The sequence below is a fragment of the Syngnathus floridae genome, chromosome 3, assembly GCF_059516105.1.
Source record: "Syngnathus floridae isolate MCC-2025c chromosome 3, RoL_Sflo_1.0, whole genome shotgun sequence".
Classification (NCBI taxonomy): domain Eukaryota; kingdom Metazoa; phylum Chordata; class Actinopteri; order Syngnathiformes; family Syngnathidae; genus Syngnathus; species Syngnathus floridae.
In genome coordinates this window covers 3,093,369-3,165,457 of record NC_142415.1, presented here as the reverse complement: position 1 = coordinate 3,165,457, position 72,089 = coordinate 3,093,369, and the positions used below count along the sequence as shown (strand labels likewise).

Below are 72,089 nucleotides of genomic sequence, written 5' to 3'. Positions count from 1 at the left end.
CAGTACATGCAATGGATCATGCACAGTCAAAATATCCAAATTAGACACGCATTGAACGGTGGTGAAGTTAGGATAGACAACTACTTTGTAGATGGTTATTGTGAAATCGGGGGCGTAAAAATAGTGTTTGAGTATTTCGGTTGTTATCACCACGGCTGCGCAGAATGCTTCGACCTCTCTAAAATATGCCCGACAACCAAACGCCCTTTTCAGGAGAGGTTTGATAAAACACAAAAGAAAATTCAGGATCTACAGCTTAGACAGGATGTGTACCTTGTAATTATGTGGGAGCATGAATGGTTGCAAATGAAAAAGATGGACATAGAGGTGAAGGAATTCCTTAAAAAATCCAAATTTCCTGCACCGCTCAAACCGAGGCAGGCTCTTTTTGGGGGCCGAACAAACGCATTCGTTTTAAAATACACGGCAGAGCCAGACGAGCGTGTGTTGTATGTTGATGTGACATCATTATATCCTTTCATCAACAGTACAGCCACATACCCAATCGATCATCCAACGATTATCCACGGTGATTTTAAAGACCCTAGGTCGTATTTTGGTTTCATCAGCGCCACAGTCAACCCACCCCGTGGTTTATATTTTCCCGTTCTACCGTTCAAAACAGCTAAAGGTAAACTCGTCTTCACACTGTGCCGTACATGCGCCGAGTGTAACAACCAGCAGACGGCGTGTACACATAGTGATGAGCAAAGATCGTTGACAGGTGTTTGGACAACCCCTGAATTTATTAAGGCACTCGATCTCGGGTACACGGTTGCGGAAATTACAGAAGTGTGGCATTACACAAGAACGAGCGACACAATTTTCCGTGATTACATGCGAACATTTCTAAAAGGTAAACAAGAATCTTCAGGTTATCCAGCTCACGTGGTCAACCAGGCTGACAGAGAAAGATACATAGAAGAGTATGCCGTTCATCAAGGTATCCAACTCGATCCTTCCAAAATTGCTGTAAACCCTGGCAAAAGACAAGTGTCAAAACTCTGTCTTAACAATCTGTGGGGAAAACTCGCGCAACGTGACAACATGGCAAACACAAAAATTGTGACAAAATCAGAGGATTTTTTTGAGCTTCTGTTTTCAGGTCTGTACAATGTGAAATTCTTCCATTTTATCAATGAGAAGCTCTCAATTGTGCAGTATTGTATCAACATAAACAATGAGATCCCCGCCTCAAAAACATCAAACGTGGCTGCAGCGTGTTTCACAACAGCCTATGCACGCTTAAAAATGTACAGCTATTTAGAAATTTTACAGAGGCGTGTCCTTTACACCGATACAGACAGCCTCGTGTACACTGTGAAGCCAGGTGAAAGTGTTCTCCCTCTAGGTGATTATCTGGGTGATTTGACAGATGAGCTTTCGAACGACACCATTTTAGAATTTGTCTCAGCCGGTCCCAAAACATACGCTTACAAAACACGAGGATCATCTCAGACGGTCATGAAGGTGAAGGGTATCACACAAAGTCACGAATCCGGTCGCAGCATCAATCTCGATAGCGTGCTCCGTTTTGTTCAAGGGTACATCGATACAGCAAGTGCAACCTCAGATGTGCTATACGCACCGCAACATAATATCGTTCGCGATAAGAGGGGTTTCATCTCAGAAACATGTCATTTTCCAAGCGGCTTCGTGTGGTGTACGATAAAAGAAGGCTGCTAGAACGAGGCACCACTCAACCGTTTGGCTACTGATATTTCTATCTATCCATACGTGTGTCTGTGTGTGTGGAAATGGCTTTTAATCAGATTGAATTCGACTCCAGATTAGAACTTCCTTTCTCATCTTTAGTCGCAGGGCCTTCAGGTTGTGGGAAGACTTTCTTTGTAAAAAATGTATTGCAAAATCCTGAACATGTTCTAAGAAAAAAACCTGATAATATTGTCTGGGTTTATACTTCATATCAACCAATGTACGATGAGCTCAAAAACCTGAATAAAGACATTGTTTTTATCAAGGGGCTGCCTGAATCTTTTGATGACGAGAAGCTGTTCCCGCCACACCAGCACCATCTACTGATTCTGGATGACGTCATCTTCCAAGCTTCGGATAACCCTGAAGTGGTCCGAATATTCACCCAATATAGACATCATAAAAATTTAAGCGTTATAATGCTAACGCAGAATGTATTCCATCAGGGCAAATTTAGCCGTACTATTAGTTTAAACAGTAATTATTTGATTTTGTTCAAAAACCCCCGTGATAAACAGCAGGTGAGTGTCCTGGCGAATCAAATTTCTCCCGGCAACCGGAAGTTTTTCCTGGAATGCTTTGAAGATGCTACAAGAGAGCCGCATGGGTATTTACTGGTAGATTTGACACCTTCATGCCCAGAACAATATAGACTACGTACAGGTGTACTACATAACCAGTGGCCTGTCGTTTATATACCCAAACAATAAAACGATGACGAAGCTTTTAAAAACAAACGCACCGTTACTCAAATCTCTGTTTACATCCAAACCGGCCAAACGTAAGCATTTGCTACTCAGAGGCCCTAGTAGTCTGGTGAAAGCGTTATGTGAGATTGCTCTAAATCTTCTTAAAGGACATGTACCCTTAAAATCAAAACTTTACAAGAGACTTAAAAAGCAAAAGAAAAATATCCGCTTTTTGGCTGATAAGAAAAATACTTTGAAGAAGAAAAGAGCTGTGTTAGTTCAGAAAGGTGGTTTTATATTACCGTTATTGGCCGCTTTCGCACCTGTTCTCGGAAGTGTCATTAGTGGCTTTATGAACAAATCATAAAATGAGTTTGAAAACGGCTCAGAAAATGTTCCTGATTTCACCTTATCAGCTCGAGAGGCTGAATCGACCCGCTCCGACCATCCGTGATACAGCAGAGCATTCTTTGGATGAAGAGATGAAACAGGTTTTGGATAATAAAAATTTAAATCAATATGAAAAGATCAAAATTTATCAGACCTTAATGCAGCGTTACTTGGGGCTGGTCAAACAGAAAGACTCCGAGCAAATTCCTCTTACGATTCGCAACGAAGCCAATGAGGAGGGAGAAAGAAAGACCGGAGATGAGACCACAATCGAGGTGACAGGTAGACGCTATGAGGATATCTTGGATGCCATAGGTCCACGTTTACGGCGTAACGCCAACTATGTGCTGAAAAGACTGTCGGCAGAAGATGTAAGCTGGACGCCGTTAAAAGAATTTGTTTTTAGAGGGAAAACTATCAAAGGCTCCCATATGAGCGATCTGTTGAGACATTTGTGTGCGAGTGGGAAAAAAATCAACGAGAAACCGGTAGGATGGAGTGAATTTCTTCGGACGCTAGCCCGATTAAACTTACCGGAAACAAGCATCTCCAACCCCTTGGCTCGCGCAGATTTTAAATGTTTGAAATACGCTACAGGTGAAGATGAGGATGTTTCTTATGTGGAAGATGTTAACGTGATGAATACAAAAAAAAAAAAGTACATCGCCGATAGTAAAATGGGTTAGTTATTAGATGATACTCTATTGTTGTTAGTGAAAAAAAAAACACATGACTCTGTAACTCTCTTTAACAATGTTTATTGAATAAAAGAGATTTTTATAAAACATTAACACGGTTTCAGACAATGACATTTTTTAAATTTATGCAATGAACATGATGTTTGCCCGCCACACATACGGTCTGGCCTTCGACATTTTTTGACAAACTCACTAACCATGGCGTCGTTATGGAGAGGATCCGAATTGTAATGAGTCAGCACTTCGCGATAGGTGAGGCCCCGCCCACGTTGACTTAGATAATACACGCAATGTTGACCGCAGGTGTCTGTGAGCTCGTGTTGCAACTGCCCGTTCTGATAGTCGACCCGTTTAGAATGCTTCTTCAGAAATCTGTATATACTCGACGGGTAGTACGGGCTGTCCGGTGGCAGACCAAAAGGATCAAAGAATGTGGCCGAGCCGTCCGATTCTAAAGTCAAAGCAAGCCAGTGCTCACCGGGTAAATGTCTTGGATGCGTGTTGACGATGTAATATTTTGGAGGCGGGTCTCTGACGTCAGCTAACTCATCCGATGCGAATAATGTTCTCTGCATCCGGGTCATAATCATGTCCAGTTCACGACCGTTCATAGCGTTAATAATAGTCCATCAATACTTCCCTCTTAGCATTAATCCCGATAAGCGAATCGTATGCAGCGTATACGATAAGAGTCGCGGTATGTGGTAATGGGGTTCTGAAGCGCAAATCGAGTCTCAGGACCCCGTTATTCACAGGTGACAAAGCCCCGGAATCATCTACCTGACTTAAATTGAAAACAAAAAGTGAGTAGCCCTGACTAAAATCCTGTTGATCGATACAAAGAGGTAGGTCTTTCAGAAAACGCCCTGTTGCTGTGTATAAATTATGAAATTCACGTGTACATATCACAGCTTCGAAATTGGGCTGAAAAGCTTTGGCAGGTATTTGTCGACCTTCGTGGCTGAGAGCTAAATACTCTATGTTATAATGCAAAAAATTAAACGGGTTTAAATCTCTCCGTCCCATGAAACTGTTGTGGTTTACGAGCGCTATTACAATTTGCTTGGGGATGTGGCCGAGGAATAGATTATCCTGATGACAAATTCGTGAGTTTTGTGGTATACTGAAGGTCTTCATATTGATTCTGGTCAACGGATAAAGGGCGTTACCTTTCTGTAAAGCGGCGGCGTGACCTATTGCCACAGCCGGTGAAATTGATACTTTTTTCACAAACAGGGATGCTCCTAGTATTTTGAGACACGAATCACTGTCTGGAGCGCTCATGAGACAGAAATCATCAGAAGCTCTAGTTAACTTTAGACGTAGATCCACATTATTCAATAGATGGCGTTCGGAAAAGAAAATATCTCCATGAAGCGGTCCCATAAGATGAAATTCACGTGAGCCGGCAATCTGCTGTGCGCGCCGCACAAAACCAGCGTTAGCAACGCCCTCTTCGAACGAAATCGAGTCCATACGCCCCCTAGCGTCCTTAGCGAACATTCCTGCTGTGAATTGTGACTCCAAAGAATCGTTTGAAAAGTTTAACAGCAGCTCGATGATGGATCTGTATGCGTGTGTAGCACTAGATTGTGAGATTAACCGCCCACCCAACGAAATATCTAATTGACTAAAAATTGTGTTTATAGGGAAATTCACGATGCCGACTTGCTCCTGCGGTGGAATATTTGTCCCATCCCTACGCGTCACCTTTGCACGGAGATGTAGTAAAGTGTCGGATAAATCTAAATATTTTGAGCCGTCCCCGGGGATAAAAAACTCTATGGGCCCCTGGTCCACAATCGCTGACAATGGCTGGAATTCGACATATGAGCTATCTTCTATGGAGAATTGGGTCAAGGGAGCCGTAAAAAGGTCCAGACTTGATAACGTCGCCTCGTGGCTCTTGAAATGTAGAAGGGCCATTTTTTAAGAGAAAATATCTGTCTTGTGTCTTCTCCGCTTTTTTTTAAGGACTGGTCTGAGACCGGTGGAGCGTCTTTTCATTTTAACGCTCCTCTTTCTCCGCCCCCCAGGGTGGATCGTCCCACGTGACAATACAGCAAGCCCGGAACCTTCTTGCTCGGGGCCTTGTTTCTGGTGGATTCTTTGAATGACGCGCCCCGCTACATCCGTTGCTATGTTTTTAGCGGCGGCTTGAAGATGTGGCTTCGCCAAGCTAAACCCGTTTTTAAACAAAGGCATCACGAAACGAAATAATTTTGCAAAAATAGATCCAATCCCTCGTCCGTACTGAACCGGCGCGCCTGCGTAACCTTGAAACGAGCCCCCCACTTGTGTTTCATAATAATCAACAAAACGATACAAATCAGGATGCATTGACGATGACGTCATTTTTTTTTTTTTTTTAATTTATTATTTCGATCTAAAATGCAGAGTGAGAATAACCTTCCCGTATTCGAAATCTAACGGGTTGTTCTGGTCTGATCGCAGGTAAACCGAAATGGTTTCAATATGGCTTCTGCACACATCTAAATAGTAAACCGGATTAAAAGTTTTGTTTACAACTTCACCAAAGTTACCCTCAAGAGGCAGAGTTCGAAGCATTGGGGCGTACGCGTCACCAACTGTCTGATGGTGGATGATGTCTGTGTAGATGAACATAAAATATGATCCGGCTCTTATATCGGCAGGATGTTGTGCGTTGACGCCTTCCGGTTTGAGTGACAGCCAGTGCTCGGGATTGATTCCGACAATATACGCCAGGGGGCTCTTGAACATAATTCTCAATCCTTCTTCGCCCGAAAACATGAATCTCTGTTTATGCTGATCAAATCGGACGTCAATCTTTTTGTTACTCGCTTTAGTTAATAGAGTTTGAATGTCCAAAGCTAACGAGTCATAATTTTCATAAACACCTCCCCTTGTTTTGAGCATATGTCGAATTTCTGAGTCGTCTTGGAACGTACCACCTCTAGGGGGCGGATTTTTAGGTTGTTTTAGGTAAAAGTTCCGTTTTTTCTCCGGAATGGTGGCTATTGTGTTGATGTACGAAATCTCGCATAACCCGACCTCCCACGAACCTTTTAAATCGATATGTTGAGCCAGTTCCGTTTTAAATTCTGTGAGCGTGTTTGCACTAAAAAGATGTACACTTGCGTTTGACGCTAATGTGACGTAGAATTCTCTCTGGTGGTCACCCATCTTGTAATTTCCACAGAATGGCCGTTTTAGAGATCATCAGATGTTTTTAATACTCTTTGTGGGTACCCAACTGTCGAATTTGGCTGGCCAGCCCACCCAGTGGACGAGGGACTCGCGTTTACCTGACACGGTGCGTGATTTAAGAATTTTCTGTATGCGAAAATTTTTATTTTTTTTTATTTTTACTTTTTGTAATTCCGCTTCGTAAAAGCTGCCTTCTACAGGCATACCATCCAAGTCTGATATTTTATAGACGGGAGGAACGCGGTGGAGACGCTGTCTTATTCTGAAAATTTCATCCGTGTAACTTTGTAAATAACCTTTTTCAAAATTCCCTTTTATTTTGGAAATTCGCACAGTGTCACCCGGTGCGAACCGGAACTTGCACGCCCGTCGGAAAGGATTTCTCGCGTAGAGGTTAGTGAAAACGATATTCTTATTCCCTTCGTTTACAGCGTTAGGTGTCATTTTTATACTGCTGTGAAAACTGTCGTTATAACTGACAATAAAATCCTGAATTACATCCACGTATCGGTGTGTGTTCTTAGCAGTGAAATATCTCCACATCCGCGTTTTTAAAGTTTTGTTGAACCTTTCGATCGTCTGCGCTTTAGTGTCCGAGACGGTGGAAAAATGTGTAATATTGTGCTTTCTCATTAATTTCTGGAAATGTTTGTTAAAAAACTCCGCCCCTTTATCTGTTTGAAGGCGTAATGGTGAACCGCTAACTGCTAGGATACCTTCAAATGCTTCGGTAACATGCGTACCTGTTTTTGCTTTCAAAACACGCACATATGCTCGTTTTGAGAAGATATCGATTACGGTTAGTAAATATTTATAACCATCGTTGTAGCGCGCAAGTGATTGCATATCGCATAAATCTGCTTGGAATTGTCTCATAGGACCTCGAACAAAAACTTTATTTCTAGGAAAAGTTATTCTGGCTGGTCTGTGTAAAGTGTACGCGTCCTGATCGGATAAAAAAGCTTTTACTTTTTTAATGTTAGTGTTTTTACAACTATCAGCCGCTCCTCTGTGCAGGCGTCTCTCCCCCCCAAAACTAGCTGGATTCTTAGCACAATAATAGAGTCTGTGAAGACACCTGTCGCCACCCATTGTTAGGTAAGTTCTGACGGATAACAGATTGTGACGCTGTTAATGAAACAAACAGGTATGATATCTTGCGATTTCGAATTGAATAAACACAGAGAAACAGTCACTTTTCCGGTCACAATAGTTTATTACAGAAAAAAATCAAACTAGTTCTTAAAAAACATTACTAGTAAACGGAAACAAGTGTAAAACATGGTAAAAAACGTCTTTCTATAAACCCTAAGGTTTAACATAACGCATGAACGAGGATAGCATAGGTGTTAGTTTGGACCCCATTAGAGTTTTAAACTTCTTTAGCTGGCCCCCTGTTACATCTAGAAGGACTGCTAGCAAAGTTATCAATTGACCCCACATTTTTTTCACAATACCTCCCATTCTGTCTTTCCAAACGTTCTAAATAATAGAGCGACTTCGGTGCTGCTCAACACAGTGTCATGCACTTCTTGTTTTATCGCACGGAGCCGTGTAAAGATCTTGCACTCGTGAGCTAGGTCATGTAGAATGGCAGAAACAGAATTGCGAATGTTTATAAGGGGTGCAGAGGTTTTAAAATAGAAAAACGTGTGGAGGAAGTCAGCATTACACAACTCAGCCGTCACTGTTTCATAATTCGCGTAGAAATAAAAGTCTCGATCCTCAACATACAAGCACGTATGATGCATCTGGCTGAGATCATCAAGAGCACATCCGTCACACTTAGATTTAGCGTGCTTAATCAATGCATCATACAAAAGATGAACCACCATCAGCTTCAGGCGTGTGTAGTCTTCAATCACCAACCATTTAAGGGGTTCGACACTCATATTATACTTTGAGCCTTGCTGTGTGTTGATTTTCCCAGGCGTCGAGCTCATCGAAGGAACGACCCCAAACTCAAGGGCCAGCTGAGGGTCATCACCCTCCTCAAAATCAGCGGGCAGGTGCGATTCTGCCTCTTCGAGTAAGACTCTAATGTCAGCAGCAGACAAGCTGGGCAAATCCATGCCGTTTTCAGGATAGCGTGCGTAGGCGTCATCAAACAATTCGATGGCTCGTGACGAGGACCACGGTTCATGCTGTTGCGGCCTCTGCTGCTCCTCCTGCTGTTGCTGCCCCGAGGTTTCAGGGGTTTCAAACACGTCAAAAGTTGATGACAAGGCTCCATAGAGAGAATCGGGTTGCAGATCGTCGAGGCAGATGGGTGAGAGGCATTCGCTCGGGTCGGGTGTAGGTAGTGGAAGAATCTCAAACCTTTCCGCCCATGTCTCAGGCTGCGCTGGTGTTGGTTCCAGTTGTTCAGCAGCCGCGGTCGCTCGTGGCGACGCTACGAAAGCTGTATCAGCAACATCATCTGGTTCGGCCTCAGAGTTTTCAGGGGTGGACCAGAATGTGATGTCAGGCCCATGTTCCATAGGTATAAAACGTGGTAAAAGTCTTCTGGCAAGCATTTTCTGAGCCATTGTCTTTCCCGCGTGTGTGCGTGTGTGAAAGAGGAGTCTGGGGGCCTGGTTTTATACAATTTAGATAGTTATGCTAATGACTATCACCCCCCAGCTTTCACTGACTGCAGGTGAGAAAAAGATGGAGGCTAGGAGGGGGTAGGAGGAGGAACAGAGTCTTGTGTGTTGAAGAGGGCCAGGGGTTTAAACTTAATTTTTTAGTAAGGGTTAATCTAAAGCCAGTTTACGTTTCACTCCGACGACATTTGTCCAGACACGGCTTGATAGAAAAAGCCCTGTAATACTCTCACCATAAGCTTGCATCTTTTGATCCCATTCGGTTAACGGTATATTCAAAATTGTCTGGAAAAGGCCGCATTCGCTGTTGAACACTTCAAGTTTTAGAAACATTAAATCGATTAGCTCTCCGTCTTCTGCCCCATCAACAGTTTGAGGAGAAACTTTCAGCCGGAAAAAACATCTCCCGCTGGCTGTGATTTTTGAAATCCAAGTTGCATTCAGCTCACCTTCTAACCCGTATTCCTTGAGAGTTGATTTAAGACAGCCCAGTCATTCGAGTTCAACGAACCATACGCGCCTGTCTGCTCGCAGTTGTTGTTGTTGTTGTTGTTGTTGATGTTTGAACCAGAGCTCTCTTGGTTTCTCATGAAGAAAGACAACTCACCAGTCTCGTAAAAAAAATTAAATCCCCATTGAGTCTCTGGTGTTAGCTGCCAGCTCCGCTCAAGTTTTTCTGTAGGCCTTTGTTGCATACATCTAAGATACATTTGCTTCTTCCTAGGGGCATCTAGCAGACCATCGGGGCCTCTGCGGCAAAGATGGATACTGACCGGCGTTTCTGCTATCATGATTTGAGCTTCAGGTTTGCAGTTTAACACCACAGCTTTAGCTCTTTTTTTCTATGAACTATCAGCACGATACTCTCGCGTAAATATACGAACAACAGGTCCAGCCCCTCTCTCAAACCACACCTCTGTGTATCACGTGTTTTTTTTTAAAAAAAATCAGGATATGTTTTAAACTTAGACAGCCTTCATAAAAAACAGAGGCCTTCGTCTGTCTCCCTCCAAAATTAAACGGTTCAAACAGTCTCTACCGCATATCCTTGGCCCCAGTAATGCCGACTCCACTATTGTTTGTCAAATTACATTAGAGATAACTTGTGACTTGTAACAGTGTGATTTTCTCAACAAAACCCCCTTGATCCTCTAAAGCAATGTTTACCAAATTACATGCATCTCTCGCTTTCAGATAACTTTGGCTGAGCTATTGTTTCACAAATTATATGCGACTCTCTTCCAGCCAACTTTGACACCTATAATGCTGCCCCCTGTCACAAACCCCCCACCCAATCACAAACACCCCCTCCCCTTCAGCTTCTCAAGAAAAAGGCTCCCCTCCAATCTCACACGCACGTAAGCACACGTAGCTCAGAGGGCTGGGAGCAAAGCTAGCCCAGGTGCTGCACCTGTTTTGATTCATAAAAATACATACCCATACATATCCACATCTTAAAAATGGCGCTAGCAAACCAAAATGGCGACAGTCAAAGATGGCGCCGTCACGACTGACGCCATCTTGATGCCACCAACCCGCTAAAGAATTTATGACCCCCAATAAAATACGTCATAAATCTTAACATCAATAGATCATAAAATTTTATGACCCCTTAACTCATTTGCATATGAATAGACATCAAAGCTTGCCGCATTATAATACTCTCTCTGACGTGACTATACCAGCATTGACAATCAAGACTCTGAGCCAAGACAGTGTATGACAACAACTCTCGACTTACCTGACAGTGTGACGAAATGTATGTGACGGAATTTGTGATGACTTGCTTTGTTTTAATGTTTTACCTAATTGTATTGCAGCCTCTAACAGCAACCCAGGGAGCAGATTGTGCTTTATTTGTTAAACTTGCGTTTACTTTGCAGGTTGTCAACTGCAGTCTTGGAGAATTTTGTGTCATGTCTGTGAACATGCATTAACAATTACTTTTATTACTTTTCATAATGAGTTTGTAAATGTGATCGTTTTCATGACAGGCTCGGCAGGCTCTAATTTTCAATTTCATACGTTTGACATGCGCCCGGGTGTGGATTATTTTTTATCATTATGAATTTTATTTTTTGGTATTATGGATGTTTATTGTACGGAGAGCTGCAAGCACAGCTGGGTGGTGGCTTTTGTTCATACAGCCATGTGAGATGCTGCACGTCATCTAAAGTGGGTCTAAGGTAGTGGGACCGTTTCAGAGCTCGGTTGAGTGGCTTCGGGTCAATGCAAAGTCTCAACTTTTCCAGCTTTTTCACTATGACCAGATTGCTGATCTGTCTGTGGGCTGTGTGACTGTGGTCAAATGTCCGTCCTTTTCGTATTGATCGAGCTGTGCTTTAACAGCTGCCTTGAGGGCCACTGGAACATTCCTGGGGGCACACTGCACAGGCGCCACACTGCTGTCCATCTCAAAGTGAACATCACCAGGCAGGGACTGAAGTGGGCTGGTGAACACGTCTTGGTATGTTTTGATGAGACGCTCTTTGGTCAGGTCTCCCATCCTGCAGTGTTCCACTTTATGTAGCTCCTCAGGAATGGTGAATTGTATCAGGCTCAGTCTCTCACATGTCTCCCCTGAAAGCAAGGGCCTCTGGCCTGTATGCACAACCTCGAAGTCCAGGTTGTGTGTTCTGCCCCCAATGACACACCGTGTGCTGTACAACCCCAGCGAGTTTATCCACTCACTGTTGTACAGTTTCAATCTGGCGAGACTCTTCCGAAGAGTCGTTCTAGGCGCCAGTCTCATCTTGTCCTTCATGCTCATCACATTGCAGGTGGCACCAGAGTCGAGCTGGCACCTCTGGACCCCCTGTTGCAGTGGCAGATTGACAAACCACTTCTTCCCTTGCGTGTTCACAGCTCCCACGCTCTCTGCTGTGTACACATATTGTATCTCTCATCTCCATCACTGTCCTCTTGTTCCCATGCCGACGGGCCATCCATGGCGTTCAACTGGCATGCGTGCTGACCTCCTTTCATGCATACTTTAGCAAAATGGTTGGCAGTGCCATAAGAGCGGCGAGATTTACCAAATGCAGGGCACTGGTCTCGCCCACGTTTGTGCCTTGTGCCACAGTACTTGAATTCCACAGTGTCTCTCATGCCCTAGTGCTGTGAACTGGTGTTGGTGGGCTCAGATGGCCTACCGGCAGACCTGGTGTTGGTGGGCTCAGATGGCCCACTGCATCCATATCTTTGTCCCCACCTGCGTGGCATTCACGCTCTCTCCAGGCCCAGAGTTGCCCAGTGACATCTTTAATTTGTTGTTCATGACCTCGGCTGCACGGCAGATCATAATTGCCTGATCCAATTTGATATTTTGGTGTTTTGTAGCATAGTATGGTAAAGTTTTAATGGTCCGGCCCACTTGACATCTACCGGGGCCGTATGCGGCATCCCCACTCGAACTTTCATGTCAAACGGCAAGGTATCATCTTGTAAGAGCATTCAGAAATTTTAGGAGTTGCAGTGCTCTCAATGGCATTGAACCACAAATTAAAGTAATTTGTAAATTGTTTTTTGTTGTTTTAGTAATTTATTTTGGGCTTTGCACGCTTTGCACTTTTATGTCCCAAATTGTACTGATCTCCATGTGCGTTATGTACTTCGTGTACGTTATCACAGTTCATCAGCCAGCCAAACTCATGTATAGAACACTTGAGCCAGGATTCAGAGCGTCTTGCTCCCTTTATTTCCATTCAGTGTTAAACACAACGAGTAAAACTGCAAGTGAAAAAACAAACACACTTCGTTTCTTCTATGAATATTCTTCTTATAAACAAAAATAAAGTTATCCAACAAAACAATGATTACTTACAGCCGTTGATCCGTGAGCATAAGGAGAGGAGAAAGATTCGCTTAGATGACGCGAGTGACGCTAACGTCTCTCAAACTCATTAGTTGTCAAGTCGCTTCAACAGAAACATGCGCAGCTTCCAGTGCATTTCGAAATACATTTCCAATTTGCTTCCGAACGACACATAACCATCGCGTATGCTTCCTGACATAGAAAACATTTCTTAGCATAAAGTATAGATTAAATACATCTGTTTTAAGTACACAAACCATTCTAACATCATGAAAACAATTCTGAGGGCAGAACACAAATTATAAATGTTTTCTTGTTCTTTGGGAAAACAAGTTAAGAAATAATACAGGCACTAAAAATGTTTAAAGTTGGTTGAAGCAAATATAATGTTACTTTAAATATTTTGGACTTCATTTGTACATTCTTTGTTTCCTACCTCAGTCTGGCACCTATAGCAAATTGTGGTTGCACATTGTGGACCACAGTAATGTTTTTGTTTCAATTCATTAAAGAAAAAAACAATTCTAGCATTTTTATGCTGTATTTCAGACTGTAGGGTGATAGAAGCACCTGGATACTAGTGTGAATGGAATGAGAAAAAACAATGAGAAAATGCTAATACGCTGGAGGGTAACAGCAACCTTTTTTTTTTATTCGGGGGAAGAAAATAACAATTAAATTTTCATTTTTGGAACAATGAACTTAGTTAATACATTTTCATTTATGAACTATGAACAGAACTAGTGCATTTTAAAAGTTGTGAACTGAACTTTGAACTAGTTCATGTGAAAATAAACTTTCCGAACACTGCTTACCAAATACTGCACTTTGCCACATCAAATATGGCGGTGACATCGCCGTACGATTCTGCACTCTGCGGGTGCGTTCAAAAACTAGCACAGCACAAGGAGAAGGACATGTGTTTGTGAGTACCAGTGAACCAGTTTTCCTAACGCGCCCAGTATTACGTTGGGCGTGTACTACACTGACGCGGGTTTACAGGCGCATTCGAAAATAAACTCAGAGCAACCGGTTCAACAAAAACATGGAGTGTTGCTCAAATTTGCAGTTGTGTTATTCATGGAACTCAAAAACTGTAGTGTGGTAGTCGCTGATGGTGTAGGGGTACACTCGCTTGCAGACACCGTGAGTGCGATTCTCACATATGACTGTGTGCGTGCGTGTGCGTGTGCGTGTGTGTGTGCGTGTGTGTGTGCGTGTGTGTGTGCGTGTGTGTGTGCGTGTGTGTGTGTGTGTGTGTGTGTGTGTGTGTGTGTGTGTGTGTGTGTGTGTGTGTGTGTGTGTGTGTGTGTGTGTGTGTGTGTGTGTGTGTGTGTGTGTGTGTGTGTGTGTGTGTGTGTAAAAAAAAACAAAAACTGAAGTGCCGGTGAGCGCACAAGGTGGTCCAACAATGTGCGCCAGTGCAGGCAGTGTTCAGAAATATATGGGAGTCGAGTCCTATCCGATCATATCTACTTTCAGAGTAAAAACGACCGAACGCGCCCTGTGATGCACGCAACAACGCGGAAGTTACATTTAAGCGTTTTTTTAAAGCGTTTTTTTTTTTTTCGTAAAGTGACTATTACAATTCAGGATTATTGCAATTTATCTATAGCTTTCAGTTTTTTTCATCTGCCTCCATCATTAAAATCAAACGCGTTTGGAAACTCAGAACTAAACATGAAACAGCCTGTATCTTTTTCAACCCAAATAATAAATTTTTCACTGTAGAGCAAATAATGTGAAATTGTTCTTGCGGACGTTTTACATATATATATCCATCCATCCATTTTCTGAACCGCTTAGTCCCCACGGGGGTCGCGGGCGTGCTGGAGCCTATCCCAGCCGTCAACGGGCAGTAGGCGGGACACGTGAAGGAGGTAAAAGTGCTTAGTCATTCCACAAACTGGTTTAAATTAACTTCTGAGGGCCAAAGTGAGGGTGGATCCTACCGGCTTTTTGTGATTGGATGTGCTACAGCAGGCGAACCCGTACAAAGGCTGCAACACTTATAAACGTTCACAGATGCTGCCTGCCAGTCAGTAACTCAACGAGGTTGAACTTTGAACACTACCTCTGTAGAGAAAATGTCTTTTATAGAAGTAGATCCGGCATGTGATTTCTCTTTCCACAACCTACCATATGGTGTATTCTCCACATTGGATAATGTAAGTAATTTTGGTTTTTGTTCTATGAATTTGCATAGAACAAGAAAAGTGTAGCTTTTAACGCAATAATTTATTTTTTTGCCTGAATACTTTTTGTTACAGAAGTATGCTAAAGTAAATGTAAGAATGAACCCTGAAGGAATCACAGAGATCATTTGAAAAGTTGTATTTCCTCAGCCCAAACGTCGCATTGGGGTCGCCATTGGAGACCAGATACTGGACCTGAGTGTGGTACTCTCACTGTTTCAAGGACCTGTGATGGCCAAACATCAGGATGTCTTCCAACAGGTGTTTTCTTTACACAGTGAAGCATTGTACAGTATTTTCCTCAATAAGGCTCTAGGATTGACAAAATTAAACATCCATCCATCACGAGGGTCACAGGCGTGCTGGAGCCTCTCCCAGTTGACTTCAGGCAATAGGTGGGGGACATCCTGAAAGGTTGCCATCCAATTGCAGGGCACGCAAAGACAAACAACCATTCACACTCACACCTACGGACAATTTGGAGTTGTCAATCGGCCAACTATGTTTTGGGGGTGTGGGAGGAAACTGGGGTACGCTGAGAAAACCCACGCAGGCAAACACCACAGGAAGGCCGGAGCCGGAATCAAACCCACCACCTCTGCATTGTGAGGCAGACGTGCTAACCAGTGCCCCACTGTGCTGCCCCAAAATTAAACCGTATTACTATTTTACTTTTGCAAATTTAACAGTGGTATGACAAACTTTTTTTCAAAAACAATATTGGAAACAATATAATTACCACTGACGTCTTTCAGACATTCTAAAACCCTGGAATGGGTTCCATCACATAATTGGTGCTAGCCATATTTTCAAATATTTATTATAAACTGTTACAGCAATCCATTTTACACATACTGCTTGTCAAATCGTTACATGCTTATCCACAATGTTGGGTTTTTCTATGTATATGATCTTGTGTTCTATATTCCAGCCTACACTAAATGCTTTAATGGGTCTGGGATATGAAGCATGGAAGGAGACCAGAAGTACTTTGCAGTTTATGCTCTCAGCCAATGAGAGCACTCTCAGAGACGACTGGACTCTACGCAGTAGGTGAGTCTCTAGTATAGTTCATCATTTTCACCAAGTTACTGTTTTGTATGTTTGTATTTTGGTCATGTTATGAGTGAAGTCACACACATTTTTTTTTTCACATGATAGCACAATTGTTCTTCAAGGCATTAAGTGGAGTAAAATCAGCACCATGCTTGACAGTGGCTAAACAAGTTAGCATGTCCATCAAGCAAGTACCGTCTGGACAATTTAAGAAAAGTGTCACATACCTTCAAAATGTGTATTATGATTAATATGAAGCCAGACATCTTATGAAATCACAGCTACCAGAATCACAATACATTGATTAGCTACGTATAACATTAACTGTAGTCCTCTTTCGGAGCTGATGTTGAGAAAAGGTAGGTTCGATGATGAGCACCAGCAAGTTTTAATCACTTCACTGGTTTCTTTTATATCAAACAAATTGTTTTAGGTTCTTTACCTGACATGTTTCGGCGGTTTCTTCCGCTAAAACAAGGAAAAACAAGATGAACTTAGTACAATTACCAGCAAGTTTTATTACCTGGATTTCTCTTCTTACCGTAACTCACTGTGAGTCACTCATGTTCTTATATGACCAGTTAGTAGTTTCTTTAGCTTTATTTCAATAAACTGTTATGAAATGGGAAAAAGCATCAATGTGTCTTGGATCATGCTGATTTTAAGGTTGACTTGATTTAGATTCAGGGAACTACTTGTTTAGTTTATATTTACGACTGTCTTATGCTTGTTAATTTGTTTTTCTTCAAAATCAGCTTTTCCCTTCACCTCGTCTTCGGCATTTTTTGCATTTAACCTCCTGTTTTACTGTCCTTGTCAGGTCTGTATCATACTTTAAGTTTCCTATGTTTGGCTTCTCTGTTTTTATTCCTTTTATTTTTTAATGTGTTTGGTCTTTTAATGCTCTAGTTAGCAACAATTTCCACTGGGTTATATGTTTGGGAGTTTTCCTGACCACACGTGTGGGCTGCTTAATCTGCTACATTTTGGTCCCCTCCCATTCTTCTTTCCTCCTCTGGCAGATTAGTTTATACAAAGAAAACCTTCAAGTATTATCTCTTCACATTAATTTATTTGTTTTTTGTCTTCAAATGTGTAATTACTTTGTTGTTGCTTAATGTATCGCACTCTTGTTTTCATCTAACGTGTTTTTCTTTTGGTGTTGCAGAGCTTTTGTCCCACAGAACGCAGCCATAATGCATCTTCCCGCAGATATCGGTAGGTTGACACACAAATGCACAACATCATCACAGACATAAAAATATTCTATTTGGACAAATACAAATTTATCTGTGTGAATTATTCCAATACAGATCGATTTGAAATTAAACAAGGAAAAGATAAAATGAGACATTCTCATAATTTAAAGTTAAAGTTAAAGTCCCAATGATCGTCACACACACATCTGAGTGTGGTGAAACTTGTCCTCTGCATTTAACCCATTGCCGTGTGATTTTGATCCATCCCCTGGGGGTGAGGGGAGCAGTGAGCAGCAGCGGTGCCACGCTCAGGAATCATTTGATGATCCAATCCCCCAATTCCAACCCTTAATGCTGAGTGCCAAGCAGAGAGGCAATGGGTCCCATTTTTATAGTCTGACCCAGCCGGGGTTTGAACCCACAACCTTCTAGTCTCAGGGCGGACACTCTACCACTAGGACACTGAGCTGGTAAACAATTCCCAAGTCTCCTGCTGCAGTGTATCAGATTTTATTTGGTCAATTTACACAAGATAAAGAATTTCAAACACAAATTTGAATTTGATTGTTTCTATGTAAGTTTATAATCCAAATAGCTGTTGATGAGATTGAAGGAGAATATTATAAAATAGATAGCAAAAGGTTATTAAGCGTAGAAATCTATGATCTTATGAGCCAAGGGATCAGACCCTGAGTCAAACGTGACAAATGCAGTATAATGACAGAGATGCCAAAGTAACAGGGCAGGGCTGTTGGCTGATCAAGGATTTTCTGAAGGGCTCATGCAGTAACACTTCTTAGCTCTAGGTGAAAGTGTCTCCTTATAATGTACCAGGAAAGTACAGTATGTACTGTACTAATCAATTCAGGGTTATGCTAGTTGAATTCAAAAAGATAGTTCTTGCTTGCTTTTGAATATTACATTTAGCATATTACTCACCAAGTACATTTTACAGGTGATTTATTTGGCTTGTGGTCATTGTTTGAAATGTATTTATTTATTTACAGGTGATTACACTGACTTTTATTCATCCAGGGATCATGCAACCAATGTCGGCACTATGTTTCGAGGGAAGGAAAACGCCCTAATGCCAAACTGGTAAACTAACATTAATACTTGAATGGTACACCATCTGCAGGCAAGTGCTCTTGGCGAGAGAGGACTGTGTGAGACCAACTGCCCAGCGCTCTTGGCGTTATGATGTGAACAGTCACAGTTCAACGTTCATTTTATTGATGAAGGTGATGCTCATATTATATTAGCACAAGGGCATTCCAGCACAGCAGCATAAGCGTGACTTCTGGCCACCTCTGCCTCGATGCACAAACATAATTTATTTCCAGGTCTTTGTTGTAGGAATGCCAAGTCATCTTGCTTTCTTGGGTTAGACACTGAACTGCCTAGAACAGTGTTTCCCAACCTTTTTTCAATCACGGCACACCTTTTCATTGGAAAAAATCTCGCGGCACACCGCCAACAAAAATCTGTTAAGCTCCTATATTAAAATCAGTTATATTACAACGAAACACATACAGTCCTATTCCTATATATGTATGGAGAGTCGAATAATTTAATAGAAAAAAATACTAAATATTCTTTAAATTGTATTCCTTTTTTTAAATAAAAGTGACAGTTTTTTAAAAAGGTTTTAGACGGTGTAAGAAATAAACAATTTAAAGTGATTGTGATTAAAATAAAAGAATCAACGTGATTTTGTTTACTGTTTTAGACTAGGTCTATAAATATTGCAACAATAAGAACAAAGTCACTTTTAAAGACCCCCTGCTGTTCTGACAGCAGCTGAGTGGCTATCACAGTCGAGGAATCTCGACTTGACTGCTTATTTTACGTATGTGAAAAATAACCAATCCAGGTTCTCCGGTTGAACTGCATGCTCTGATTTCCATTAGACCACAAACACACCACAACCGTCATAGTGTCTGTCACTGTTAGCAAAAGCACACAGCAACACACACATAAACTGAATATGTGCCGATGCAATACAATCAGATTGACACAATATGAAATCTCAAGATTCTCCGATTCTCCACACATGCACGACTAGCAAGTGGCTGACCAGACCTTGCACGAACTGACCAGTGGTTTGGCGATTACAATGCGCTCCGTAATTAATATTGGACAATCCCACGGCCCAGCTGAACGTCTTTCACGGCACACCAGTGTGCCGCGGCACAGTGGTTGGGAAACACTGGTCTAGAAGATGATAGGCAAAATACTAGTATTCTCATCCGCTATAATCAGGGGTGGGTAATTCCAGTCCTCGAGGGCCGGTGTCCTGCATGTTTTCTCGGTCACCCTGTTGCAACACACCTGATTCAAATGGTCAGATAATTACCGTAATTGCCGGACTATAAGGCGCACCGGATTATAAACCGCACCAGCTAAAATTCAGGGATATTTCTTTTTTTTTCTTACATAAACCGCACCGGACTATAAGCCGCAGGTGCACACGAGTTTTTTACAAAGAGAGACAGTACATAGAAAGCCTTTTTAACGTTTTAATAACATAGTTGAACATGTATTTCTAAACATTGCCTGTGACGCAGCAGTAGTACCGCAGCAACGCGGAAGTGTGCACGCGAGTTATTAGCAAAGAAAGACTGGACACAGAAAGTTTTTTTTTAAAGCTTTAATAACATACCTTAACATTTCTTTCCAAACACTGCCTGTGACGTGGCAGTAATACCGCAGCAACACGGAAGTAACAGCAAAGTGACTGAGACGCGGCGGTAACACAGCAGCAACATAGCAGCAACACGGAAGCACAGCACTAACAGGGCTGGTTAAAAAAAACATACCAGTAAAAGTAAAAAAAGAGCCGTCTTCATCTTCCTCCTGTGCACTGAAACCATCGAAGTCTTCCTCCTTAGTGTCCGATTGGAATAGCGTTAGATATCCTTCGCCTCACACTTTCTCAGTCTCTCTTTCGTCGTCGGTTTTATGCATTTCTTCGAGTGTGAAGAGGGTCTGTTCATGCCAATCTTATTCATACACGAAGCACTAAATTACATTAAACTAGCGAGCGACACGTATAGCTCAAAAGCGGCATCATATGCATTTATTTTATCCCCCATAATGACGGTTTGTGTATAAAAGCTTCCTGTCTTTGTGTGAATGCGGGTGTGTGCGTGATGCGCGAGACGATCACGTCTTCTTCGGCGCATTATGTCTTCTTCGTCTGGCTCGCTCTTGCTTCCTGCTAGAGCGCCTCCTGAAGACCGGAGGCCGTAAAAATCCATAAGTACGCTCCAGAGTAGATACAAGATAATGTCATCAACATCGACTGCCTTTGGCTTAAAAGCGTCATCATATGCATATCTTATGTCCCCCATGATGACGGTTTGTGTATAAAGGCTTCCTTTCAGTAATGTCCGTCTTGATCGCGTTCTGCATGATGCGCGAAAAGTAAACACCAACCTGCGCGTCTTCTTCGGCGCATTATCTCTTCTTCGCCTGTCTCGGTCTTGCTTCCTGCTAGAGCGCCCCCTGGAGGCCGGAGGCCGTAAAAATCCATAAGTACGCCGCGCCGCCGTTTAAGGTTCAAAGTAACCTTCTGAATAAAATGCATTAATAGTTCACATTCATTACAACTTGTTTTTGGTGAGCAAAATGTCAGAAGAATTGAATTTAAATGCTGATTGATTGGGTTTTACAATGCAGATGGTCCAAACAGCGCCACTGCTATGTGTAATCTCTGAGTGATATGGCAGAGTAAGAGAAAGGGTTTAGAGCACAGGTGTCAAACTCAAGGACCGGGGGCCAGATACGGCCCGCCACATCATTCTATGTGGCCCGCGAAGACAAATTGTGCATCAAATTTGTGTGTCATTCCTAGAATTGCAAATTGTCTTCACTTTTAATAATATCTTTTTTTTTTTTAAATATTTGACCAGTTTTTACTCGTCTGATTCGAAAACGAGTTATTTGTCAGTTTGTTTGGTAGCTTTTACTGTATATAATATGAGGTGCTCAGACATTTATTTGGGTTGACAGTCATAACGGCCGTCCGAAAGAAGCTATGACGACAATGTGGCCCGCGAAAAAAATGAGTTTGACACCCCTGCTTTAAAGCATTAAGAGTTTGTTTTGTAGCTTTTACTGTATATAATAGTGTTAAGAGTAATAGTGATCAAGTCATCACAAAAATCCCGAAAAAAATCTTATATAAGCCGCACCTGACTATAAGCCGCAGGGTCCAAAATTTTGGGAAAAAGTCGCGGTTTATAGTCCGGAAATTACGGTAGCAAGGTCTGCAGAAGTTGGACAACTATCCTGATCATTTGAATCAGGTGTGTTGCAGCAAGGAGACCTATAAAACATGCAGGACACCGGCCCTCGAGGACTGGAATTGCCCACCCCTGCGCGATATCCTCATGGTGATTTTGTCACCTCTTTCAGTTGAATTTGGGTTGGAGATTATGTAGTCATACAAGAGTACTATTGTACACTATGTGTATGACAAGGCTGAGTTCCCCTTTTATAAACAGCCCAAGCCTGAGAGGCCAGACATTGTTGCTGCACGAAAGAAGCTGGCTCAGAGTCTCTCTTTCCAAAAAAAAATCCAATTCCAAATCATCCAGATTATTTTAGAGAGGAAAAGTTGTAGCCCAACTAATATAATTTTGATAAATTGGAGTTCCGCATAGTAATTACTTTTGTCTTGCTTCAATTATCCACTAAATAAAAATAAAACCTGAACTATTGTGTTCTTCATATTCTGTATTTCAGAAGCAATGTCCCTCAGATAATTATGGTACCTAAAAAACAGTTAAAACAATTTGATTAGTATTTTTTATTGTCTTTATTAATTGGCACTTTATCTTGTGCAGGCTAAGACTTCCCGTGGGATATCATGGTAGAGCATCATCTGTGGTTGTTTCTGGTACGCCCATTCGTCGTCCTTTGGGCCAGATGAGACCCGACCAGAGTAAGTTCACAATGGCACAACTCTAAGTTTGGACTATGCTGATTATTGTTGACCAAACGTACCAGTAAATGAAGTGCATGCATAAAAATTTCCAACAATATGAGTATAAATGTTATATTTTAGCTAAAGAAAAAGCCTTTACGTCTTATTATATTATTAAATGATAAATTGTTACACAGTGCATTCTACACATTATGAATATTTCAGAACAGAGAACAGTACAAGTGATCATAAATGATGAAAGTTACAGCAATGTTACTTTCCTTTGTTGCAGCAAAACCTCCTGTGTTTGGTCCATCAAAGCAATTGGACATTGAACTGGAAATGGTGATTATATTTTTCTCTCATTTTATCACATGCATATTTGTAAATGTAACTTGAAATATATATATTTTTAAATATCTAAAAATATACATGTTGTATTCTCTGTTTAGGCTTTCTTTGTTGGCAGGGGGAATTTGCTTGGGGAGCCAATCCCCATTGAGAAAGCCCGTGAACATATCTTTGGCATGGTACTTATGAACGATTGGAGTGGTAAGAACATCTGCACAACCATCACTTGCCCTACATTAAATTTACAAAAATAAATTCCAAAACATCCAAAACTAAATTATCAATTATGTAAAAGAATACAGATTTTTGAGCAGGTTAGGGAGGAGAGCATCATAGACCAGTACTTCATTTAACTTAATATTTACTGAACAACTATGTAAAATGAGCATAAAATAAATAATACATTGTCACACAACCTTCGCACAATTGTTCACATCGGCCGGACGTGCACACTTTTCCAATTTTTTTTTACCTTCATTTACCCATACAAGCTGTGTTGGCATATTTGAAACATTACCAACAGACAAATATTTAATGTATTTTAAGGCCCCTATTTAGGTATAATAAAAGACACAATTTCTGAATTTTAAAGGTAATGCAGGTTTTCAGGGTAAGCGCGGGGGGGGGAGACAGTGTATAAGCAAGACGGTTCAAATGGGCAATGTTAATTTGCAGACATTTAAATTTGAAAGCATACTTGTACTTTGATTTTATCCTGCATTATAGATGTAAATGCCGTCCCTTCATATTTTGTCAGACAGACATAGTAGATGAAGATTACATGGCAAAGTCAACTCCCATCAATTCGATAACGTTCCAAGTCTCTAAAGAATGATGATTGCTCAGAAATCCCTTAAAATAGTAAAATCTATAGTATTGTTTCATACTCTCATGTAATCCTGTATGGATGTATGATTGCTCCTCGATTTAGGAAGCCTTTGTACCTCAAAATATTTTTAACATTAGTTTACTGGAACTTATATTTCAGTACGGAGGCTACGTTTATATGATGACAATCTGAACAAGATGCAAAAGTGGCGTCTCATCACCAGTTTTTATTTTGCGTTTTATGAGCGTTTATCAGACAGAATGTGAATATGGCGGCGCGTGAGTGTGTGGGATTTTATTCTGTACGTTATGCTGTACTGCCCAGGCGTACAACCTCCCTCCGTTGCTCATTTGCGTTCTACGTCAATGATCTGCTACGAAAGCCAAAAAATTAACAGACACACCATCTAGTTCCCCTCTCCATTCAGTCTAAGTAATTAGTAAGTGAGGTTAGAATATAAAGACTAAATAACCTGTGCTTGTCTGTGTATAGCAACAAAAGACCTCATGTTCATGAACATATAATCTCTTTCAGCTCGGGACATTCAAACTTGGGAGTATGTCCCTCTGGGTCCATTCTTGGGGAAGAACTTCGGAACAACAATCTCACCCTGGGTGGTCCCCATGGAGGCCTTGTTACCCTTTGCAGAGCCTAATCCCATTCAGGTTTGACCATAGATGCAAACACTATAAATTCGTGTGCTATCAAACTGTGAATGAGCTGGCAACATCAAGTGTTGGTATTTTCATAGATGCACACTTGGCATATTTAGAAACAAGTCGTTTGCGCCATCGTGAGTGTGAACATCTGACTTCCTTTGCAGCCACTTGAAGCGTCTCTTATAATTGCCTTTAAATTCCATGTGTGTGTGAGAGGCACACAGTCCTTGGCATGACAGAAGCAGAAACTCATTTGCTAGAGTACATCCAGGAGCTTGAGGTTTGAGTATGTTAATATGGAACTGCGGTCAGACCTGTATGGGCAATCACAGATAACTGCTGTGAAGTTGGAACTTGGCGACTGACTTCCACCCTGACAGTACGTGTTCGTTTGTGACATGATATAAAGCAGGGGTGTCAAACTCATTTTTTTCGCGGGCCGCGTTGTAGTTATAGCTTATTTCGGAGGGCCATTATGACTGTCAACCCAAATAAATGTATGAGCACCTCATATTATATACAGTAAAAGCTACAAAACAAACTGACGAACAACTCGCTTTCAAATCAAGATTCAAGAGTTTTTATTCGCCATGTTTGAGCGTGCCAAACAAGGAATTTGACTTCGGTAAATCACAGTCTCTGTTCAACATTTAGGTGACTAATAACAACACTCAGGAGATGTGAAAAATGGCAAATATTCTCAAACATCCCCTGATCTTAAACTCCCAAGAGGGCAAGGAAAAACTCAAAACTCCAGCTAGGGGAAATGAAAAACCTTGAGAAGAGACCACAGATGGGAGGGTCCCTCTTCTAGGATGACCAGGCTGCAATGGATGCAGAGAAGACACAGTACAAACAGTGTAGACAATTAAAAAAAGTTGTGGAGAGCAGGATGTTATTGCACAGTAATGACTCTGAGACTCTAAGAGTGGTGTGAGTTCATCAGAGCAACTGCCTGGGGGAAGAAGCTGTCTCTGTGTCTGCTGGTTTTGGCGTACAGAGCTCTATAACGCCGTCTGGAGGGGAGTAGTTCAAACAGACTGCAACCTGGGTGAGAAGGGTCTGTAGAGATGTTACTTGCGCGTTTCCTGGTCCTGGACAGGTACAAGTCTTGGATAGATGGGAGGTTGATTCCAATTAGACGAAAAAAAAAGTCAGTTTAAAAAAAAAAAAAAAGATATTAAAAGTGAAGACAATTTGCAATTCTAGTAATGACACGAATTTGATGCAAAATTTGTCTTTGCGGGCCACATAAAATGATGTGGCAGCCCGTATCTGGCCCCCGGACCTTGAGTTTGATACCGTGATGTAAAGGATTAAAGGCATTACAGACGATCTTTCCAACAGCTCAGAAACCAGAGCCTATTTGTCCGTTTTTGAATATTGCGTATGCGCAGGTCCCTCTTCCCCACCCTTCGCTGTTGTTTTTAGGAAACGCCTCCACACTCTCATGCATGGGCGCCATATTTGAAGTTGTTTTCTCAAAGACGTCAAAAACAGGCTTTTTTTTTTTTTTGCAAGAACCTCACATCATCACGACGTTCATCAGACATTTTCACTCAGAAGTCAAGCAGGGAACGCTACAATGAAGCCAGAGTGTCCGAAATTTGCAGAGTTTTAATCACATTACAGGTACAGTACTTGGCGCAGAGACGTGAGCGAGCATGAATATCAAAAAGGAAATAAAACACAAAAAGCAGATTGATTGACTAGTTAACTGATCAATTTTGCCATCATTCACGCCTGCACAATGATTGGTTGAGGTTGTTCCTCACAGAGCGCGCGATTTATAGATATTAATATACATATTTTAAGACGGGCTATTTAACAGTCCATCTGTGGTAAGTGGGGAGAAATTTGAGAAATATTACAAAATATATTCTAAATAAGTATCTCTCTAATACCTTTAAACTTGCATTATGTGTATACACTGTCACGGAATGAGTGGAGCTGGGTGACCAAATGCAGCTTGGACCAGGGTTTATTGAGGCAAAAGGTAGTTGGAAGGGAGGATGAGGGGAACAAACCAACAGAACCGGTAAACTAACATAACTTCACGGAGACAGAGTGACAGGGAACCGACAGACCAACTTGGTGAGAAACTAACCGAACCGAAAGACGAGACAAACCAGCGTGACTACAGACGAGAGATGAGAACAATCCGACAGGGGAGTGAGGGGCAGACAGGACTTAAAAATACGACGGGTAAAAAGAGGCAAGTGACTGTGATTACATTGATTGTGAGGTAACACAGTAGGGGAGGGACGACGCGAACAGAAACCATGGTAACATATACCCATAATAAAACAACCGGGGACGAGTCGTGACACACAGCCTGTTACTAATCATTGCCTTCACGGAAGTCGAAATTTGGTTCATAAGGGGATGCAAGCAATTGAGAGAAAAGTTCATAAGTATAGACGTTCACAAGTAGAGGCACCACTGCATATAATTCACATATTCAGGTACGATTTATTTGTTAAATTCTTGTTAATTAAACTTAATTCTTGTTGATTTTAATTAATTAAATTTGATATTGTGGGCTATACTGTTATTGTGAAGGGATGCAATTGATTCAGTGATCTGAATTTTGAATTATATTGCTCAGTACTAAAAGTCAGAAATATCTGATAACAGTAACAAAAAAATCTAATGAAGGCTATACCGTATTTTTCGGACTAAAAGTCGCTCCGGAATATAGGTCGCATTAGCCATGAAATGCACAGTAACGTGAAAAAAAACATATATAAGTCGCTCCGGAGTATAAGTCGCATTTTGGGGGAAATTTATTCGACAAAATCCAACACCAAGAACAGACATGAACAAGCAACAACAGGCTAAACGATAGGTATGCTAACATGACATAAACACAAACGAAGAGCTGAGAACGGGCCTGACGTAACATTCTGAGTTATTCAAATAACTATTACATAAATAACACGTTTATAAAACCATCTGTGTCACTCCAATTCATTAAATCTATTGATTGTCCTTTATGTTAACAATGCCGGCCGGCCGCGCGCCGCTGACGGTGCTTGCACTTCAAAATATTCCACAGGCCCATATAACGATATATAAATTATATATCAAATAACTATTATATAAGCAATAATATTATCAAACCATCTGTGTCACTCCAAATCATTAAATCCATCGCTCAAATTCCTCATCCTTTGTCAACAACGCCGCGCGTGCGCCCTGACGTCAGCCTCGTTGTTATTCCACAGATCTAGTGTATAACTATATTGTAGCGTTAACAAAGTACAAGGAAAGACGTGGGTTTGGTAAACGGCTCTTTATTTAACAAAACAAGAGTTCAACGAGCCAACAACTACTGAACTGTAACGATAAAAACATATACAAGTTGCTACACGAAATAAAATATATCAAATAACTACAACATAAATAGCTCACCGTCACACGGCCCCAAGCACCGGTGTTGACTTCCAGGCGTGTGGCGGCGTGGACTTCCATCCCCGGAGGTGGCACTTCCAGGCACGGAGGTGGAAGAGAGCTCCATAGAATAGGACCGGGCGTGCATAAAAGCCATGTCCGAGCCCCATCCACCGTCCCCGGACAGCTACCCGGCCAAGCGCCGGCCCCCGACTTCCATCCACGGAGGTGAAATAGAGCTCCGTATAGTAGGACCGGGCGTGCGGAAAAGCCATGTCTGAGCCCCATCCACCGTCCCCGGACAGCAACCCGGCCGAGCGCCGGCCCCCGACTTCCATCCATGGAGGTAAAAGAGAGCTTTGTGGAGTAGAACCGGGTGTACGTAGAAGCCATAATAGTTTTTCAAACCTTCTGTGTCACTCCAAATCATTAAATCCTTCAAACTCTTCGTCCTCCATGTCACTTACAAACAAAGCCGCTAATGATGCCGGTAGTACGTGGGGCCCTTCGTCATCTTCGTCATCCCGTGATCAAATCTTTGTCCTTTATACAAACAACCGCCACGTGCTGACGTCACTTGAAATTCAAATTACAGTAATCCCTTGCTACATCGCGGTTCGTTTATCGCAGTTTCACTTTTTTTTTTATTTTGAAAATTTGTGAAAAAATTCACATATTAGTCGCTCCTCTGTATAAGTCGTCCCCCCCCACCAAAACTACAAAAAAAACGTGACTTATAGTCCGAAAATTACGGTAATTACAATTAGGTGGTGGAGGGGTTCGCGTGACCCTATGATCCTAGGAGCCATGTTGTCTTGGGCTTCATGCCCCTGGTAGAGTCACCCATGGCAAACAGGTCCTAGGTGAGGGGCCAGACAAAACACGGCTCACAGAAGCCCCTTATGACGATTGAAATAAATGGATTGCGTTGTCCCTCGCCCGGACGCGGGTCACCGGGGCCCCCCTCTGGAGCCAGGCCTGGAGGCGGGGCTCGAAGGCGAGCATCTGATGGCCGGGCCTTCACCCATGGGGCCCGGCCGGGCACAGCCCGAAAAGGAAACGTGGGTCCCCCTTCCTATGGGCTCACCACCTGTGGGAGGGGCCAAAGGGGTCGGGTGCAGTGTACGCTGGGTGGCGGCCAAAGGCAGGGACCTTGGCGGTCTGATCCCCGGCTGCAGAAGCTGGCTCTTGGGACATGGAATGTCACCTCTCTGGCTGGAAAGGAGCCCGAGCTGGTGTGCGAGGCAGAAAAGTTCCGACTAGACATAGTCGGACTTGCCTCCACGCACAGTTTGGGTTCCGGTACAAGCCCTCTTGAGAGGGGCTGAACTGTCTTCCACTCTGGAGTTGCCCACAGTGAGAGGCATCGAGCAGGTGTGGGTATACTTATTGCCCCCTGGCTGGGCGCCTGCACATTGGGGTTCACCCCGGTGAACGAGAGGGTAGCCTCCCTCCGCCTTCGGGTGGGGGGACGGGTCCTGACTGTTGTTTATGTCTATGTACCAAACGGCAGCTCAGAGTACCCACCCTTCTTGGAGTCCCTGGAGGAAGTGCTGGAGAGCGCTCCTTCTGGGGACTCCATCGTTCTACTGGGTGACTTCAATGCTCACGTGGGCAATGACAGTGAGACCTGGAAGGGCGTGATTGGGAGGAACGGCCCCCCCGATCTGAACCCGAGCGGTGTTCTATTATTGGACTTCTGTGCTCGACACGGATTTTCAATAATGAACACCATGTTCAAACATAAGGGTGTCCATGTGTGCACTTGGCACCAGGACACCCAAGGCCGCAATTCGATGATCGACTTTGTAGTCGTGTCATCGGATTTGCGGCCGCATGTTTTGGACACTCGGGTGAAGAGAGTGGCGGAGCTGTCAACTGATCACCACCTGGTGGTGGGTTGGCTCCGATGGTGGGGGAAGATGCCGGTCCGACCTGGCAGACCCAAACGCTCTGTGAGGGTCTGCTGGGAACGTCTGGCAGAACCCCCTGTCAGGAAGAGCTTCAACTCCCACCTCCGGCAGAGCTTTTCCCACGTCCCGGGGGAGGTGGGGGACATCGAGTCCGAGTGGACCATGTTCCGCGCCTCCATTGTTGAGGCGGCCGACCAAAGCTGTGGCTGTAAGGTCGTTGGTGCCTGTCGTGGCGGCAATCCCCGAACCCGCTGGTGGACACCGGCGGTAAGGGATGCTGTCAAGCTGAAGGAGTCCTATCGGGCCGTTTTGGCCTGCGGGACTCCGGGGACGGCCCAGGACGCGCTGGAGAGACTATGTCTCTCAGCTGGCCTGGGAACGCTTTGGGATCCCCCGGGATGAGCTGGATGAAGTGGCTGGGGAGAGGGAAGTCTGGGAGTCCCTCCTGAAGCTGCTGCCCCCGCGACCCGATCCCGGATAAGCGGAAGAAGATGGATGGATGGATGGATGGATGGATGGATGGATGGATGGATGGATGGATGGATGGATGGATGGATGGATGGACAATTAGGCACTTGGACCTGCATTGTAAATCTAGCCTCAAGAATGAATGAATCAGTCATTTTGCCATTTAGAATTGTACTTTATTCCTTATTTCAGCCTACGGCAACATGTATTAACTTCGAAGTTTCTTAATTACCTCTAGAATATACTTCATGTCATTCAGTTTTTGCATATTTCTGGCTCCTTTGCATAGAATGATGAGGTGAATATAGCATAGGCCATAATTTTAATATTGGGGAAGATTGTGTGTTTTCATCATTATATATTTGTTTTATTATTTAATAGACTACTTCTATGAGTGTTGTAAAATGTAGTTTCTTTGACCCACCCCCGTCCCCGACCTCTTCTTACAGGATCCACAGCCACTCCCCTACCTCCAACATGAAGATGCATACACATTCAACATCAATCTATTTGTATCACTAAAAGGTATGAAGGAAACGAACTTTTTCTTACTATGTGAATTTGTCTAACAACCCCCACACACTGACTCAAGTTTTGTACTCCATGGGTTACACAATTCTTCCTGTCTCTCACCCACTTGGTTTCACGTTATAACATGAGCTTCCACCTATTCTTAACCAAACATTATGTAACCCTTCCTGCTCACATAATTCTCTATCACAGGTGCACATGCTCTGAATTGAAAAGCACTTTTACATAGAAAACAAACACAATTCTCAGTTGTCAGCTTTGTTGTCTAAATGTAAATAAAAACAAAATATGTACAGTGATTTGAAGACAAGATGTTTAATGTTAAATATTCACTCATTTTGAATTTGAAGCCTGAAGCACATTCCAAAATAGCTGGGACAGGCAGACTACATTTTACTACATCTCCTTTCCTTTTAATAACACCCAATAATCTGTTGTGAAATGAGGACAGCAAATGTTAAAACTTGGTTGGAGGAATTCTTGCTTGCTGTCAGTTGCTCAAAAGTCCAAGATCTTCATTGTCATGTTACGTTTAATAACGCACCAAAAGTTTTCAATGGGACACTCATCTGGACTGCTAGCATGCCAGTCAAGGTTTCAGACTTTTTCACTGCAAAGCTATACTGTTGTAACTTGCAGAATGCGTCTAGGTGTTGTCTTGATGGAAAATAAAGCAAGAACATGTCTGAAAAAGACATTGCTTGGATGGCAGTGTATGTAAGTCCAAAACCTGGAGGAACCTTTTAGAATCACTGGTTCCATCAGAGATGTGCACATTACCCAACACAGATATTGTCTTTTGAACTTTGTGCGAATAAAAATCTAGCTGCTCCTTTTTCTTTTAGGCCTCGAGCACAGGACAAATTGCGCACACAGTTTTTCACAAAGTGGTCAAAATCGTCCATCTTTAGTTGTGAACAACTAACTTAGCTTGTTGGGGCTTTTTTTTTTCTTTTTTCATACCCCAACATGAAACTCACCTGTTGCCAATTAACATGTTCCAAACTGGTGTTTGTTGTTGTGCCAGTTTCCAGTTTTTGGGAATATGTTAAAGGCATCAAATTCAAAGTATTTAAAAAAAAACAATCACGTTCATCAGTTTGAACATAAAATACCTTGTCTTTGTGTATTCAGTTGAATATAGGTTGGACATTTTTAATGTGTTCATTTCATTTACATTTTACACAAAGGTAGTGGTCTCGATTTCATCTCCTGCCCTCCCTGTGTGGAGTTTGCATGTTCTCCCCATGGCTTTGTGAGTTTTCCCGAGGACTCCATTTTCCTCCCACATCCCAAAAACATGCTTGATGGGCCGATTGAGCACTCCAAATTGCCCATAAGTATGAGTGCGGATGGTTGTTCGTCTCTGTGTGCCCTGCAATTGGCTGGCAACCAGTTCAGGGTGTCCGCCACCTACTGCCCTGTGACTGCTGGGATAGGCTCCAGCATGCCTGCGACCCCCGTGGGGACGAACGGTACCGTTAATGATTTATCCATCCATCCATCTTCTTGCGCTTATCCGGGGTCGGGTCGCGGGGGCAGCAGCTTTAGGAGGGACTCCCAGACTTCCCTCTCCCCAGCCACTTCATCCAGCTCATCCCGGGGGATCCCAAGGCGTTCCCAGGCCAGCTGAGAGACATAGTCTCTCCAGCGCGTCCTGGGTCGTCCCCGGGGTCTCCTACCGGTGGGACATGCCCGTAACACCTCCACAGGGAGGCGTCCAGGAGGCATCCTGATAAGATGCCCGAGCCACCTCATCTGGCTCCTCTCAACGTGGAGGAGTAGCGACTCTACTCCGAGTCTCTCCCGGATGACCGAGCTTCTCACCCTATCTCTAAGGGAGAGCCCGGACATCCTGCGGAGAAAACTCATTTCGGCCGCTTGTATCCGGGATCTCGTTCTTTCGGTCACGACCCATAGCTCGTGACCATAGGTGAGGGTAGGAGCGTAAATCGACCGGTAAATTGAGAGCTTTGCCTTTTGGCTCAGCTCTCTCTTCACCACAACGAACCGGTACAGGGTCCGCATTACTGCCGACGCTGCACCGATCCGCCTGTCGATCTCGCGCTCCATCCTCCCCTCACTCGTGAACAAGACTCCAAGATACTTGAACTCCTCCACTTGGGGCAGGATCTCATCCCCGATCCGGAGAGGGCATTCCACCCTTTTCCGATCGAGGACCATGGACTCGGATTTGGAGGTGCTGACCCTCATCCCGACCGCTTCACACTCGGCTGCGAACCGTTCCAGCGAGAGCTGGAGATCTCGGCCTGAAGAAGCCAACAGCACCACGTCATCTGCAAAAAGCAGAGACGCGATGCTGAGGTCCCCAAACCGGACCCCCTCAACGCCTCGGCTGCGCCTAGAAATTCTGTCCATAAAAATTATGAACAGAATTGGTGACAAAGGGCAGCCTTGGCGGAGTCCAACCCTCACTGGGAACGAATCCGACTTACTGCCAGAAATGCGGACCAGACTCTGGCATCGGCGATACAGCCCTTATCAGTTGGCTCGGCACCCCGTACTCCCGAAGCACCCTCCACAGAACCTCCCGAGGGACACGGTCAAACGCCTTCTCCAAGTCCACAAAACACATGTGGACTGGTTGGGCGAACTCCCATGCACCCTCGAGGATCCTGCCGAGGGTGTAGAGCTGGTCCACTGTTCCACGGCCAGGACGAAAGCCACACTGCTCCTCCTGAATCCGAGGTTCGACCTCCCGACGGACCCTCCTCTCCAGCACCCCTGAATAGACCTTACCAGGGAGGCTGAGGAGTGTGATTCCCCTGTAATTGGAACACACCCTCCGGTCCCCCTTCTTAAAGAGGGGAACCACCACCCCAGTCTGCCAATCCAGAGGCACTGTCCCCGATGTCCACGCAACGTTGTAGAGGCGTGTCAGCCATGACAGCCCCACAACATCCAGAGCCTTTAAGAACTCCGGGCGGATCTCATCCACCCCCGGGGCCTTGCCACCGAGGAGTTTTTTGACTACCTCAGTGACTTCGGCCCCAGAGATTGGAGAATCCGCCTCAGAGTCTCCAGGCCCTGCTTCCTCAATGGAAGGCGTGTAGGTAGAATTGAGGAGGTCTTCGAAGTACTCTCCCCACCGACTCACGACGTCCCGAGTCGAGGTCAACAGCACGCCATCCCCACTGTAAACAGTGTTGACGTTGCACTGCTTCCCCCTCCTGAGACGCCGGATGGTGGACCAGAATTTCCTCGAAGCCGTCCGAAAGTAATTCTCCATGGCCTCACCGAACTCCTCCCACGCCCGGGTTTTTGCCTCAGCAACCGCCGAAGCCGCATTCCGCTTGGCCATCCGGTACCTGTCAGCTGCCTCCGGAGTCCCGCAGGCCAAAACGGCCCGATAGGACTCCTTCTTCAGCTTGACGGCATCCCTTACCGCCGGTGTCCACCAGCGGGTTCGGGCATTGCCGCCACGACAGGCACCAACGACCTTACGGCCACAGCTCCGGTCGGCCGCCTCAACAATGGAGGCGCGGAACATGGTCCACTCAGACTCAATGTCCCCCGCCTCCCCCGGGACGTGGGAAAAGCTCTGCCGGAGGTGGGAGTTGAAGCTCTTCCTGACAGGAGATTCTGCCAGACGTTCCCAGCAGACCCTCACAGAGCGTTTGGGTCTGCCAGGTCGGACCGGCATCTTCCCCCACCATCGGAGCCAACCCACCACCAGGTGGTGATCAGTTGACAGCTCCGCCCCTCTCTTCACCCGAGTGTCCAAAACATGCGGCCGCAAATCCGATGACACAACTCCAAAGTCAATCATCGAACTGCGGCCTAGGGTGTCCTGGTGCCAAGTGCACACATGGACACCCTTATGTTTGAACATGGTGTTCATTATTGAAAATCCGTGTCGAGCACAGATGTCCAACAATAGAACACCGCTCGGGTTCAGATCAGGGGGGCCGTTCCTCCCAATCACGCCCTTCCAGGTCTCACTGTCATTGCCCACGTGAGCATTGAAGTCACCCAGTAGAACGATAGAGTCCCCAGAAGGAGCGCTCTCCAGCACTTCTTCCAGGGACCCCAAGAAGGGTGGGTACTCTGAGCTGCTGTTTGGTGCATAGACACAAACAACAGTCAGGACCCGTCCCCCCACCCGAAGGCGGAGGGAGGCTACCCTCTCGTTCACCGGGGTGAACCCCAATGTGCAGGCGCGGTTAATGATTTAGTCATATTTTTTTTTCTCCTTCAGGGCATCGTATGAAAAAATCTTCTAACATCTGCACTTCAAACTTCAAGGTAATATTCTGTATCTTTAACTATTACTTAGTTACATGTGTCATATGACAAACTATGCTCGTTTTTTCCCCAAAATAAAATGAGTACAGTACTAGTTTTGTGTGAGAGAGCGACAGAGACAGCGAAAGCGAACACAGTGTCTGATGCTCATGGCTGAAATATGGCCTGTTCGTCACTTTGCATTACAGGCCAGTCAGATAAACAAGTACAAAGGCACGACTGATTGATTATTTAACAAGTAGTCCTCGTCTCCTATCAAAGACAGGCAAAAGAGTTCTGAATACATGCTTTGCATCCACAATCAATAAACACTCCTCTTACAACTGTTATGATGAAACTGCTAGGGCAATGATCATTAATGCTTATCTCTTCTATGTCTTTAGTACATGTACTGGACAATGAAGCAACAGCTTGCTCATCATACAGTCAATGGCTGCAACATCAGACCTGGAGATCTGCTGGCATCTGGTACCATTAGTGGACCTGTGAGTGTCTGACAACAAAGTATCAATTTTACTTTTATTTTCTTAATATAGGAGCTGTGTACTTTGTAACGGAGTATTTTGAACGTTTGTGACCCCATGAGACTAGACCTTCCTTAAGTCTTAAGTTTTATAAACGGTGTCGGCACAGTCATATGTGAGAATCGAACTCACGGTGTCTGCACACAAGACAGTCAAGTGTACCCTGACACCATCAGCGACTCCCATCTCAGCTGAGCAGTTCACAACCTTCTATGTCCGCAAAGAATTTGAGAATGCGCTGTGGTTTCTCTCTGGACTTCTCTGGACTTGTTGACATTCACATTTGATCGCTGCAGTCATCTCAAGAGTCAGTCTCATATAGTATTTATTAACATATTTACAGTGTAACCGAACACCATTACATGACTCGTCATATTTCTTCACGTTTATGTGGGTGCCACCAAAGTGTTCAGTAGAGAAGCTGCACTTAACCGGTGTTAACTTGAAAAACTCATAAATTCCACCCAACATCCCACATACCCACCCCTTTGAACCCAAATGAACATCCATTCTGATCAAAGTCTAAGTCAGCTTTATTGTCAATTTCTCCACATGCCAAAGACACTGATTTGCCCTGTGATGAATATTTTCATTCCATTTACCAATCAGCGGCTTTTACTTTGGGACAATAATGAGCCACATTTCCCCCTATTTTTAGACGTGTTACAGACCAAAATAGTAGCTGAATTCGTGCATTTTCTGTCTACTTTTCCATTTGACACAAAGTCCTGTTTTTGGATAAGAGATAAAAATGTAACAAATGTTTTTTAAAAAAATCTGATTATTAATAAAACAGAATCATTGATTATTTAAGAAAGAATAGTAGTTGTAGCTTTAAATTTGAAAATTTTAGACTGCATCTACGTTATCGTTATAAGCATCTTAAAACACTTAGTGGAACATACCTAGTCTCTTGTACTCAAAGCTACTGTCTTACCTGTTAGCTCATTAATAAGTTGTTAGTGTAGTTCTAGCCATCCTAATCGGTGATTCTCTCTTTGGTGCATGCGGTCACCTCCTGTACAAATACTGTCAATGCAGTCTCTAAAGATTCAAGATTCAAGAGTTTTTTATTCGCCATGTTTGAGCGTGCCAAACAAGGAATTTGACTTCGGTAAATCACAGCCTCTGTTCAACATTTAGGTGACTAACAACAACACTCAGGACATGTGAGAAATGAAAGATATTCTCAAACATCCCCTGATCTTAAACTGATCTTAAACTCCCAAGAGGGCAAGGAAAAACTCAAAACTCCAGCTAGGGGAAATGAGAAACCTTGAGAAGAGACCACAGATGGGAGGGTCCCTCTTCTAGGATGACCAGGCTGCAATGGATGCAGAGAGGACACATAGTACAAACAGTGTGACAAAAAAGGTGTAGAAAGCGGGATGTTATTGCACAGTAATGACTCTGAGACTCTAAGAGTGGTGTGAGTTCATCAGAGCGACAGCCTGGGGGAAGAAGCTGTCTCTTTGTCTGCTGGTTTTAGTGTACAGAGCTCTATAACGGCGTCCGGAGGGGAGTAGTTCAAACAGGCTGCAACCTGGGTGCGAAAGGTCTGTTGAGATGTTACTTGCACGTTTCCTGGTCCTGGACAGGTACAAGTCTTGGATAGATGGGAGGTTGATTCCAATTATCTTTTCTGCAGTCCTTATTGTCCGTTGCAGTCTGTGCTTGTCTTGTTTGGAGGCCGATCCAAACCAGACAGTGATGGAGGTGCAGAGGACAGACTGGATGATGGCAGTGTAGAAGGTTTTCAGCAGCTCCCGTGGCAGGTTGAAGTTCTTGAGCAGTCTCAGGAAGTACAGCCTCTGCTGGGCCTTCTTCCGGACAGAGTTTATGTGGCCGGTCCATTTCAGGTCCCGAGAGATTGTGGTTCCCAAGAACTTGAAGGTGTCTGATGAGAGAATAGTATTACTGCAGATAGTGAGGGGTGAAAGTGGTGAAGGGCCTCGCCTGAAGTCCACTTTCATCTCCACGGTCTTGAGCGGGTTCAGGTCCAGGTGGTTTTGGCTGCACCGGTGGACTAGCCGCTCCACCTCCTTTCTGTACGCAGTCTCATCACCGTTCTGGATCAGTCCGATGAGAGTGGTGTCGTCTGCATACTTCAGGAGCTTCACAGAAGAGTGACTTGCGGAGAAATCGTTGGTGTAGAGGGAAAAGAGCAGTGGAGAGAGGACGCACCCCTGAGGGGCTCCAGTATTGGTGGTCAGGGTGTCAGATGTGATGCTCCCCAGCCTCACACGCTGTCTCCTGTTGGTCAGGAAGCTGGTGATCCACTGACAGGTGGAGGCAGGCACCGCGAGCTGGATGAGCTTCTGTTGGAGGATGTCAGAAGCGATGGTGTTGAACGCCGAGCTGAAGTCCACAAACAGGATCCTGGCGTACTTTCCTGGGGTGTTCAGGTGTTGCAGGATGTAGTGCAGTCCCATGTTGACCGCATCATCCACCGAGCTGTTTGCCCGGTAGGCAAACTGGAGGGGGTCCAGGGGGCCCGTGACATCCTTCAGGTGGTTCAGCACTAACCTCTCGAAAGATTTCATGACCACAGATGTCAGTGCAACAGGTCTATAGTCATTCAGACCTGTGATGGCAGGCTTCTTGGCCACTGGAACGATGGTGGAGTTCTTGAAGCACGAGGGCATCTCACACAGCTCCAGGGAACGGTTGAAGATCCGTGCAAAGGTGGGCGCCAGCTGCTCAGCGCAGACTTTCAAGCAGGAAGGTGACACGCCGTCTGGGCCCGGTGCCTTCCTGATCTTTTGTCTCCGGAACATCTGGCGCACTTCCTCCTCGCGAATCTGGAGTGCGGGCGCGGCCTCTGCAAGAGAGAGAGTCGGTGACCACGGTGATGGAGGTGTGGACAGAGCAGTTGTGGGGGGAGGTGAGTATGTGGATTGTGCTGCAGGAGGTCCCGTTGTGTGGGAGGACCGATCAAACCTGCAGTAGGACCTGTTTAGCTGGTTAGCGAGCCTTGGGCTCTCCACAGGATGGGGGGTTCGTTTCTTGCAGCCCGTGATGCTCTGCAGACCTTTCCACACTGTTGAGGGATCAGGATTGGCAGAGAGGTGTCTCTCCAGGATGTCCCCGTAACACCTCCTGGCTTTCCTGATCTCTCGGTTCAGTGTGTTTCTGGTCTGCTTGAACAGGTCCCGGTCGCCGCTCCTGTAGGCCTCCTCCTTGACTTTGTGCAGCCTCCTAAGGTTTGGTGTAAACCAAGGTTTGTCGTTGTTGTACGTGCAGAAGGTCTTAGTCTGCATACACAGCTCCTCACAAAAACTGATGTATGATGTGACAGTGTCAGTGAGTTCATGCAGGTCTAAAGTTGCAGCTTCAAAAACTCTACAATCGGTGCAGTCAAAGCAGGCTTGGAGGTCCTGCCTTGACTTCACTGTCCACTTCCTTACAGTCCTCACCACAGGCTTAGAAGTTTTTAGTTTCTGTCTGTAGGCAGGGATCAGTTGAACTAGACAGTGGTCCGAGAGTCCTAAAGCTGCACAAGCCACAGAGTGGTATGCATCCTTAATTACAGTGTAGCAGTGGTCCAGTGTCTGTGCCCCTCTGGTGGGACACGTTATGTGCTGTCTGTATCTGGGGAGTTTGTGTGCGAGGTTCGCCCTGTTAAGATCACCCAGAACAATGATTAGTGAATTTGGTAGAAGTTTCTCCATGTCTGTCACCTGGTCAGCCAGCATCTGCGTGGCAACAAACGCACAAGACATTTGGCATATGTTTCCATCAGTGACAGACTGGTAATCCACTTCTGTTAGTGCTTAGTCCATCACTTTTGTAAACGTTGCCATCAGATGACTATTGGCGGCAAAATGGAGGAGAAATCATTTATGTATCGCAACTCCTCCAGGATGTAGTCTCCGCCTTTCACCCAACTGGAATAGCTTCAGCTCACCCGTGATCCTAATGAGAACAACTGGTATATATGGATGAAGAGATAGTGTCCTATAAGTACTGTATACCATTAACTGCTCTTGAAGTAAATCTGTGATACCAATTTAATCAGTACAAGCTATCTCCCAAAAGAATCCAGAGAGTTTTGGCTCCATGCTGGAACTATCATGGAGGGGATCCAAGAGCATTGATCTTGGTGGAGGAGAAACCAGAACCTTCCTCCGGGATGGAGATGAAGTCACCATTACAGGTTAGTAAAAATCAGCGCACTGTTTAGGAAACAACAAATGGATACACCATGAGATGGTCAAAATAAAAACACCGTTGAGTTTGGTCAGCTACATCCTGTTCTACAAAGTAAGAGCTATAAACCTTTAAATAACATTTAATTACACCCATGTATGTATATATTACAGCTAGTGCATTTTCGAGTCGCTGGATAGATTCCATCTCATATACTGCATACAGTATAGGACATAATAATTTAACATTTATTGCACCTGAACATGACTGGAGGGAAACGTGAAACAGCTTCATCATACCGTACATGTATTTTCTCTGTCTAGGTCATTGTGAAAGAGATGGTGTCAGGGTGGGCTTTGGGTCCTGCACTGGGGTCATCCTCCCTGCCCTGCAACACTGAAACCTACAGAATGTTGTGTGTGAGAACTCATTTCTTTGTGGATGCACACATTTACAATATGACACATTCACATGCTGCTCAAATGATGTGATATGAGCTTCAGTTAATTATTCATTAATTTCTCTGAGATCCATAGACAGATATATCCATCCATACATAGACAATGTTACTGAAATCCTCTGCAATATTTATTCAAAAGAGGAATTATTTCACCTCATGTCGAGTGTTACTACCTTACCAGAATCAGTATTATTGATATTTTTAGCTTGGCATTTCTGGAATACTAATAAAAGCATCCATTTTATATTGATTGTGTTTTTGCTTCCTTTTTACCTTTTTCATGTGTCCATAAGATTTGAAGCTCTCTTAAATCACTGTCACATTCTAAATGACCACTTCAACTATATTGCTTATGAAATAATTATATGATTATAAATAAGTGGTTTTTTTATAGGCTACTATGAATTCAGTTAATAACTGACATGAGGTTTGCTTCATGATTGATTTGAAATTATAGAGATTTTTTTTTCAGCAGCATATTGGCAACAAGGTTGCTTTTCTTGGTTTTCAAGTTTTTTGTTTTACCGTAATTTTCGGACTATAAGTCGCGTTTTTTTTCAGAGTTTGGGTGGGGGGGGCGACTTATACTGAGGAGCGCAGCGGTTGTTTACATAAAGGACAAAGATTCGATCACGGGATGACGAAGGGCCCCACGTACTACCGGCATCATTAGCGGCTTTGTTTGTAAGTGACACGGAGGACGAAGAGTTTGAAGGATTTAATGATTTGGAGTGACACAGAAGGTTTGAAAAACTATTATGGCTTTTACGCACGCCCGGTCCTGCTCTACGGAGTTTTCTTTCACCTCCGTGGATTAAGGTCGGGGGCCGGCGCTCGGCCGGGTGGCTGTCCAGGGACGGTGGATGGGGCTCGGACATGGCTTTTACGCACGCCCGGTCCTACTCTACGGAGCTCTCTTTCATCTCCGTGGATGGAAGTTGTGGGCCGGCGCTTGGCCGGGTGGCTGTCCGGGGACGGTGGATGGGGCTCGGACATGGCTTTTACGCACGCCCGGTCCTATTCTATGGAGCTCTCTTCCACCTCCGTTGCTGGAAGTGCCACCTCCGGGGATGGAAGTCCACGCTGCCACACACCTGGAAGTCGACACCGGTGCTTGGGGCCCTGTGGTGGTGAACTATTTATGTTATAGTTATTTGATATATTTTATTTCGTATAGCAACTTGTATATGTTTTTATCGTTACAGTTCCGTACTTGTTGGCTCGTTGAACTCTTGTTTTGTTAAATAAAGAGACGTTTACCAAACCCACGTTTTTCCCTGTACTTTTTTAACGCTATAATATAGTTATATACTACATCTGTGGAATAACGACGAGGCTGACATCAGGGCACACGGGCGGCGTTGTTGACAAAGGACGAGGAATTTGAGCGATGGATTTAATGATTTGGAGTGACACAGATGGTTTGATAATATTGTTGTTTATGTTATAGTTATTTGATATATACTTTATATATCGTTCAATGGGTCTGTGGAATATTTAGAATATTTAGATGTCAGCGGCGCGGCGCATACGCGGCATCGTTTCCATAAAGTACGATCGATGGATTTGAAGAATTGGAGTGACACAGATGGTTTTATAAATGTGTTATTTATGTAATAGTTATTTGAATAACTCTGAATGTTACGTCAGGCGTATTCTCAGCTCTTCCTTTGTGTTTATGTCACGTTAGCATACCTATCGTTTAGCCTGTTGTTGCTCGTTCATGTCTGTTGTCGGTGTTGGATTTTGTCGAATAAATTACCCCCAAAATGCGACTTGTACTCCGGAGCGACTTATATATGTTTTTTTTCACGTTATTGTGCATTTTATGGCTAATGCGACCTATAATCCGGAGCGACTTTTAGTCCGAAAATTACGGTATATTTACCACAAGGAAAATTATGCATAAAATCTGATTCTCTGATATTGAATAAATTGCTCTGTTTACCTTTGAGGACAATAGGTAAATGATCGGTTTTATGTTATAAAATGAGTATAAATGATGAGGTATCACTGCAATGCATTTATTAAGCATTGTGTGGCTCTATTCCTCATTAAAATTGGGTGTTTTTAAAGGCATTTGTTGTTTCATTATTTCTCCAAAATTGATAAAATAAAAATGCTAACTTTTCATGATAAAAAATACATAAACTGGGCTTGTTAGTGAAAAATGAACCATCCTCGCTTTATCGCCCATTTCAGCTTAGTGATTCCTATATTGAGTTAACCATAGCCATCACAAAGATCTTCAAATTTGTAGAAAAAGCAGATCACAGACACAGCACAAAACTTTTAAGTCATTCAAATAAGAACTTTCTGGTTATAGTAATAACAAAAAGAAACCAAGAAAAAAAACAGTAGTAATCACTAGCAGTTTTCAAACAAGTAAAGGGGGGGGGAATCGGTTGATGGAATCGCTCAATTCTCAGGGAAAAAACATTGAATCATGGGGGGGGAATGCAAAAAAGCACACCACTAGTACTTTGTTGCACTTCCTCTGGATTCTATAACAACTCACATTCTTAGAGGCATGGGCTTAATGAGTGAGAAATAGTACTCTTCACCAGCCTTGCTCCAACTTTCTCTAGTTGCTAATACCAGATCAGTTTTATGACACACGATCCTTGTGAGAATAAGCCGTTCAGATAATGGATGGAAAATGCCTTTCAAGGTACCCAAGATTGTGTATCTTAACCTTGGGGTTGTGCACTAATGAATAGCCACAGTTGTTTTTTATTGTTATGCAATTACATGTGACGTTAGATGAGATTACAGTTGAATGGCTAAACACAGTACATTTGTGAAGATGCCAAGAAGACGCGACTGAAGTTTTTGCAACCCAATATCAGAGCTAAAATGGCAGATGAAATACAATTAATTGTGGACAAGCAACTTTATTATGAATGACAGCACCAAGACAGAGATTTCTTATTACCTGTGCGTTCTTATTCTGAAGTTGTAACTCTCAGCACCCAGGCAGACAGTCTCATCAGTTGTTCAATTGTCCTTCACCAACAGTCCATGTCAGCAGGCTTTTAGAAAATGGGAAAAAAAAGCAAACAAACATAAGATGTGTACTATTCTCCTACAATAATAATATTTACTAAATTAAGGGATCACTTCCTTTGGCCTGCAAATGAAGGTGTTGTGAAGAAGCCTTCTTGTTTTAGATGGGGGTCTGATTAGAGTGCTCATATGTGTTCTGAATGCCCATGACTGTAATCATCCAGGTGTTGTTCCTCCCATGTGGAAGTGGGAATAGCGCTGTAGGGATCCATGATGACCTTGGCACAATGGATAATCATGGCCAGGAGCAGCAGGCAGAGGAAGCCAAGGCAAGCCAGAGTCAGGCCTTGATCTACATCAACAAAGGCTGGCTCCTCAGTGGGCAACATCTCCATGGCTTCTGTCCTTGGCCACATGTGCATACCCTGGGATCACTCTGAGACTCTGATTGGAAGACAAATATTTAGACAGATTAAAAGGTTAAATATTAAAACTATAAATCATTATGAAACTAGTCACAAATAATCTGTTTTCTTTGTACATGTCTGTACTGTAAACATTATGTATGCTGAGGTGGGTAATAACAAGTTACATTTACTGTTACTACATATTAGTTGTCAGAGTAGTTATACAACTATATTGATTTGACTCAAAAGAAACATTATTTTTACACTGCTATATGGAGCTACATTCTATGCAATACATTTACCTATTATTCTGTATATAAAATAGTATATTTGTTTTGGTTTGTCAGAGAGACTTCTGGACTCACATGACTCTGTTTTACCAATCCAACATAACAAGTGGTGTTGGACTTCATATTGCCAACCAAACAGACCCAGGCAGTTACATAACCACAAGTGGTTTGTGCAACGCCACAAAGACTGTGTTGTCTTCTTATGTGTCCAGCCCAAAATTTCTTTGTTAAGCTTCATGAACAAATTTACTGTTTCCTTAATTTTGTCTTCAGACAGTCTCTGCCACAACTCTTATTTTGTTTGTTGTGACCGATGTTGATACTGGCTATCTGTTTATGTATTTATCCATTAATTCATAATATTGTGCATGTTTTTACATTTTATTTAACTCCTGCGTATCTGTTCTTTGACCTCTCATGTGCCCACTCTTGGGTGTGGATACTGCTGGCAACTGAATTTCCCCCTGGTGATCAATAAAGTACCTATCTATCTATCTATCTATCTATCTATCTATCTATCTATCTATCTATCTATCTATCTATCTATCTATCTATCTATCTATCTATCTATCTCTCTCTCTCTCTCTCTCTCTCTCTCTCTCTCTCTCTCTCTCTCTCTCGCTCTCTCTCTCTCTCTCTCTCTCTTTCTCTATCTATCTATACCACCAGCAACCTATGTTGTATTTCATATTGCAGTAATCCCTCGCTACATCTTGGTTCGTTTATCGCGGTTTCACTACATCGCAGATTTTTTTTTTCCAAATTAAAAAAAAAATAAAAGTCAAAATGAAACTTCTAAATTAAATTATGGCACGAAACTTGCCCACACGCCAGCAGAAGGCAAGGAGTGCCCACACAATTGCAGTGCGTACACTTGTACCTTTTTATATATTTTTTTTTAATAATTATAAGAGTTCTAAAAACATATTTACAGTGTTGAACCTTGTTATAGAAAAAGTGTTATAATAATAAAAGAGTTCTAAAAACATATTTACAGTATGTACATTTGTACCTTGTTATAAAAAATAATAATAATAATAAAAGTTGTTCCAAAAACATATTTACAGTATGTAAACAGAATTCTCCATGCTATTTATGTTATTCAGCCGTGCTTTGATTTGAGGTAGGGTGATTTATTTTGAAGGACGTTTGCAGGCGATACCCCTTCCTGTTTTCTGTTCGTGTATAGTTACAGGGGTACAGGAATCATTGACGATGTAAGTGGGTCTTGTTAGGCTACGGATTTTAGTTATTGATCTGACTCCAAATTGCGATCAACACTTAACACACGAGTTGCTATGTCCTAATCCACACACTGGCGCACCTAACAATTTTTCGAGTTCGTTCTGTCAGGGTGTTTTCACACTTGGTCCCTTTCAGCCCTCTAAACGAACTCAGATCGATGACTCAGCATTTTTTGTGCATATTTGAACACGCCAACCGTACTCAGACCCCTTTAAAATGAACCGTACTGAGTTCGCTAAAAAGTCAACGGTACGGTTCACCTAATCTGTGCATTGTGAACACAAAGCGCACTGGGTTCATTTAGCCTTTCTGCACTGTATTGTGACCTCCTTGGCTTGCCGTAGATTGGTCACGTGACTGCAGGCGCAATAACAGAAACAGAACTCGGTCCTCTTTGAAATACACTCACAATGTGAACACAAAAAGAACTGAGTTTTTTTCCTCTTGGTCCACTTTTTGGTCCACTTAAAGAGGCCTGACTTTGGTTCTTTTAAAAGGGTCCAGGTGTGAAAACACCCTCAAAAAGAAGACCAGTAGATCAATCAGACCGAATTTACCAATTGTTTATTCCTGACAAAGCAAACTGATACAGGCGCCTGGGTCCCGGGTCCCTCACACCAAAACTCGTGCATTCTTGTGACCCACAACAAGAGACGACACATTCCTCTGGGTTGCCCAGTTTTAAAGAAACGCAATATGAATATTAAAACATGCAAAACATTGTGTGATTGGTCGATGGCTATCTCCTCCCTGTCTAGGTGTTATCGCTGAGTGCTGGTGTCCGGCTGTCTGGCGGTTGGGGTTTCCCCGCGAAGCCCGACCACCAGGATGTGATGTTATTCTCGTTTCTCACCGACCTTGAGGTGTTCTCGTCAGGTACTCCCTGTCTGGACCGATGGTACATCCTGTTCCACAGCACTTCGAAGAAAACAAGTTCATGCAGTTTGCCTGCACATTCTTCGCCACCCACCAACCACACGAGCCCTCCACTACTAGAGATTATATTGATATGATTATAAGTCTAACAGCCTTAATAAAATATTTTCGCAAACTAACGAAAGCACATTTCCTTTTAGTCTCCTAACAAGAGAAATGATCGATCACATGTGTCTAACTTTTAGGACAATGTAGTATTGCTCCAAATGTTCGTTTACATTCCTTTAGAGGTCCGTTTTCGCGTGTAAGCACGGTCGCGAATTAGCATCTTTCCGCTAACTCGTTAGCCTGCCCAGTACTTCTTGTTAACATGTTACAGGCACGCTCGTATAATTTTCAATACTTATACAAAATGTTCTGTTATTTATACTTTTAATGTATGATTTACATGTTTGAAACACTTATTTAATGTTCTAATAATAAAATATGCACTTAAATGGTTTCATATACGTTTATTGACACACACAAAATGTACAGATAAGAGGATGACCGTACTTCGCGGATTTCACTTATTGCAGGTGGTTTTTGGCACCATTTATCCGCGATAAACGACGGATTACTGTAATCCTAAAATAATCACTCTCTTTTATTTGAGTCAGTCCACAATACAAAAATGAAATCATACGCATACGGAGGGCATACGGAGTGCATATTTACCTTTCCACAACGCATACGCAACACATCCGTTCCGCAATCAGTGTGAAGTAGACGCAAGTGCTAAGCTTGCGAATGTCACATGACGAAACCCAGTAAACTGGTGAGCTGTGATTGGTTATTACCTGTGGTCGTTTAAGCTCTGCACAATCAATGTTCTTCAATTACATCACAGTAGATGTAACTATTTTAAATTATGTATATAAAAATAGAGTAATTTCCTGCAAAAACCTGACTGGCAAAAATTTAATTTAATAAAATTAATATAACTAAAAATTTAGCATCGCACTTGTGTTATTGGTGTGACGATTTGGTTCTAAAATCACAGTTACTCTGTGCGGAAGCTCAGGCGTGCATGTGCTCCTCAGGCAGTCCTGTCTACATTCTACCGTGGCACCATTGAGAGCGTCCTCACCAGTTGCATCGCTGTCTGGGGTGGTAACTGCACTGAACAGAACTTGAAGGCCCTGCAGCGCATAGTGAATACGGCTGGTAAGATTATTGGTGCTTCGCTCCCCTCCCTGAAGGACATTTACACCTCCCATCTCGCCCGCAAGGCAACCTCGATTGCCAGAGATGTGAGTCACCCGGCTCACTCTTTGTTTGACCTTCTGCCCTCTGGGAAGAGGTACAGGAGCCTGCGCTCCCGCACCACCAGACTCGCCAACAGCTTCTTTCTCCAGGCTGTTAGGGCCCTGAACTCGCTACCCCCTTCTGCGTAGCATGCGGCACTGTTGCGCTATTTTCGGGAATGTCTGCTGTACGCGCACTTGCTCCTTTTTTTTTTCCTGCTCCTCTTATTTATTTATTTATTTATTTATTTATTGTTGTGTTATTTATTCATTATTTATTCAGCACGCTTTTGTTATACTTGTTTACTTGTTTGTCTGTTGTGAGCCATGTCTTGTCACCGTGGGATAGGGGGGAACGAAATTTCGGAGAAATTGACAATAAAGCTGACTTTGACTTTGACTTTGAGGGGTCCCTCCTTCTGAGATTTCAAAATTCCATACTTTCCAGACCCAAACTTTCACTACCCAGCCAAATTAGACCTCATGGTCAATGCTCGATGAGGTGTAAAATTATCATGGATTAATGGAAGATGCGGACGGAAGAACAAATTTGCATTAGAGGACAGTTCCCAAATCCATTAGTGTACACTCCTGAGGCATTTACATTACTTATATCATGGTGACTTGGTAACAAAAATAACAGATGGAACTGTAGTATATTTTTATTCTGCTCTTATTCCATGAATATTTCACTTTTAGACCTAGGTTGTAATCAAGGTCAGGCACGGGGCAAGTTCCTGCGGGATATTGGAGTCTGGCTTCAGGAATGTAGACTTACTGGTGCTAGAAGGTACAGATACAGCTGGTGGCAATCAGGAAGGAACAATACGTAGACTGTCATAGCAGCCTTCGTGCGGACCCCCAGAAGGAGGAGGCACGGGATATACGGCTCAAGAGCTGGAAGACTCGGGGGGGACTCGACAATTTTTCTGGGCGTGATACACTTTATCCTGACATCGGTTGAATAAAATCTTTACCCAATCAACCGTGTTTCATTGGAGTTTTCCTTCCCAGAACCAGCCACCTTCCACGCTAGCTTTTGAAGACCAGCTGACCACCGAAGAAAATTCACCACAAAACAATTGACAATTTTATACTATTTGCAGTCAAAATCAAAAAACAATGTTTTCCCCAGGCAGCTTGGTGTGGCAGTGGTTAGCACGACCGCCTCACAGTTAGGAGGGTGCGGGTTCGAGTCCACCTCCGGCCCTCCCTGTGTGGAGTTTGCATGTTCTCCCCAGGCCCGCGTGGGTATTTTCCGGGCATTCCAGTTTCCTCTTACATCCCAAAAACATGCTTGGTAGGCTGATTGAGCACTCCAAAATTGCCCCTAGGTGTGAGTGCGAATGCAAATGGTTGTTTGTCTCTGTGTTTCCCTGCGATTGGCTGGCAACCAGTTCAGGGTGTCCCCCGCCTACTGCCCGATGATTGCTGGGATAGGCTCCAGCACGCTCGTGATCCCCGTGGGGACAAGCGGTATAGAAGATGGCTGGATAGATGGATATTTTCCCCTTGCAACCTATGAGGGCTTGACTTTCGAGTCATTCCAATCACATAATTTTTTTATGGGAGTCAACTTTTTATTGAGTGACTCAAGAATATAAACTTTCCAATTTTACATAATTGTATAACAACCACAGGCATGACAATAAAATGGGTTTTAATCATTATACATTTTTAAAAAAACAGCTGAAGACATTTTTACAGAGTCGAATTGCTTCTCCGCTGCATTGAGAGGCGATGAGCTGGCCTGGGCATCTCGTTGGGATTCCTCCTGGATGACCCCGGTGATGTGTTCTGAGCTCATCCCAATGGGAGGTGGCCCGGGGTACGATCCAGGACACGCCAGAGAAATTATGCTTCTTGGCTTAGTTGGAAAAGATCTCCAGGAGAAGCTGGACAACATGGCTCCTGAGAGAGATGTCTGGAATTACCTACTTAAGATGCTGCCCCCATTATCTGGCCTTGGATAAGCAGAAGAGAATGGATATGTGGATGGATTTTCCACACTCAAGGTTGTGTCACCTTGCTTTCTTTGGACTTTTTGTCAATTAGACTGCTTCCTCTACAGATTAAAAGAAAATAGACATCTTCAAGGATGTTCCAGTTTTGCAAATATTGAAGGTGAAGAGAATTGAGGTTAGTCCTCATCTCCACCTCTATAAGCATCTTATCTTACATTCATAACATAATTCACCCATAATGAGTCCTTTTTTAAATTGACATTTTTCATTCTAGGGGAACTTTATCATTCCATTTCAAACTTTCCACAGTTATTTTGGTGGCTATTTTTTAAAGATGCCTTGTTCACTAAAACCCTCGCCCCCGCTGGACTCAGACACATTTGTCGCTAGACTCAAGGTGCGTTCTTGACCGCAAGTAGGACATCTCGAAATCTGCAAACTCGACGAGCTGGGCCTCAGTACCTCCCTCTGCAACTGGCTACTGGACTTCCTCTGTCAGAGGCCTCAGGTGGTGCGTGTTGGCGACAAAATCTCCGCCAGCATCACGCTGAGCACGGGGGCCCCCCAGGGCTGCGTGCTCAGTCCATTGCTCTTCACCCTGCTGACGCATGACTGCACTGCGACCTACAGCGACAACCGCATAGTGAAGTTTGCTGACGACACGACTCTGGTGGGTCTCATCACGAAGGGCGACGAGAATCGGTACAGGTCGGAAGTTGACCTTCTGACCACGTGGTGCAGGGACAACAACCTCCTGCTGAACGTCAATAAGACCAAGGAAATCATTGTTGACTTCCGGAAGGGTCACACAACACACCTGCCGCTGATCATCGACGGTGCTGTGGTGGAGAGGGTGAGCTGCACCAAGTTCCTGGGGGTGCACATCAGTGAGGACCTCTCCTGGTCCGCAAACACCTCGTCACTGGCAAAGAAAGCTCAGCGCCGCCTGTACTTCCTGCGGAAGCTCAGTCGTGCATGTGCTCCTCAGGCAGTCCTGTCTACATTCTACCGTGGCACCATTGAAAGCGTCCTCACCAGTTGCATCGCTGTCTGGGGTGGTAACTGCACTGAACAGAACTTGAAGGCCCTGCAGCGCATAGTGAATACGGCTGGTAAGATTATTGGTGCTTCGCTCCCCTCCCTGAAGGACATTTACGCCTCCCGTCTCGCCCGCAAGGCAACCTCGATTGCTAGAGATGTGAGTCACCCGGCTCACTCTTTGTTTGACCTTCTGCCCTCTGGGAAGAGGTACAGGAGCCTGCGCTCCCGCACCACCAGACTCGCCAACAGCTTCTTTCTCCAGGCTGTTAGGGCCCTGAACTCGCTACCCCCTTCTGCGTAGCGTGCGGCACTGTTGCGCTATTTTTGGGAATGTCTGCTGTACGCGCACTTGCTCCTTTTTTTTTTTTTTCTCTGCTCCTCTTATTTATTTATTTATTGTTGTGTTATTTATTCATTATTTATTCAGCACGTTTTGTTATACTTGTTTACTTGTTTGTCTGTTGTGGGCCATGTCTTGTCACCGTGGGATAGGGGGGAACGAAATTTCGGTTTCTTTGTGTGTCTTTGGCATGTGGAGAAATTGACAATAAAGCTGACTTTGACTTTGACTTTTGAATTACATACAAAAAAATACAATGCACCAATCAGCAATGACTAGTACTTGAGCATATCGCTGAGATTACGTGGAAATATGTTATAATTGATTTGACACACCAAAAGCTATGACGGATCAGACTAGACAACCAAATGCAGGGCGACACAGACTTTATTGACAAAAGGGAAGGGGAAGGTGGAGCACGAGAGCGGTGGTCGGGCTGGAGCGCTGGCATCACCTAGATGTGGTTGGCGGACGTGACTGACGGTGTAGCGTTCGAGCGTGTCTTTTACCGGCTGGGGAGGGCTGGACACCACCTGGTGGGAAAGGCAGGAGAGCAAGCGCGCAGCAGGGCAGAGCGTAGCGGAGAAGTGTGGTTGGGGGCGAGCGGGCGGTCAGGACAGGCGGTGAGCAAGACGTGGTCGGTAACGGGCAGGTGGTCCGGACGGGCAGCAAGCAGGGCTAGACAGGTCAGTACACGGGCCGAGTCGGTAACAGGAGTCAGACAGACTGATAGCAGTGAATGAACGGCTGGAATCACGGGACAGGCTGACAAGGAAGTGACTGGATTGCGGGGTTTAAATAGGGAGATTGACAAGCCAGTGACAGGTATTGCTGATTACTTGATTAGGAGGGTGTGGTTGAGTGGCAGGTGTCACAGGCACGTGTAGTGTTCAAGCTGCAAGGATAGCTGCACAAAGTGAGGATTCAGTCGTTTCCTTGGATCAGGCAAGGGTGATGCTTACAACGGAGGAATGAGCAGGAATGGTCCAAGATGTGAGAAGGGAGGAAAACACCCACTTTGAGGGTGTTTTTGGTAAATAATTCGCATTTTAACATGGTTAAAAGCTTTTAAAAAACGATTTGCAGGGTTGATCTTCCTTTTCAAGTAATATTGGACATTGAGCAGAGTCAGTAAATCAATTGAGTTTTAACACCAAAATAAACCATACTCAAAGCCTGTGACTGAAGACAATAGCAACGTGGCCCAGTGGCAGAAATGGCCGTCTGGGTAAATCAATTCCTCCGGCGCGCTAATGGCCTGGTGGACCTACTTTGAAGGACACCCTGTGAGAGTTCCCCATTTGGTGCCTCGACCACAACACATGCACACACAAACACGTACTTTGAAATACAGTGGAGCCTCGGTTTTCGACCACAATCCGTTCCAGAAGGTTGTTCGAGAAGTGAATTGTTCGAATTCCGAATCATGTTTTCCCGTTACAAATAATGGAAAAAAAATTAATCCATTCCAAACAAAACAAAAACCGCCTTTTTTAAGCATTTTTTCATTTGCGCATTTTTGTCCGATCGCGCAACTGCAGCGCAACGCCGAATGCGCAACCGTAGCGTGCCGCCGACCGTGCAACTGCACCGCGCTGGTCGCATTATTGTGACAGAGCGGTCGCTAAAATTTAGAAAATATTTTTAAAGTCCTAATGGACTTTCCAAACTTTAAGTGGACCTCAGTGCGCGGGGAGCTTAATTTGGTCCGATCGCGCAACCGCAGCGCACCGGGCGCTCACTATCGTCTTGCTTTAGGAGCGTCTTTGTGTTTTAGGATAGCTTTACTGCTCCCACCTGCTTCCTTTGGAGGCATGATTAGAGTTGATGCAATCCTCAGAGTAACGAGAACGTAATAACGAACTGAGTCAGTTGGCATGCGGGTCCTCTCGGCTCATCTCGCGAGGTTCGACAACCGAATTTTGTCCGACATCCGAAGCAAAAAAAATTCGAAATTTTTGTTCGAATACCGATTTGTTCGAGAACCGGGACGTTCGAATACCGAGGCTCCACTGTATATTGAATTGTAAACTAATTAAAATATTGTACAGCAACAGCAAATAATAATTATAATTATGACAAATACATAAAAAAAAAAACACAAATCTCACATTACACAAAAAAGAGAACCTCATTAGATTTTCTTTATCCAGCAGAATAACAATTTTACAAAAAGTGCCACATAATAATCTTTCTTTTTATGAGAGCTTCATGAGAGGGAGTATGACTATGGCAAGATGGAATTCAAGCTTGCCCAAATAAATAACCACAGTCAGTAGCAGTGACAGTGTTCATTTCACTCTGTTGGGAATAGGAATTGATTTATTTTTTTCAAAAATAACTTTCGTGTTTGACATAACCTATACAAGCCCAAAGCGTCATTAGGTTTTGCGACCAGCTCTGCCGCCCATTACTCCATCACCATAACAGCCCCCCCCCCCCCCCCCCCAAAAGTCCCTCCTGTGCAAACTGTACACATATGACTGCTCCCCCTATCCCTCCAACACCTACATAAAATTAACTGATGGCACCACGCTAGTTGGACTCAAGTCAAACAGAGATGAGTTAGCAGACAAAAATGAGGTACGGAGTCTGTCAGAGTATTATACAGTGAACAACCTCACACTGAACAGCACAGAAAAAAATAGCTCATCTTGGACTTTAGCAGAGTTGGTGCTGAGTCAACCCTAATGTGTCAGTGTGGTATTCTGGATGCGCGACTGCTGACAGGAAAGCACTGCAGAGATTTATAAAGACAGCCCAGAAGATCATGGGCTGCTCTCTGCCCAATTTAGAGGCTATTGCCAGCCCTTGCTACCTCAGCAGAGCAACAAACATTGTCATGGTCAACTCTCACCCCAGCAGTAACCTGTTTAAACTGTTGCCTTCTGGTCAGCCCTACAGAGCACAGAAAAGCCACACAAGTGCATCTACTGCTCATTTGCACACTGCTACTGTTTGTGTCTACCTTCTCGATTGCACGCAAGGAATCGTATTCCCATTTTGTTGTGTGCTTCTGGAGCAATGAGAATTCTAGTTTTCATAACCATGATGACGTATACACTTATGCTGAGTGTATACTGAATATGCCCCTTATTGAACTGATTTGTTTTTAGCCACTGACACTGGGTATTATGCTATTCTTATTCTTTTAGACTTTGCAGCTTCTTTCGACACAGGGAATCACAAAATCCTCATCTCACCTTGAATCTTGTATGGGCATCAGCTGCAATTCTCTTCAGTGGTTTCTGTCTGATAGTTAGCTGTTAGTCTCGTTGAACATCATTTGTCTTCAGCACCTCTTTCAGTCACCCAAGGTTCCATTCATAGGCCTATCCTTTTCGCCTTCTTTCTGCTCCCCTTGAAGGTCCTTATTGGAGAGGTGGAATATATCCATTTTGAATTGAAAACCATACAGTTTATGTCAAAGGATAATTCACCTAAAGTGAAACTGCACTGTGAATCTATAGCACTGCTTTGAGATCACTAACAGTGCTGCAAACAATATGAGTTACTGAATGTCACTTATGTCTTGCATTGCTATAAATATGCAGTAATGGGGTTTTGACTGCTGCTCTTGTAAATGTGCTGATGCAAGAAGAACCCAGGCTGAGTTAATGCTGTGAAGAAGAAAGTCAATTTGCTAGCGAGACAGCAAAAGGAAGGTAGAGAGCAATGTTTAATATTGTGGCCTGATAAATCTAATGTGAGTTATCAGTGAGGCTATAATATATTGAAATAGAGTGAGCCATTAACAAGCTGATAACTATCAAGATGAGTTTACAAGAATAGTGTAATGTGTTTTAATTAAAGAACAAAGAGGGTGCAATTGAATCTCTCAGACAGACAACGATGGATATTGATGGTGATTTAGAATCGTGAACTGTCCACTTCCATTTACACCAAACGAAATACTGTATATCAACATAAAACAACCCAAACTGTGTACAGTATAACGTTTTTTTTTTTCCCCAAAACATGTTTGACTTAACATCTTGTAGGTATTAGTGCTGTATCGTGCTAGAATGCATGCAGGGAAAGGATTTTACTGAACGTGACTTGTGAGTCGTTGACTGCAAATGAACCACATGAATCACAACCACTTCCACTGATTCTTCACGAGTGATTAATTCACTGCGAATGAACGATATTTATCACTCAGTGAACGATTCTGCCCAGAGGGATTCTAACCGCTTAGTCTTCATGGTGATATGCTTTCATTTGCATACATTTCTCAAAGCTAACGGCTACTGTTGAGTCATGCCACATGAAAACACACAAACTTCCAGATAGATAAAGATTTAAAATACATTTAAATAAAAGAGGACAAGTGGATGGTGAACAAACCCGCAGCCTTCTAAAAAGGTAATGATCTCTGTTTGGGCTGTTTGGGAACCATGCTTAAGGAGTCACACGGATGTTCACGGCAGCGGCACAACTGAAGCCAGAAGTCAATGTGTGACTTTCGCTATGGTTGAGCCTGACAACAAATGATGGAGCTAGCTGAGAGCGTTAGTTGCGAACTGTGCTGTTGTTAGTTTTAAATCTCTCTGCCTTACTGATTTTGAAATATTAGATAAAATAAAAATAAAGAAGACTCACATTTACAGTGAAGTCATTTTAATACATGTGGACCACTCTATGTACATACATCTGCATCCATTGCAAGTGACTGTGCACTATGCATTGTGAAAAGACCATTCTTCGTTACAGAGTGAATGTAAACCTCAAGGCAGAATTATGAACTGTGAATGACAAGGCAAAAATTCGAAAATTCAAGGAATATTAGTTACCAAGACACATCTCCATATGACATGGCAGAAAATATGATATCAGAGGCCCCAGGTTAGCCCATTAAGCCTTAAGACTTGTCCATCCATCCATTTCCTGTACCACTCTGTCCCCACTGGGGTTGCGGGCGTGCTGGAGCCTATCCCAGCCGTCATCGGGCAGTAGGCGGGGGACACCCTGAACTGGTTGCCAGTCAATCGCAGAGCACACAGAGACGAACAACCATCCGCACTCGTACTCACACCTAGGGGCAATTTGGAGTGCTCAATTGGCCTACCAAGCATGTTTTGGGGATGTGGGAGGAAACCGGAGTGCCTGGAGAAAACCCACGCAGACACGGGGAGAACATGCAAACTCCACACAGGGAGGGCCGGAGGTGGAATCCAACTCACACCCTCCTAACTGTGAGGCGGACGTGCTACCCAGCGCCCCATCGAGCCACCCGCCTTAATACTCGTGAAAATGAAAATTGTCCAACAAAATAAGTTGAAATAAATATCATAAGGAGATAAGAGAGACACTTTTTGACGGTTGAACTTGCAAAAATGCCATGCATCAAAGGATCCAGGAGAATGAAAATGCAAGAAGCTTGAAAAAAAGCGAATGATATTTCCAAGGTAACTTTGTATTTGACAAAAAGAAAACAGGGTTCAAGAAAATAGTGTTCAACATACAGAGGCGAATAATCATTGAGGGTGGGGTCTGATGTCGGTTCTGCAGAGCAATGTTTGACTTTAACAGTCTTACAGCTTGTGGAAAAAAATGTTTCTCAGCGTGGTGGTACCAAAGTGAATGCTCCAGCCTGAGGAGAGGAAATGGAGGGAAGTTTGTTGAGCATATTGTGATGGAGAACATCCTCTCTTAGGCCTTTTTAATGAGGGAAACAATGGTGGGCTCCCACTCGAGGTCCCGTGTGATGATGGGGCCCAGGAAGTAGAAGGACTCCACAATGGAGAGAAAGGAGTCTGTGGGGGTGGGGAAGCGCAATGGAGCTATGCTAGTCCACGATTATTATTTTTGCTTCCTGGGTGTTAAGATCCAAGTCTTTGCAGTTGCACCTGGACACCAGTCAGTGCACCTCCTTCCTCTTGTCCTGTAATCTACAGGAAGGAGGTGCACTAAAGCCAACAAAATCACCGTCTGAGATACGCCTGATGAGGGAGGTGTTGTCCGCAAACTTGGCCAATTTTATGGATTGATGCCTGGAGGTGAAGTACAAGACATTTGAGCATTTCACCCAAAAATACTAAAGAGGAATGTTATGTAAAACGAGACAGACTTGCTTTTCAGCACGACTGTGATACACAAACATGTAAAAAGTAAGCATCCATCTACCTGTCTGCCCGCCTGTCCGTTTGCCCGTCCGTCCGTCCGTCCATCCATCCATCCATCCATCCATCCATCCATCCATCCATCCATCCATCCATCCATCCATCCATCCATCCATCCATCCATCCATCCTTTTCTGAACAGCTTATTCTTATAAGGTCTTGCAGGCATGCGAGAACCTATCCCAGCACACTGTCGCTGATTCAGTTCTGACAGACAGGGACAGCCATCTTGGCTATATGACGAATTAGCAACATGCCTACATGGCAGCCACATTGGTGGGGGCATGGGCGAGGGCAAAGGGAATGCATGTAAATTTAAAATAATCACGTGCACGCTGGAATCACACTGGAGTCAGCTGTGATCGGCCCACTTTAATTTATCACCTGTGTGTCAATTACTCAATTGTTTATTTATTAACAGCTGAGAGAAATGGCCTTTGAACTGATGTAATTGCAGAAGCAGAGGTTTTGATACTGTATCTAAGGTTTGGAATATTGTTTTTACTATCGTGGGATGTTGTGAGTTATTCAAATTTGTAATAATACAACAACAATCAATAATTTTGTTGGGGTATAGCTTGTCTGTTAGGGAAATGTGTTTGACTGCATATTGTGCGGAAACAACATGAAATGTGTGAATGGTATGGCTACAAAATACAAATGCTGTGCTAACTGTGTTTAGAGTTTTGACAAATGCTTGTTAGCGACTGAAAAAAACTATAAATGTTAACACTTAAACATTTTTTAAAACTGTCCATTTCACATTGTAAACATGCTTGTGTGAGTGTCTAGGGTGGGGGTGGGTACGTGTGTTTGTGTGTGTGATCGTGTGGTTGTGAGTTGATTAGTGTTCATTTCAGGTGTGATCCCGATATCAAACCCATTCAAAAACATCAAAAATCATACACCAACTTAATTTCACGCTCAAGTTCAATTTAGTCAATATATTATGGCATTCCTAGGACATTTTGTGGTGTCTTATCTGAAAATGAATTTTGTTTTGTTTGTTTGCAATCAATGTGCAAAAAGTACATGGGATCAATTTTTGTTTAATATTTAAAGTAAAACTCAGTGCATGCATTCTTGATTTTCTTTTATAGATTATTTTAGCAATATTGTTATAATACTGATAATTGTGAGCACGGAATCTTCATCCTGTTTATTCTGAGAGTCTGACTTTAGCCACTGTCACACTCTTTCTTCTCACTGTGAGATTCATTGCAAGTGCCTGATAACTGAGTTTAACAGCGCTTAGTGTTATGACAGTGGTTCTTAACCTGGGTTTAATCGAACCCTAGGGGTTTGGTTAGTCGGTCTCAGGGATTCGACAGAGCCTCCACTGAGGAGGTCCGAACAAACCTGATTTATCGTGTAAATTCTGATTTGCCAGTATGTAATTTGTTGTGAGTTCATGCATTGTGTTGGTTTTGTTCTTTGAACAAGGTGACTTTCATGCACAGCTCATTTTGTGCACCAGTAAAAAACATCTATGTCTTGAATTAAAAAAAAAGAATCACTAGCAAGGGGTTCGGTGAATGTGCAAATGAAACTGGTGGGGATCGGTATCCCAACAAGGTTAAGAACCACTGCGTTATGATCACGGGATGTCTTTAATATTTGTCAACTGTGGGCATGTGGAGCACTTGTAGATGTTTCTGTGATTAAGGGCTAAATAAATAAATTTGATTTGACTTGACTTATATAATTGACCCGATCTCTGCTACATGACTGAATTGTATATAAGATAAGTTCACAATTTTCATTAACAGTTCAACTTTCAGTACTGTGTGTTTTTTTTTTTTTAATCTGTTCATTTTGTTAGGAACTTGTCACAAAACTATATCCCCCAACTTTCCAATATGCCACTTATCTTTTGCAGTTCAGAACCTGACTCACGTTCATTTCCATTTGCAAATATGCTCCCCAAGCCTTTACAACTATTGCAGCCCTGCTTTCCCTGCTTTTCCTCAACTTAGTAAAACCAACATAGCTCATTTTTAAACGATTGAACAAACCTTTAAATAATCAAACTCATTAAATTTAAAGAACTCTTAATCTAACTTAAATAATAGAAAAGATCGATTGTCATTCATTGTATACAGATGCTATCATCCTTTGTTGAACATGTTCAGATTGAGTCAGTTATTTTAACAGAATAAATAAATGTGTGTAACATGCCTAAAAAAATAAATAAATAAATAATATTGGAAACTTAGATACCTTTGACTTTAAAAGATCGATTGTCATTCACTGTATACAGATGCTATCATCTTTTGTTGAACGTGTGCATATTGAGTCAGTGATTTTAACAGAATAAATACATGTGTGTAAAATGTGCCTAAATAAATAAATAAATAAATAATATTGGAAACTTAGATACCTTACTACCGGACTACACAAGCATATGTAAAGACATGCTTGTGTAGTCCGGCCAGCAAATACTGTACCTATCTTGTTACCAATCGTCTTATCAGCTCTAAAATTTTGTCTCTTTAGCAATCTATGATACCCCAATAGAAACTGTCTGAATATTAAAAATTATACTCACAGCCATGCAAAACCTCAGAAGCCAATTTACCTTGACACATCACTAATGTGCAGCCTATTGTATAGCATGACCTTACAGTAAGAGAAATGTTGCTGGCGCAGTATAAGAGAAAGTGATACTGAAAGAGCTTCTTACCTGTCTCCCTCACATCTTCCACAGCTTCTGAAGTTAGGACCCACGGTCTCGTCTCTATGTGAAAGAAGAAGGGAGGGGAGAAGTTGAGGCATGCTGGCAAGTTAAGTCGAAAGGCTGCGAATGGGGAGTGCAGATAGGAGGAAAGGGGAAGATGGATGGAGAGCAATGGGAAACAATCTCTGATAACTGCTGCATTCCCTCTGCCTACTGAAATCCAAGCGCTGCACAGCACGCTTTGTTGCTCCAGCTCCAAACTCATTGTCTTCCTGTACACAAGTAACACACGTGTTATTGCATGTTTTACATATGCAAACTATGGAGTGCTCCAAACTCTACCTAGGAATGAGTGTGTTTGTACTAAACTATTGAGTGTGAAGTATTACAAAATCAAGAAGTAAATTCTTATGCATGGGCCCAATTTTAGCCTACTAAATTAGTTTTTCAAGTTTGAATAGGATGCACTAGATTTCTGCTTCTTACACCGTAAAAACATTTCTGTAGGGAGTCAAAAATCTCAATAAATATCTGCGAAATTCGACCATAATATTCGCAAGATCTTTTGGGTCAGTCTTTAATACAAAAATAAATAGGTAAATCTGACACACCATAGAGAATCGTGTTGTCAATGACTGCCAAATTTGAATGAGTAAAAAAAAAAAATCACCAAGTACAGTAGATAAAATGAGGCTTCAGAACAAGCAAAACAAGGCAACCTCATTAAAATATAGGTGGCTTGAAAGTACAGGAATTAGGGTCGCTACTTTTTGATAAATGTAATAGAAATACAAACTAGGAATTAATCAAGGAGTCGATAAAGTCACTCAATTGGCAAGACTGACCATGCATTGGTAAACTAGCCCCTTGATGTATGTACATACCGTATTTGCCGGTGTATTAGTCGACCTTTTTCGATCCAAAATCGACCGAAAAAAATCGACCTCGACTTATACACCGAGTCATAAAATTTAACTTCGCATTCATCGCTTCAAATGTGATGGTAACCAAGGCCGTTTCTCATGCATCTCATTGTGCGTGGGTGTGCGTCCGTCAGGCTCATCAAACAGCGAGAAACTGAATCATTATAAAGCGTTCGTCGCATTAACACACATCCTCAGCAACAATTTCAAATATTCTCACCTCAATAACGGGCATCGAAAGCCAGGCAGCGACGAAGACTGCTCGGGGGAAGTACTGGATATTGAGCGAATGTGCGAGTCATCGCGCGTCAAGCAACGACAATAACTGCCGGTACGTAAACATTCAATCGCCATGTCTAAATGAATGTCGTTGGCACTTGGAAAATATTCGCCAAACTTGGCCAGACTTCCAGGGGAAGAGGCCAAATTTTCACTTGTTCTGGCCGACACGGGGAACCAGCCGAGGCGGACACTTTACGGCGGTTGAGTCGTTGGCACTTAGAAAATATTCGCCAAACTTGGCCGGACTTCCAGGGGAAGAGGCCGAATTTTCACTTGTGGTGGCCGACACGGGGAACCAGCCGAGGCGGACACTTTACGGCGGTTGAGTCGTTCGCACTTTGAAAATATTTGCCAAACTTGGCCGGACTTCCAGGGGAAGAGGCCGAATTTTCACTTGTGTTGGCCGACATAGGGAACCAGCCGAGGCGGACACTTTACGGCGGTTGAGTCATTGGCACTTAGAAAATATTCGCCAAACTTGGCCAGACTTCCAGGGGAAGAGGCCGAATTTTCACTTGTTCTGGCCGATATGGGGAACCAGCCGAGGCGGACTCTTTATGGCGCAAGAGCCGTTGGCACTTAGAAAATATTCGCCAAACGCTCTCGATGGGACAGAAGACGACCTTATCTGGGAAGAGGAGGAGGAAACTGAGGATAGAGAAGACCAAGAAGATGCCCTTTATGACGACAAACTAAACGAAAATGAATGGAACGAGCTTTTCGGAAATAGCGACGATGAAGACGAATTTTGAACTCTATGTACCGGCAATCACTTTATAATTATAATTTGTTGTTTCTTAACTAAAAATAAACCAGTTTCTAAGAGTGTTCATTGTTGTTAGTCTCTCTCGGCGCGTAATATCACAGGGTCATGAAGTAAATAATATTTAAAATGGCGTATAGATTGCTCGCTACAAACTTGCGAATTTGAACACATTTTGTCAATAAATTTTGCATATTTCTGATTGAATTTTGAAGTTTAATATAATGCAACAATTGAGCTCGACTTATACAAAGGATATATCATAAAATCGTAAATTTCCGTCGAATTTTAGGGGGTCGACTTATACACCGAGTCGACTTATACACCAGCAAATACGGTAGTAGCTCTGTTGTTTGCAAGCAGAACAAAAGAAAATCACCCAAAGCAGGAAACTCAAATTGTTGCTCAGCACTACATATGAAAATGTACCATATGTACATGTGTATATGTACTTGGACATATAGGGTGGGCCAAAAGTCACCGAGGGGAGTTAATTTTTGATAACTTGAATTAATTTCTAAAGAATTTTACAGATACATTTTACATTGCATAACATGTTGATACAACTCCATCCCTCCATCCATCCCTCCCTCCCTCCGTTGGTCGGTTGGTCGGTCCGTCCTTCCGTCCGTCCGTCCATCCATCCATCCATCCATCCATCCATCCATCCATCCATCCATCCATCCATCCATCCATCCATCCATCCATCCATCCATCCATCTTCCACAGTAAATCAAAGAGAACATCAATAAAGACATCAGGGAAGTCGGACCTGACGTCCACTGTTAGAGATTTGCTCACTCCAACTTATTTTGCAAAAACCACACGGGAGACAAGTAAGTCCTTTTAGACACCTGCAGGTGGAGAGTCCATTCGTCGCTGTGCGTGCAGCAATGTTCGAATGGAGGTCTGAACTCTCCTTCCTGCAAGAGGATATTTATTAAGAGAAACAGAGTGGGGGTATGAGTGGGCTGAATAGAAAGCCCTTGTCCTCTAGTCTAAACATCTCAGGGGATGTTTTACGACCTTGTGATAAGGAGGACAAGGTAAGGTATTTATTACCTGTTGCATTCCAACATAATCCTATGATAAAGATAGCCTGGAAAACCCTAACATCTCCCTCCTGTTTTATCATATGATTATGCCACCCCAAACAACAAAGACAAGTAAGAAAAAAAAAACATATATACGTATAATGAAGAAAGTAGAATAGTAAAAATAAAAACAACAAACAATGATAGCAACACTTTCCAGTGAAGATGAGGCATTTCCTCAATACCCCAGATCAAACTTATTGTGTAAGCGAAAAACCTGCTGGCCAGATGTTATTAGCAGGAAAATTCTTACACGGCCCCTCTGCCTTAGGCGACCAGAATGCTATCAAATAAAAAAGAAAAAGAAAAACACAGAAACAGTACATCATTGTATCCATCACTTGCGAAGCATATTTGATCGTCAAATCAACAAGTTTCCGTAAAACATGCTCAACAGAACAGCATCTACGCAATCCACGTCTCATTATCATTATCACATCTGTCACGTCTAAGAAGTTGTATATGTGCTCGTGTTTTCGTCAGCTGATGATGTTCTAGTCTGTAGGTGAGGTCTGTCACACACACTGGCGCACACACTCGTGTCCAGTTGGCAGGCAGCATCGGACAACTCTTGTGACCACAAAACCACGATCCGTTCTGAACAGGCACGTGCACTCATAGGATGCAGGTGAGGCAGTGCCTCTGAACGTCTGGATGAAGTAGGTCCCGTCCGATGGTGCAGCCGTGTTGGTAGTAGAGCCCTTAAACCTTGAAAACGGCCCTCTCATCCTGGCACACAGCGGTGATGTCCAAAGCTCCCATCCAGTTTCCTCCTGGAGAGCAGTCGTCGTTAATGCATTTGTGGGTCCTAATACCTTGGATGTAACATGTGTAATTCACTCCAGCTGGTCTCTTCGTGTAGGCCACTTGTGGTATTGTTCATCTTCTAACAGTCACATTGAGATTTGCCCAGAAGTGTTCATCATAGGCACCGTCTGCAAGTCCAGAGTGGGATGGGTCGGCATCACTGATTGTGACTGCTCGGCGTTGATATCCAACTCCTCCCATGGATGCCATACGTTTCGCTTCAGTGACATTCATTGCTCTGGCCTCCAAGCGACCTAGTGTGGAGGAAGAGGGGAGTCTCGAACACACATAACACCCCTCCCGTCGTGGCTGGCCCAGTTCCTTCTTTTGATGACCTCGATGTAGACCCAGTCTCCTGGATTGATGGGGTTGTCGACCTGTGAGGAGGAAAGATCAAGCGGCAGTAAATTTGTCTTTGACACAGTTTGAGCGTCCTGATCATATAACCTGCCAAGGACTGCTCTTCATCTGTTGTTTGCAACTCTTGTAGTCAATTGTCGTGCCCATTTAACTGGCAAATAGGAGTGTTTGCGGGAAGAGTTTGAACACCTCCTAATGATTCCCTTTAACCAAAAACAAATTATGACAGGGGCGTTCCCATTTATTGCCTCCTGGTTTAAAAAAAAAATGTCTTACCCATGCCTTCTTCCTCCTCACACGCTCGCACCCACACAGGGCGTGCGCACACACACACACACACACACACACACACACACACACACACACACACACACACACACACATCTGCACGCACGCATACACAAAACGGCATACAAAGTTCAGACGAACGACAACAGACTGTCACAATCACAGAGACTTACAGAGATTTACGCACAGACACAGAACACACAGACAAAGGGATTGTAATCCATCTCTCATGTAGCTTCTTTTGATAGAATCTCCTATCGGTAACTGTATAGCAGACGTTTTAGCATATAATCCCATACTCTGCTCTCTCGCTTCTACTTTTTCATGTGGGTGCAGTCGTAGGTGGCCCCTATTGCAGTCATCGACTTGTTAACTGTCGCCGTGTGACTCATATGCATGATTGTGTGAATGTCAAAAATTGAACGTACCTAACTTTCTGACCATCCAACCTCCACTGTGGTACAAAAAACCTTACTATTGTATTGAGTAGGTACATTGAGCAACCTAGCTTCCTCCTGACTGCCAAATGTCCTGTTCTAAAATTTATATAACTCGACCTCTACGTCTTAAGCTTGAAGAGCCAAAATATCAGATCTTGCTCTTGTTTCCTACCGTTTTAGCCTATTTGTTTTATCCAAATCCGTTCAATCTCTGATTATAATGCTTTTCTCTGTAGCCCTACGTATTTTTCAAATTTTTATTTATTTATTTATCAAATCTCCTCAGTTCTGTCAAACTCAGTGCACAATGAACCTCCCTTCCACTTTGAACCAAGCTTCACCAAATTTGGTAACGCCGTAGCAAGGGGTGCGATTTGGTTGTCGGACACTCCAAGTCCATATCTTTTTGCCGCACTTCACCCTCTCAAGTTGGTGTTCTTTTGTTGTTGCTTCAGAGCGACCCCATCCTTCACTCTTGAATGAGTCCATTGTTCAAATGAGTCAATTGAGTTCCTCCGCTTTTCACTGTCTTTTCTCGTCCCCGAGGATGTTGTCTGTCCTCCGGAGTGTACTTGTCCCCCTCCAAGCACAACAGCAGTCTTTTCTTGTCCTTCGCCAAAGGTCAAAGGTGCTTCAGAGCCAGGCACCATTTTGTGGTTGTTCACGGCTGCAGGCAAAGTCTCGGATTGGGTTTCAGGGACCCTGACACTGAGAAAAACCAAACTTCAAATTCTTCTAATAACAGCGGTCTCGTTTTTATATTGTAAATCCTGCAACTCATCCTATTCTTTAACATATACAGCGGTTGTTGACAAAGTACACATATAAACATCATACTTTCATGGCAGTCCAGATCTGACACAGCAGATCATCCTGCAAAGGTCAAATTGATCTTTTAAATTGAAGGCATTCAGTGTTTTTGTTTTTGTTGAAACAAGGTCTACCAAAAAAAATGTTTGTTTTGTTTTGAAAATGTTTTGAATATGAATCAAATCCAAATGTTGTATAAAGCTGACTGACCTGCCCCACTATCCCTCCTCTTGAGCCATGTGACGCGCACCATGGCTCAATATTGCTGCCCATTTGCATAGGTTCTTTGGTAGGGTAGGTCATTTATAGATGCCATTCTCTAATCTTGCCCCTCTTTTCGTCCATAATTGAATTTCACTCTATGGACTTTGTCGCCACACATCTTTAAAAATGTTTCAGTGATCTAATCTGCTTCTTGTGTATATAAAATTTGAAGTGTCTTTTGCGCTGCAGCTTTGTGGAATCTGTCTGCAAGCTTGTTACCTCTTGACACCTTATCAGTCTCGTGTGTGTGTGTACTGCACACGTGCACATAGCTACTTTTCGTGGCAATTGGACTGTTTTGACAACTAGCTTAGCACTTGCTAAGCTAGTTGTCAAAACAGTCCAATGGATGGCCTCCCCGAATGGGGAGCGACTCAGCTAGCAAATGATTAGACATTTTCACTTTCTTGTAGTTTCTTTAGTTACTTTTCAATCGTTTTCTCATTGTTTATCACAAGAATCTTAGAAATTTGAATACGAATCAAAACGTATGTTTTATTTTACTCAATTGTATGATTTAGAGAATCCATATGTAGTAAAGTGTTGTATTACTACATATGATTTCATCATCATTTAGTTTGACTTTCTTTCCAAAACGCTTCTTAATTTCTCAGTTCACACATCTTCTACATGTGTTACTGGTTCCCCATTTTTTTTCCCGAAAAACTACGTGTTTCTTTCTAACATTCAACCTGCTCAAAATCACTCTTTCATCAAAGTTGCTCTACTAATTTTCCATAGTAGTCGCCAACGACTTCAACCTTTCAACCTTTCATTCAGGCAATCATTAATCAATGCTCATCATATGCATCTCACACAGTCTCCAAAAAGGAGTCTTCCTATCACATTGGTCCCAATTCATCCAAGCTCACCACACAACATTCATATATCATTTTCAACTCATGTTTCCTGGCAGGACAACAACCTCCTGCTGAACGTCAGTAAGACCAAGGAAATCATTGTGGACTTCCGGAAGGGTCACACAACACACCTGCCGCTGATCATCGACGGTGCTGTGGTGGAGAGGGTGAGCTGCACCAAGTTCCTGGGGGTGCACATCAGTGAGGACCTCTCCTGGTCCGCGAACACCTCGTCACTGGCAAAGAAAGCTCAGCGCCGCCTGTATTTCCTGCGGAAGCTCAGGCGTGCATGTGCTCCTCAGGCAGTCCTGTCTACATTCTACCGTGGCACCATTGAGAGCGTCCTCACCAGTTGCATCGCTGTCTGGGGTGGTAACTGCACTGAACAGAACTTGAAGGCCCTGCAGCGCATAGTGAATACGGCTGGTAAGATTATTGGTGCTTCGCTTCCCTCCCTGAAGGACATTTACACCTCCCATCTCGCCCGCAAGGCAACCTCGATTGCCAGAGATGTGAGTCACCCGGCTCACTCCTTGTTTGACCTTCTGCCCTCTGGGAAGAGGTACAGGAGCCTGCGCTCCCGCACCACCAGACTCGCCAACAGCTTCTTTCTCCAGGCTGTTAGGGCCCTGAACTCGCTACCCCCTTCTGCGTAGCGTGCGGCACTGTTGCGCTATTTTCGGGAATGTCTGCTGTACGCGTTTTTACGCTCCTCTTAATTAATTATTTATTTATTTATTGTTGTGTTATTTATTCATTATTTATTCAGCACGCTTTTGTTATACTTGTTTACTGTTTGTCTGTTGTGAGCCATGTCTTGTCACCGTGGGATAGGGGGGAACGAAATTTCGGTTTCTTTGTGTGTCTTTGGCATGTGGAGAAATTGACAATAAAGCTGACTTTGACTTTGACTTTGAGAACAATCCACCAATTAAAAAAAAAAACTTAACTAAAACAAACAACTGGCAAATTAATCTGAATTTTTTCTTTGTTTTTAAATTTGAAGAACTCAATCTCTCAGATTTAGCTTGCATTTATAATTTTGTATAATCTTGTAACACAACCAATCAATTATTCTTATTAAATGTAGCATTGTAAAATCTTAAATTCACAATTTAGCTCCTTCCAATTCCTGAAAGCATGTTCTGTCTTTTTTTTTTTTCTTCTTCGAATTTCTCATGTGAGCTCGACACTTAACATGCACTAGTGTGGATTAGTTTCTGCTCACAAACAGATTTCTCTCTTTTCCTCTCATTTTTATCTGTCAAAATTGTTTCTGTTCTGCGGTGTAAATTGAATGGACAACAGTCTAGCAAATTTCTTTATACTAAAAGTTTTGCCAATCTTCATCAATTTGGGACTTTAACTTCAACACATACGCACACACATGCACAGCTCTCGTGTGCGGAAGGTAGGTCCCAGCACCAATGATTTGTCACAGGCTGGCCATTTCCTGTGGTCGATCATGAGCTGGTCCCTCCCATGCACACGAGGACAGCACATTCTAATTTTATTTATTTATCTTCTAGAAGCAAGTTGTATTTCTTTACCACTTGATTTGCATATTTTAACTTTAGTGTAACACAATTTGATCTCTAGTCATTTGTAATTTGCCACCTCAAAAATATTATTATTATTATTATTATTATTATTATTATTATTAAACTCCTCTTGCCCCTCGCTTGAGCCGCGGCTTGAGCTGCGGCCTTGCACCTGCTCACAGGGGCCTTATTGTCTCCTGGTCTGACAAACACTTGTGACCTCATCAGTTTTCATCTTTCTAGCTTTTGTCTCTTGAATTCGTTCTCATCTCTTTGTGAAGCTTTCAACCGCACTCTAGCACTTCTACCACTTCAGCATGTATTGCATACAATTAAGAAATCTACTTGCCATGAACTTCTCATCTCAAAGAAGAGCAGAGCAAGAGACTACGGTAGTTCTTATTTCCCATCTTAATTTTAGTAGTTTAAGGTTTTACAATTTTTTTTTTCAATTTTTTTTTTTGAGGATCCTCAATGCAGGTTTAAATTGACCTTTCAACAGATTACTAGCCTGTTTTATTGCCGTGGATCAACGCTAGAACTGCTTTTTTAGTCAATCTATCCTACCAGTCACACACTCAATCACACAAACTCCAGCACTTTTTTTTTTTTTTATTAGGCCTCATAGCTCGGACAAACCAAAGCCGTTTCCAGCGCTTTTTTTTTTTTAGGCCTATCCAGGGATGGGTGTAAAACCCTCCCAAACAGCTTTGGAAAAACGGACAAAAGAAAAAATCTACGCCCTTCTTCAATTAAGAAAAAGAAGCTCTGTTTTTCTTAGCCCGTTTCTTCCACTGGGACTTGAACCCAAGCTGTTCTTTGGCTTGGAAAAACATACAAAGAAAAATCTACGCCCTTCTTTGATTAACAAAAAAAAGAAGCTCTGTGTTTCTTAGCACGTTCCTTCCACTGGGACTCTAACCCAAGCCAGATCCCTCAGCTCGGAAGAACAGACAAAGAAGAGTCTACGCACCTCTTCGATGAACAAAAAAGAAGCTCTGCTTTTCTTAGCCTGTTCATTCCACTGGGACTTGAACCCAAGCTGGCTCTCGTGCACCTCTACATTTTACGCGTTTCACAACAACACAATCATACAACTTCAGGCCTTTAACTTACTTGTCCCCTGGTTCGTTGCACTGCCGGGTCCCGTCAATCCACCTCTGTCAGACGAAGGCAGACCTAAGATGCTGGCCCAGCGAAGAATTCTCTTCCCAGGACTTTCTTCTCCAGGTCCTCCTAATGGACGCTGGCTTGTCGACAATGCAGCACGTCCTCCTTCATCAGCCAGATAGCCGGTATGAGGGATCCCGGGTTTCGGCACCAAAATGTTAGAGATTTGCTCACTCCAACTTATTTTGCAAGAACCAGACGGGAGACAAGTAAGTCCTTTTAGACACCTGCAGGTGGAGAGTCCATTCGTCGCTGTGCGTGCAGCGATGTTCGAATGGAGGTCTGAACTCTCCTTCCTGCAAGAGGATATTTATTAAGAGAAACAGAGTGGGGGTATGAGTGGGCTGAATAGAAAGCCCTTGTCCTCTAGTCTAAACATCTCAGGGGATGTTTTACAACCTTGTGATAAGGAGGACAAGGTAAGGTATTTATTACCTGTTGCATTCCAACATAATCCTATGATAAAGATAACCTGGAAAACCCTAACACCCACTGTGAGGGGCTGTTAGGATTATAATTCAGGATTACCATTCACATATGAAAGAAAAAACATTCGCACATCCTAGTAAGAACCTCACACACAAGTGAAATGCTTATATACTCACAACTGAAATGTTGTGTTCTTGCACGCACAACTGAAATGCTTCTACACACACCAGTGAAATGTTCTCACACACACAATTAAAACGCTTTCACACACACACACACACGCACACGCAAAAACGCACTTTTGTTAACCGCTCGGAATAGATTTAGCTGTCTTTGTTAAGACCACAGGAACTCGTTTATTTACAGTAGCGTGCACCCACACGAGCTGAGCTCAAGTCAACGGTTTCGAACCAGATTCTGACACTCCCTGATGTCAAGGATTAAAGCTGTCTTCGTTTAAAAAAGAACTGAACGGTTTAAAGTATGACTATGATAGAGAAACAAAAGAGATTTAAAGAATAAAAGATCAAAATAATCATTAATCGAAATTAAATGATTACAAAGTAGAAATTTAATTTAATTAAATTTAAGCAAGAAAGAGGATTACAAGTTTCAATTGTTCGAACAACTAACAATAATTTCCACTCACCATTCTCAATAGAGAAAAATTATTCAGTCTCGAAGTTCTCTCGATTGAAAACTCAAAAATAAAGTAAAAAGGGTAAGAGGCTAGAGGTCTAAAATGCTGTTTGGTGGAAAAGTTGAGTGAACGGTTCTCCTTGTTCCGAAATCCAAATTCTGTTTAAAAGAACAGGCTGGCCTAAACAATGGAGATGACGACGCCCTAAAAATGGCTCCTCTCTCCTGCACCGAGGTCTGCATCTCCTAGGCTGTCTTTAAGCTTAGAATTTGACTAAGTACAATTTGAAGATAGTATAAATCCATCCTAAGAGACCTTGGGTTAATCTCAGAAAGGATGAAAACTATCTTTTTCTAACTGGCGTCCTCGACCCACGGGCAGAAGCCCGCGCGAGAGAAAGAGAGCGCTGCTCTTTGTCCGAACGGACCTTTTATACCAGTCCAGTTCGTGGGTATTATGCCTGCTTGGTCACGTTTTTCCATGAAGTCATACATTGGCCTCAGATGACCCAAATGCTTCCAGAATAGACTGCACCTGCATCTCGGCCGGTCTCAACCGGATTCAACCAGATGAGGTGACCATGTTCTTACGGAAGTAACAATTTTCTCAGGGATGCTTCATTCTGTTTCCCACTTCCAAATCTTATCAACTGTCCATCAACGTGACATTTGCAAATGTTTTTTCTCTGACTTGTGTTCGGTCAAACAGCATTTTGTTTAGGCTTCAACTGGATGAACGTGACCGAGGTCACGCTCATGTGTGGGATCTCAGTCTTCCACCACTTAGTATCACCATTGACCCTTTCTGCCTCCTTGTCTTCGCTCACATTTATACATCCGTGTGTAAATGGAACATCAACATTATATACATGTTTGATACTGATTAAACATCATGACAATAATAACACATAATTTCACGATAGTCAATTTAACACAACCAGCTCAGTGGCCTAGTAGTAGAGTGTCCGCCCTGAGGCTGGAAGGTTGTGGGTTCAAACCCCGGCCGGGTCATACCAAAGACTATAAAAATGGGACCCATTGCCTCCCTGCTTGGCACTCAGCATTAAGGGTTGGAATTGGGGGGGTTAGATCACCAAATGATTCCCGAGCGCGGCACCGCTGCTGCTCACTGCTCCCCTCTCCCCCAGGGGATGGATCAAAATCACATGGGGATGAGTTAAATGCAGAGGACAAATTTCACCACACCCAGATGTGTGTGTGACGATGATCATTGGGACTTTAACTTTAACATAATCATAACTAAGATCATGGATTCTCCTAGTTAAAAGATTAAAACACTCAAGCATCTTCAAAACGTATTTTGACAAGCTGGTGACCTCGAGGTCAAGCTCAAGCATGGGATTGCAGTCTTCCACCTATGGTACCACTGTCAACCCCTTGTCCTTACTCAACTTTTAATACATTCATGTGTAAATGAAACATCAGTGCTATAATGCTGCTCAAGTTGCTACTAACTGTCAGGAAGGAGTTGAGCCAGGGCGACCAAATGCAGCTTGAACCAGGATTTATTGCAGGGAAAAGGAGTTGGAAGGGAGGCAGGTGGGGAACCGACGACACAGACGGGAGGAAGACTCACGGCCAGCAAAACAGACAGACTGACCGACATGAAGTCCCCTTGGACAAGGTTAAAATTCTGACCGTGAGCCTTCAGACAGACCGGGGGAAAACCAGATGACACGAACAGGAACACTGGGCACGAACAGGAATGGACACAACAGTAGACACCAACAGGGAGAAACACACGGGCAGGGCTTAAATACACAGGGTAACAAGAGGAAGCAGGTGACAGACATTACGGTAACGAAAGGGGTGTGGCCGAGCGAAGTGCAGGCCGAGCGCGCTGTGGCACGGGCGTGACAGTACCCCCCCCCACAAGGGATGGCTCCCGACGTCCCAAAAAAGAAAAAATCCAAGACTGTCCAACATGGGCCGGGAGGAAATGGGGAGGTGGCCGCACGTCACACACCGCCGAAGGCCGACTGGGTGACGGCCGCTGGATCCACGCCGCCGGAACTGGTGGCGGCCGCAGCATCCGCGCCGTCGGGACTGGATCGGTGGGGGGCCGTGCGTCATGCGCCGTTGAAGCCGACTGGGTGACAGCCGCTGGATCCGCGCCGCCGGAACAAGTGGCGGCCGCAAC

At 43.4% G+C, this 72,089-nt stretch overlaps 1 protein-coding gene and 1 long non-coding RNA gene across 8 annotated transcripts; one reads left to right on the top strand and one right to left on the bottom strand.

The window, feature by feature from the left end:
• Window positions 1–15,028: 15,028 nt before the first annotated feature.
• On the top strand, window positions 15,029–44,573 carry fah (fumarylacetoacetate hydrolase (fumarylacetoacetase)). 7 transcript variants are annotated; one of them, XM_088370496.1, is made up of 14 exons: window positions 15,049–15,249; window positions 15,427–15,537; window positions 16,208–16,329; window positions 17,501–17,550; window positions 18,539–18,629; window positions 22,382–22,479; window positions 22,754–22,806; window positions 22,914–23,013; window positions 24,176–24,306; window positions 30,524–30,599; window positions 34,825–34,871; window positions 35,255–35,356; window positions 39,434–39,551; window positions 39,868–40,248. In XM_088370496.1, the coding sequence occupies exons 1-14, from the start codon at window positions 15,169–15,171 to the stop codon at window positions 39,942–39,944; spliced, it is 1,257 nt and encodes a 418-aa protein (XP_088226622.1). In that variant the 5' UTR covers window positions 15,049–15,168; the 3' UTR covers window positions 39,945–40,248. The 7 variants fall into 7 exon arrangements, 6 of the variants coding, with proteins under 6 accessions (XP_088226623.1, XP_088226626.1, XP_088226627.1 ...); XM_088370498.1 differs by having other exon boundaries at window positions 15,093–15,249; window positions 15,352–15,537; XR_015857418.1 differs by lacking the exon at window positions 34,825–34,871 and having other exon boundaries at window positions 15,042–15,249; window positions 39,868–39,899.
• Window positions 44,574–62,067: 17,494 nt separating this feature from the next.
• LOC148400108 (uncharacterized) lies at window positions 62,068–65,447 on the bottom strand. The gene is made up of 2 exons (XR_015857590.1): window positions 63,463–65,447; window positions 62,068–63,381 (listed from the first exon to the last, which is right to left on the bottom strand). It is a non-coding gene; the product is annotated as an uncharacterized LOC148400108 (long non-coding RNA).
• Between the last annotated feature and the right edge of the window lie 6,642 nt (window positions 65,448–72,089).

Excerpts from the sequence above, each read along its gene's own strand:
- fah (XM_088370496.1), top strand. The coding sequence starts at position 15,169 with ATGTCTTTTATAGAAGTAGATCCGGCATGTGATTTCTCTTTCCACAAC. Across the intron at positions 34,872-35,254 it reads TCTGCACTTCAAACTTCAAG|TACATGTACTGGACAATGAA; the intron begins GTAATATTCTGT and ends CTATGTCTTTAG. Across the intron at positions 35,357-39,433 it reads CTGGTACCATTAGTGGACCT|AATCCAGAGAGTTTTGGCTC; the intron begins GTGAGTGTCTGA and ends ATCTCCCAAAAG.